Consider the following 59,534-nt stretch of genomic DNA (forward strand, 5'->3'; position numbering starts at 1 on the left):
ACAATAGGTATATTAACATACTTCCTCCAGTATTTGATAGTTTAAACAGATAGTTTAAACAAAAAAAAAGTCATGAAATACATAGAACATTTTGAACAGCACAATTAGTTTAGCCTGATAGAAGCAGATTGAAAATTGTTCCAAAATTGGAGAATAAACATTTTCAGGCAGGCATGTAACACATACAATAAATGACCACATGCCAGACCATAAGTTAGCCCCACAAATCTCTAAATGCAATTAAGTTAGAAATCAGTTGCAAAAAGAAAACTAAAGGGAAAAACATATATTTGGAAAATTTAAAAATGCACTTAACTTTTGGGTCAAAGAGGAAATCATGTAAAAATTAGAAAATACTCAGAAAGAAATGACAGTGAGAATACTCTATCAAAACTGTGGGCTGCAGATAAAGGAGTAATTTAAAGGAAATCCACAGAAGTAGTGCTTACTGCTATAGGTTTGGGAAATAACTGAGGCTCGAAATAATGATCTAAGATTTTAGAAAAACAACAGAATAAACCAAAAGAAAATGAAAGGAAATAATAGGAGAAATTAATGAAATAGAAAAATATTCAGTAGAGAAAATCAATAAAGCCAGAAGTTAGCTATTTGGTAATAATAGTGAAATAGACTAACTTCTGGCAAGAGTAACCAAGAACAAAAAATAGAATGCATAATAATATTTAAAGTAACAAGGGAACCATATCTAAATAGCTAAATGTGCTACATAGATTAAGCAGATAAAAAGTAACTCTATGTCAATAAATATGAAAAGTGAAATGAATCGATTCCTAGAAAAATGCAATTTACCAAAACTGGCTAAAGAAGAAATAAAGGGACTGAGAATCCTCTATGAACCTAAAACTGCTGTAAAAGAAAAATGAAGTCTTTAATTTTTTAAAGAAAATCCTATAACCATCAAAGAATTTGAGTCAGCTTAAATTTTCCACAAAGCAAGCACCAGGTTCAGAAGGCTTCACCAGTGAAACAACAGAAAAATGAGTAGGTAATTCAACTGCGGTAGAGTCATGCAATGCAGTGCAAGACAGCAATGGAAATGAACCAACTACAGCTGCCTACATGCACATGATTGGTTCACAAAACAATGTTGAGTGAAAGAAGCAATCACGAAAGAATTCATACACTATGATTCCACTTTCATAACATTCAAAAATAGACTAAATAATAAATACATAAAAATACATAAATGGATGTGTAACTACAAAGAAAAGCAAGAAAATAATTATCATAAAATCTAGATAGTGTTTATGTGGAATTGGGGATGGAATCTGGGAAGAACATTCAGAGGGGCTTCTGAACGACTAGGAATATCCTAGTTCATAACATGAGTGTTGGATACACAAGTGTTTTTTATTGTCACTCCTTAGTTTCACACCTAGGTATATATTCTGGAGAAACTCTTGCATTTTCCAAAGACATTTATATACTTTTGTATATATGATATCTTTTTCAATGTAAATGATATTTATTCTATGCAGATGACAAAAAAGAATGAGGTAAATATGTATATACTGACATGGGGAACATATTCAGTGCCTATTCAGTGGCAAGAATGTTATAGAATGCAACAGTGTAGTCCCATTTTAATAAAAATATTAATGTGTCATTGAAATTAAAATGAACAATATCCACTCAAGTGTGAACACTGGTTATCTCTAGGACGCTTTCCATTTCAAAATTATGCAGTTCCATAGTATTTCAATATTTTGCAGTAATTTCATTTACTTTTGTGTTAAAAAACATTATTTTTATATGTAAAAACACCTGTTTCAAATAGAGAAATATTTATTTTAGAAAGAGTGACTTTGTCCCTCTTTTACAAGCTGAGAAGAGTTCCCTACAGCCCACCGATTCTGTAAAAGAGAACTTTTGAGGATAGCAAATTCAAAATGGGAAGGGCTTCTGGACTCAGGTCCCTTTGGCAGGGTAGAGCGTGAAGGGTGCTTGGTCAGCTCCTCCAGCTTACCAGGCTTTCCTAATCACAAAGCAAACTTGCTGTTCCCTGCCACTCTCCGCCCCAGCTCAAGAGGGTGACTGAGGTCTTGGCCAGCTGCGTTCCACTCTTGACCCATTGTTCCAGGTTCCCAGCTGACTGAGCATCTGGCAGTAAAGCCAAGGCAAACATTGTCCTGACTTTCTGAGTAAACACCTGTGAACTGAGCGAAGACATTGTGGGGTCAAAGCAAGTGCCCGGGTACAGAGTAGGGCAAAAACCAGAGCAACGCCTGACAGGTGATAAGGAAATCCTAGGAGGTCTTGTTCTGGGCTAGCCATTGAATCTCCCTGTAGCCCCAGAACTTTCTATTGCAAGTGGTAAGCTCTCGGGTTCCGAGAGGCATGGAGAAGAGGGTCTTGTGCAGGTCAAAAGAGTGTTCAGCTTATGGGGTGGTGGGGAGGATTTCCAGGCTTTGTGCATGTTGTGCCCTCAGCTTGTCCTGGCTAGCTTCTATTCATTCTTCAAATTTCAAGTTACAGACCACTTCCTCTTTTTAAAAAAAATTTTTTATTCATTTTTAGAGAGAAGGGAAGGGAGGGAGAAGGAGTGGGAAAGAAACATCGATTGATTGCTTCTTGCTGGCAGGGCCACGCCCTGACCAGGAATCAGACCAAAGACCCTTTGCCTTCTGGACGACACGCAGTCAAGGAAGCCACACTGGTCAGGGCTGGACCACTTCCTCCTGGTAGGCTTCCCCACTCCCACCACCTCACCTTTACCACCCTCCAAGGGCTTAGAGGCCTCTGCTCGCCCAGCCTGTCCTATCCCACTCTAACAAGTTGCCTATTTATCTTTCCCACTGGAGTTTTGACTTCCCAAGGTCAGGGACCATGGTTGTCTTAACTACTGAAACTCTAGGACTGTGTAAGTACCCAAAACCTGTTTTGATAAATGGATGACTAATGAAGGAATGGCAAAGAAGGCAAGCGACAGAGAATCCCTCCACTTGTCTGGAGTGCGGTTCTCAGGAGCCTGGGGCGGAGCTCCAAAGGCAACGGCAAGCAGCCAGGAGATTTGTCCTCCCTTTCCTCCTCCCCGCTCCCCACTCTGTCAGTGAATCCCTCCCTTCCCCACCTCCAAACTCCACATCGTTTGGTGTGAGATTGAGCTCCCTCTACTGGCCATACTTCAGTGTCTCAGGGACCCAAGCCCAGGGGCTCTCATTTGGTTTTTCTTCCTTCCAGAGGCTGTTCTACCCTCTTCTGGACTTCAGGGTTCTTGAAAACTGGAGCATGAAGAGAAAACAGAGGTGTCAACACTCCAGAAGTTTCCTAGGTCTGAGCTCCAATCTGCACCCCCATTCTCAACACCAAGGAGACTTCCCTCACACCCTCACCTCATGCTCAGTTCCAGCTAATTCACAGAGATGTTGATTTCCGGAGCCTTTGGCTGATACATCAGCTCTGACTGTGGAACAGAGATCTCAAGATGAGTTTGGAATAGACCAAAAAAAAAAAGACAGAGACAGCAGAAAGAAAGGGACCCAGAGAGTGAAAGGAGATAACCCCACATTGTGACGAGACAAAGATCTGGGTTGAGAAAGCCCCCTAGAGCAGTGTCCCCAGCTCTTTCCATCCACCACGGGCTCATAGACCAGGGCCCCCGCCCTAAGAAGAAAGATTGCCTTCCGCCTTCAGTGTGCCTGTGTCAACACAGAGCTAAGCAGGGACGACTGTATCGATAAGGTCTTCAAGCTTAACAGAAATTTTGGACATCAGGGACGACTCCCGGATGACAGTGTCCCCGACCCCTGCCCCCTTCTGCTGAGAGGGTCCGTCCTGGAGCTCACATCTTCGCTGTCACTTCCACTGAACGAGCACTCCGGCTCCAGCCCCTTCTCAGGGATGCTCCTTTCCTTCTCTGGCAGCAGCTCATCAAGCCAGAGGAGCTCCTGCGGTGAGAAGACCCACTCCAGCGCCTTTCGGACCCCCACCAGGCCCAGCAACTGCAGGGACAGAAACAAAGCTCAGGGCTGTCAGCAACAGCAGCAGGAACATGAACAACGGTACCAGTTATCCAGCACTTACAATGCGCCAGGCATTGTGTATCATTTCACCGAATGCTAACACATTCCTATGGAATTGATATCATAATTATCGCCATTGTACAGAGAAGGAAAGTGAAGCCTGAAAGTTTAGGAACGTCTTAGAGGTCATACAGCTGGGACGTTGTAACCAGATTGGTCCTACTGCAAAGCCTATGGCTCTTAACTTCCTCAGTAAGTAAGACCAAGGCTACAAGCCACCTATGTTACCACCTCACTCAGTAACAAAAGAGGCAGCCTTGCCTTTCCCCAGGCCTCAGTTTTTTACGGGGCTTTATACCCCAACCTGTGTTTGAACAACCCAAAGAGGCTGGGAAGAAGTCAAATCAGACATCCCGGGACTAGCCTGCCTGCAGGCATCCCTGGCCGTCTTCCTTTGTCCTGAGATTCCCAATCAGCAGAGCCGGGGCAAGCGAGAGAAGGAAGAGTCTTCCTCTTACGGAGGCCTTGGCCACCCTCCCGGACTCAGAGTCTCTCAGGAACCCCTGGGATGCCACCCAGCCCTGAGTCACCATGATGGGGAAAATGATGGCTGCAGGTGTAGACTTGACTATCCAAAGCAGACCCAGGCAGGCAAGCTGGATGGCTGTGAAGAGGTGGACCCTGCTCAGAGGCACGTGCCTCAGGAGCAGGAGGTCTGGCTGGTGTTTTGCTGGCATCAGTAAAAGCTGCACCCTCTTTGTGAACTGAGGGAACAAGAGGAGGAGGAAAGCAGGGTATTTAGGTACCCAGGAGGGTGTCCCTGTTACCCCGTAAAGCTCAGCACCGGGGCAGTCAGAAGACTCCCTTGGCCCCCTCCTCACTCGGAGCATGACGGCAGTCTCCGGGCCCAGAAGGAACAGGAGGAGAGGGCAGCAGAGGAAGTGGCCAGTGCAGGCAGGAAGTAGCAGCAGGGAAGGAAAGGAGGAGTGGGTTTCGTGGTGACTCTAATGGGCTCACCTGGATGCTGCTAATTGCTGCCACGCCCATGTACAGGAAGATGCCATAGAGCACAGGCATTGGGATGAACTGGTAGAAAGAAGTGGAGAGCCAGCAAAGGAGTCCACCTCTGCCAGCGGCCCAGGCGCCCCACTGTCGGTTCCCACCCAGCATCCAGCATCTAAGCCCACCCAGGGCTACCCCTTCCTTTCCCACTTTGCATGAATCTTCACATCAGTCTGGTGCAGTGAATTCTGTAATTGCCTCCATTTTACAGACGGGGAAAGTGGGTTTCAGAGAGACTTCTAACTCGCCCATTACCTGGGTGACCCCAATCTAACCAACCACTTTCCTCTCTGCTTTCTCCGTCCCTGCTAGACTCACCTCTTTTCCTTCCCTCAACACGCCCATGTTTATTTCTACCCCTTGCAAGGCCTTTTGCTTTGCTATTTTCCTCCACCTAAAGTGCCCTGATTTCCTTTTCACTATTCATGCTTCTCATGCTCATCTTATGACTCCCAGAAAGGCCTTCCCTGACCACCTAAAGTAGACCCCTGGCATTTTTAATCACCTCACTCTCTTTTACTCCTCATAGAAGGGATGATCTGAAATTACCCTATTCTATTGTGGGTTTTTTTTTATTTTTTATTTTTATCAATCTGTCTCCTCTCGCCAGACTGCAAGGAGTGGACGATCTCTTTTGATCACTACTATATGCCCAGTCCTGGGACAGTGGTTGGCATCTTTTATGCTCAGTAAATATCTGCTGAATGAGAGTCACCTAGTTAGTAAGCCGCTGATCCGGTTCATCTGGCTCTTTCAACTACTCCACTCTCACCCAGGCTCCCTGACCTTTCCCTCCCTAACCTCTTGTGGTCCTGCTAGTGACTCTTGTGTGCCATTCTCCACGCCCTCCTTGACTGTTTTGCTGTCAGCTTGTCGAACCTTTCTGCTATTACTCGGTATTTAATTTTTGCCTGTGCATGTGTGTTGCTGACAGGGGCTTGGTTCTATATTCCTTTTCAATACTCCCCGCCCCCACTCTCCCCAGTTCCTAACAGAGCCTTGCACACAGCAGGTGTTCTGTAAACACCTGGGGAGGGAGAGGTGCGGGGCTTTTACCTCAAAGTTTTTCTGCCGTGTGATGATCACACTGAATCTAAGGCTTATTGGGAGGCCGGAGCAAGGGCAGCGCTTGGCCCCTGGGTGGGTGGTGGTGGGGGGGCAGGCATGCCTGCACCCTGTCCACTGGTTAGGAAGCCCACTGGGTGAGAGTTTGGGTTCTCGGATCTGAGAAACGCTCTCTGAAATGCTCTGTGAGCTACTTAACTTCCTTAACCTTCAGGCTCCTCATCTGTAAAGGACATATGCATCTCAGAGTTAACGCGAGGACTGAATGAGGCCAGGCACAGAGAAACTGAACGTGCCCCAAGTGTTCGGCTAGTGTCGGTTCTTGCACTATTACCCCCCTGCCCCTGACGCCAGCCGGCCTGACAGAGGTACCTTGAGTACAGGAGCCAGGAAGATGGAGATTCCTGTGAGGATGAACACCACCAGGCCCGTCAGCCTCTGCTCCCTGAGGGGAGGGGGAAGTCAGCCAGGGTCCGGGCGAGCCCCTGGGGTACGCAGGCTGAAGACCCAAGCCTGGCACCGCTACAGACTCTGGCTGAGGGGGAGGGGAGGGGTCCTGCAACAGTCATCTACCAGGGAGGGGCCTTAGCGTGGTGTGAAAAACTGGTGGAGAGAAAGGGGCAGGGCACTTCAATATGAGGATCCCAGGTCTCTCCATCAGTTCAAGCTCATAGTTGCTCATTGTTTTTATTTTTTATTTTGTTGGAAAATTAGCAATTTTTACACTGCCCCGAAGACTTTCATTTCAGTTTACGAAGTTGATTTCACATACTTTGGACAGATGGTGTTTCCAGCAGTTAAAAAAATTATTTTTGTGATGGTTACTTTATAACATCAATGAGGTGCTTCTACACTGAGTGGGGTTAATTAGGGGCACCTCCCCCTGGCTCAGCCCTGGCGCCTCCAGCCCTGCTTCAGTGATGCTCCTCTGAGGGCCCTCCCGGCCCCATGGCTGAGGGAGGAGAGGGAAGATCCGACACGCCCTGCTCAGAGCCCGGAACCCACCCGCTCACGCCACCGCAGTGATCATGGGGCAGCGAGAGAGCCCTCCTGGGCCACCGGCTTAGAGTTTAAGCTGCCCAAATAACCCCGCCTTGTCCCCTGCTACCCCCCCTTGCTGCCCACGTCTCATTCCAGCCTCCTGAATACTGGCCTCACCTGATGCCCAGGAAGCTGGGGGGCTCCCCTGGAGCACAGGCTCTGCTCTCTCTCCGCAGACTGTCCATGTGGGCCAGGGAGATGACAGTGGCTGAGACATACCAGGGCAGCCCGAGCGCTGATGTGAGCAGCATCAGCAGAGCCACGCAGAAGAAGTCCAGGTGGAAGCCAGCTCCCTTCTGCAGGTAGTGGTGGGCCAATGAGGATGAGGCTGGCCCAGGCCAGCCCTCTGGGGAGGGAGAGAGGGCGTCTGGACCCCACCCTGGGGCTTCTGTCCCTCGGTCCAGGGGCCTGGCGTGTTACCCGGCAGGCCTTACCCGCAGTCTATATTCAGCACGGTTGAGAATGACCGCTGTGATCTGCTGGTCCATGAAGATGAGGATAGACAGCAGCAGAGCAGGCAGGGCAGCTGCCACACTCAGCCACCAAGGGTTGGTTCCAAAAGATGATACAAGCCAGTCACGCCCAGGTAGTGTGGGCTGGGGGAGGACGTTCCATGGGCAGATTGTGGAGGGTCTCCCAAGGGCACCCCACCTGTGTGCCCCAGCCTTGGCATCTTTCCGTTCCCCCCTCCCCCGTTACCACAGTCCCTCCCCACCAAGACCCTGGACACTAGGCAGGAGTGGTGGGTGTGCGTGCACAGCTGGTTCAAAGCATCCCGGCGCCTTGAAAGGGCGCAGAAGGAGGGAGACCAGCCTGGGACTCTGAGCCAGGGGTTCTGGACTTTGGTTCTCTGGGGCCGTGCCTCCCTGCAAGGGGAGGAGGTGGTAGGTGAGGCCTGCCCATGCTTCTTGGTGTGCAGAGCTCTCACACCTTGGCACCCCCTCCGCTTCCAGGGTGTGGCCCCTCAGGTTCAGACCTGCCTCGATCTGGGGCAGGGGCAGGGCGGGGCGTGTATGCGTCTGCTCTGATTATAAGCGTCTGTGTGGTGGACGGGGCCCCAGTCGTTGTTTTGGGCTCTGAGTCCCTGAGGCTGCCTCGGTTGGAGTCCCCTGCTGTCCTGTCCTGGGAAAGGCTGGAAGGGAGGTCTCCAAATGCACAGGCAAAGTGTAGGTGCCAAGTCAGCTCACTGTCATCCTCAGGGAGGGAGCTACAACTCTCCTGGATCAGAGCAGGCAACCAGGGGTCAAAGAAGAGAGTGGGGAGGCGTGGCATGGGAGGGGCCAGCCCAAGACACGGGAGAACCATGACAATAGCTAACGTTTAGTGCGTTAGCTCACTTTTAGCTAACACTAAATACTGTGATAAGTACTTTACAGTATTATCTGAAAATATTGAAACACCTATGGGGTAAGATATATTGTTATTTATTATTTCCACTTTATAGATGAATAAATTGAGGCTTAGAAATGTGGATTAAACGTCACACATCTAGGAAGTAGCAGACCTGGAACTCAAACCCAGGGCTGGCTGACCGGAACCCATCCCTTTAACTCTATATGTATAATAGCTACTGAGCATTCTGTGCTCACTGGGTGTCTGGAGCGGCATCTTATTCATCCTCACAACAACCCTGTGAGGCCATTATCATCACTATTCCTATGTTATAAGTGAGCAAACAGAAGCCGAGAGGAGATGAAGCGTGGGGATCTACGCATCTTCCTCCGCCAGGGTCCCGTCTGCTGGCCCTGCTTTCCCCTCTCCCAGCTCTCACCTTGAACTCTCTGGGCACTGTGAGCTTTGGCGTGGCTAAGCCCAGGGAGGCATCAAGGCCACAGCCTAGCAGAATGGCCAGGACTGAGGAGAAGTCGCTGAGGACCTTGCGTACCTGGCCACACAGGGGACACTCAGTCAGGTTCAGGCCTGCCATCACCCTAATTCTGTACCCCTTCCCACTTACACGCAAGACCCAAGGCCAAGAGCTAGTCTTCTCCCACAGAAAGAAAGGTGACACTCACCACAGATGGGAAGAAACGACTTGTCTTTACATGCTTGAGGGCCGTGGCAAAGAGGAAGGAGGTGAGGAAGAGGAGGAGAGAGAAGAAGGCAATGTCCGGGACTGTATGACAGCTGGGGCCACGAGGGTGGCCTCCCCGCCGGACACACTCAGATGGAGGCAGCAAGGACGCATTGACCAGGCCTAGGTCCTGTAGGGAGCGGTGGTCAGGGATGAGGTAATGGGCAGCAGCATAAACATCCGCTGATGCCCACTGAGACACCGAGGGCCCAGGGCAGGAGGTTCCCCAGCCGTAGCAAGTGGCTGGGCCTCAGCGACCTATGGGAGTTTCTCTAGCCTGTGGGATGGAAAGAGCCAGGAACCACTGACGTCTTTGTCCTCCGCCCTTTCTTTTCCAGGCTCTCCCAGGAACAGGCTCTCACCATGCTCAAGAGGTCGTCTGTTTCTTTTGGCTTTGTCCTTGTCCACTGAGACTCATTCCCTGGGAAGCAGAGAAGAATTTGGGTGTACGTCCCTCCCCTGGGAACCTTCTGGAGCCCCACAGGAGCTTAATCTCATGGGTCCAGCTGAACCACAAAGTTCTTAGTTCAGACTCATCTGTCTGCTGACTCCAGGCGCTACCGTGTCTGCTCCTCGGGCCACTGCCTCGTGCCCTGGCCCCTTGAAATTCTCTACCAATCTGTATCCCTGTGCCCAGCACAGGACTAGACGGAGCCGATGCCCAGCAAATATTTGCTCAGTGGGCAAATCTCCCATGGGCAGAACTGGTCTTGTTCATGCCTAGCGCAGAACCCGGCACTCTTGAGAGGACACCTCTTCCCCAGTCCTGGCATTTCTTTCTCTGTGGAGGGATATGTGCAAGTGTAACGCCCTGAGCTTCTCTCCACCTGGTCAGTCACGCAGACCCAGGGAAGGAGCAGTGGTTGATTTGATTGGTGAGTCTGGGAGAAGAAACTGGGCGTGCCTGGCCCTGTCCCTTCCTCCCTGGCTCTTGAGAGCGAGCTGCCTGGACCCGTGCATCTAACTGCTCTTCTGGAGCAAGACAGTCCCTGACTGGGGGTGGGGGTGGGGGGCAGCAGGTAAGTCTACCTAATTTTTGTTTCATCGCTAGCAAGCCCATTCATCCATAAATATAACCATGTTCTGCTATCAGCACTGTCGGCGTTCTCTGTTGACTTATTTTCTACCGATTTAGAATCAGAGTGAAGAGTGTGAGGCCCCACTTGCCGAACTCCCTATTTCCCTCACCCACCTCCAGGGTCTGGGTACTGGCAGAAGCAGCCGTAGGCAGGAGAGCCAGGCCTCTGGATGGGATAGGCACGGGTCAAGCTCAGCATTTTGCCCACAGCATCGTAGATGAAGATGAGGCTGATGAGGGCACAGAAGCCTTCCTCGGTGAATCGAGTAAAATAGCGCACCAGCACGCTGGCCTCCGTGGCCACCAGCACCAGGCAAAAGGTGGCCACCCAGATGCCTACCCACAGGCGAAAGGGCAGGTAGTCCAGGCTGTAATCTCTGGGGGGTGAGAGACAGGCGGGGCTTGGCAGGGCTGTTCTGCTCTCTGCGTAACCCAGGTCAGGTGCCCCTCGAGCCAAACCCATCCACCCTCCCCTGTTGACTCAGCCAGGACCAGGCTATGGAGGCGAGGGAGTCCCACCGGCTGAAGTTGAAGAGCAGGCGTTCAAAGACCAGCACTGGCCCCGTGCTGCTGAGGATGGTGAGGGGCTGGCCGGCCATCAGGCAGAAGGCAGCTCCAGCCACTGCCGTACCCAGGAAACTTTCCAGCACCCCCTAGAAGCCAATAGGGGACCCTGTCAGCCCAGGGCCCTGGAGGCCTCAGCACAGCCAGCACAGGAGCCCAAGCTTTGGCGGAGCCCCCTCAGCCCACCTACAGCCCCAGGGAAGGGCGAAGGGCGTGGGTGGAGGAACACCCGTATTTGTGCCGCCCCCCCCTTAGCATCCCCACCTACCTGAGCACCATTGGTGGCTTCTCCCAGCAGCCCCCCAAAAGTGATGGCGTTTGTGATGGTGGCCAGGTAAATGTAGAGCACCGCCGAGAAGCACTGAGGGTGCAGGGCGTCCAAGAAGTCGCTGGGGTACCACGGGGCCTTCCGCCGCACGTCCTGGACAAGACCCCCAAACAGCCTCCCGCCCATGGGTCGTGAATGATACAGGTTTCCACACCTCACGCCGCTATCTTCACTACTGTCCCTGAGCCCCTCTCACGGTGAGCACACACCCCTATGCTCCTGGGACTCCTCCCCGTCCCGCCCCGAGACCACGACCCTTGCTCCCACCCCAGCTCGCCTCACCTGCCCGTCCGCTGCAACTCCGGGCTGGGCGTGTGCGGTGAGTGGCTGTGTCTGTCCTCAGCCGGGGCCCTTCGCGGGGCAGAGGGGCCCTTGCCCTCCTGCATCTGCAAGGGGAGCCTGAGGAGAAGAGGAAGCCTGGTTCAATGAGGATCTCTAACCGGCCGCCAGGGGCGCGTCGACTTCATGGCGCCCTGCCCCCCCTGGTGGCTGCTCCGTGTCTCTGCCGGCGGACTCCAAATTCAAGAGCAAGTCCCTGTTCCTTTTCTGGGAGCCCCTCCCCTCCTCAACAGCGGAACCAGACCCAAGATTGTGGGGAGAAAAGGATCTATATGGGATGATGACCCCAGATACCTTTTGTGCGGAGAGGGCAGACATTTGGGCGGGGGAATCCGGGACGTCGGGTCCCACCGACCTGGAGGGAGCACTGTCACCTCCTCTAGGAAGGCATCCAGGGCTGCCACAACGTCGTGAAGGTTGCTGGCCCGTCGAACTGACCACTGGAATTGCTAGGGACAGGGACAGAGTGGCAGGAAAGGCATATCTGGGTTCTTACCTGCATTTTTCCAGTCTCAAAAACTAGACACACATGGGTCGCATAAGCAGACTAGTGGCTGAAGCATTCGTTCATTAATGCATGCATTCAGTGAGTGTCTGCTGGGTGCTTACTCTTCGCCAGCACTGTGGTAGGTAAGGAGGCTGCAGTCGTAGCCAAGGAAACCAGTCCTCATGCTCACAGACACACAGCCACACTCTGCCCCATTGCTGTAGGCAATCACACATAGAGTCCACACACACACACGCGCCTGTCCAGCTCACCGGGTCACTGAGGAGGACAGCCACTGCCCGGCCCATCTCGTGGTAGCTCCTTCCCAGTGTGGGGGGACCAAGGAGGAGGCAGAAAAATCTACGGGAGGAGCCAAGCCTCAGAGAGGGTCAAGGGCTGCTATGTCATTGGGTAACCCTGACTTCTGACCTCCCTCCCAGCCCCCATACACACACTCATGTGCACATCTCCTTTGCAGTCCTGACCTCTCACCCCTCTTCAGATCCCTGAGCACCACCCCCCCCATGCACTCCAAGAGTACTGGACCAGGCACCTCTCAATCCTGTCCCCAGTAAAGGCCCTTTGCTGGGCTCCAGGATCCCTCACTCCCATTCAGCAGCCTCACCTGCTGGGGAGGGGCACCTCGATAAGGGACCCCAGCATCACTGGATCCCGCAGTCGCACGAAGGCTCCCAGTGGCTGTGCCAGGAAGCCCAGCTCTCCTGCCAGCACAGCCCCCGCCTCAGCCCCTGGAGGCAGCTTCTGTCTCAGGGCATTCTGGCGCTGGATAGAGGTTCCAAGAGACACAGAGGATGAGAGGTTATTTGTGGAGAGGGTATTGGTGGGATACTGACTGATGAGGAGTCCAATGGAAGGCCCCTGTTAATCCCTGACCCCTCTCCCAGCCCTGCCCAAGGAAGGACCACAAACCTGTTCCTTCAGGGGGGCGTCCTCATCATGAGAAGACTCTCTTGGATGGGCAGACCCTTTAAAACAGGATTTTGCAGTGATTAAGAGTACAGGCTTTGGGAATGGATCCGCCAGGGCTCCCTGACCAGCTTTGCCACTGACAAACTGTGAAAACTGGAGCACACCCTTCCCCACTCAGCCTCAGTTTTCTCATCACTAAAATGGGTGTTACTGTGGTCCTGCTGCACAGGATACTTGTGAAGATTAAATGAGACATGTGTGCAAAGCTCCCAGCACAGTGCCTACCAAGGAGACCCCTTCAGAGCTCTTGCTGTTAATGACTGTAGTCCCTCCATTCCTCTCCCCTCACCGTTACCCCTGCTTCCTCTGGCCCGTGAGTCCTGTGTTGAAATCTAGGCCGAGGCTGGACCACCTCTGGTCCAGGAAGGTGCAGGGGAGACCTGGGGCCCTCCCACCCCAGGGTGTTTGGTCCTGGGCCCAGGGAGGGACCTCTTACCCCAACAAGGCCTGGGGCCCGTGGTCTGGATGAGGTGCTGGGGTCTCTGCAGCAGCAAGGACTGCAGCTGCCCTCTCAGCTCTGGGCTCAGTGACTCCACCCTGGTCACCTGCTCTGGAGAACAGAGGTAGGGTCCAGCTCTTCCCTAAGAGCTCCTTGTCCCTGAAGTCTTCTTCTTTCCCCTCTGCCCAGGTCACTTTCCCTCAGGGAGTCCCAGGGAACAGAGGAGCCAGTGAACTTGATTCTTCACTCAGCTTTCCCACCTCCCCCGTGTGACAGAGATGGATAATCCCTAAGGCGGGTGTGGTGGACTCTGGAAAATTCCAAGACTTTGAGGGGAAATCTTAGAGAAAAAGTGGCATGGCTACTCAGGTCCTCCTTGTAAAGGCTGCCAGCATACCCACGAGCTCCAGGAGGCTCTGAGCTGGGCAGTCCAGCAGGATAAGGCCCTCGGCCAGTAGGCTGCGGAGCTTGTGCAGGCTGGGCAGTGCCAGGGTGGGCACATGGGGGGCACTCCACCGGCGCCCACCTATCTCCAGCTTTTCTTCAAACAGCACCCACCTATGGTAGAGCAGGGCGGACAGTGTTATTTGGGGCATCTCTCCTAGGTCCAGAAGCTGGGCACACCAGATAGCCGTGGAACGTACATTAATGAGAGAGACGTGGGCCCAGTGGTGCAGAGTATGCCCCTCCCAGGTGGTCCCCCCTGGTTTTGGATCTTGGAGAACGCAAAATTAGACTGCAGACAAGACTGAGCATCACAAAGGGCGAGGGCCTGAAATATAGACACAGAGAGGAACTCGGGATTGTGGGTAAGAATACCCCCCTACAGGAAGAGCTGGGGTCCTGGAGGAGGCCCTGGCTGAGGACGGGAAGGACCCCATAAAACGGGCCTGGGTTTCACTTACCTGCCTGTCTCTCTCCACTCCAGCACCTGGGGCCAGCCCAGAAGCTCATTCAGTTGAATGAAGAGAGGAGGGTCTTTGGGTACCCCCAGTCCCTGGCTGTCAGTGTCTGGGGAGCCATCAGGACTGGGGCCGGAGCCAGGGTCACTGTCCAGCCTTCCTGTGGGTACATTTTCATAAGCATTGCGGACATCAAACTCCTCCTGGCCTGGCAGCTTCATCTTGGTGAGGCTTGCGCAGCTGTTTCACGCTAGTGCAGCCCTAGGCTCTGAGGCCAGGGGCCTCGGGGAGGCTGCATTTATAATGTGCCCCCCCCCCGCCCCCAGTGCAGCACAACACAAACAGAGCAAGGCCTGCTGACTCCAGAGCCAACCGGGTCGCCTGCTCCTCTCTTGATCCTCCCATCCCCCACTGGCCTGAGAGTGTTTGCAAGGCTAGCCTGAACTCTCCCAGGCCTTCCAGAAATGCCCTAACTGGAGCCAAAGCATTTTCTGTGGGATCAGGCCTGACCTCGCTGTGTTTTGTGTAAATAAACAGTAGTAAGATGTTGGCCGGGGCCTGAGGATTGACACGGCCAGAGTAGCCGCCCCCTACTCTGTGTCAAATAAAAACACCAAACACTCGGGGCTGTTTTGGGTGTCACCAACACACCGTGAGGTCACTCATTCGGACAAACAGAGACTTAAGAAATGGCTGGATCTCTAGAAGCCAGGCTGGGTAAGGGAGACAGCAGGCAAAGAGACCTCGTCTGTGAAATGGGCGAAGGATGGAAAGTGGAAGCAGTTCATGGAGAACACAGTGGCTGAGTCTTGCATTCCTTTGGCAAACACCGGGAAACTCCCCCAAGTTAGCCGTGTCCCTGGGGTCTGCCCCTTTAACTCAACCCATCAGTGAGGATAGGGGAGCCAGCTAGGGTGTGTATATGTGTGAGGGAGTTTCCTGGAGCTCAATGAGCTAAGGAGAATATGGTCTATTAGCGAGTCCTGTTGGCTCTACCTTCAGACTATAGCCAGCATCCAGCCACATCGCCGCATCTCCAATGCTACTACCCTGATCCAAGCTGCCATCACATCCCACCTGAATTATCTCAGTAGCTCTCTAATCTCTTCCAACAATCTCCTTACTTCCACTCTTCCTTCCTTCCCCAAAGTCCGTTCTCCACGCAGCAGCCATAGCGGTCCTTTTAAAAGGATCTGAGTCACATTACTTTGGAGCTCAAAACTCACCCAATAAATTCCCATTACTCCTAGGAGAAAAATTAAACTCTGTCATGGCCTTCGAGATCTGTAGTCGGTCTCCAGCCCACCCTCCTGACCACAGCTCAAGCCATTCTTCCTTTGCGCTCTGCTTTCCAGCCACATGGGCCTCTGTTTTGCAAAGCTTGCTCCTACCTGAGGATCTTTGCAGTAGCCCTTCTCGCCGCAAGGAACGCTTTCCCCCCACTTCCTCACACGGCTGGATCTCCATCACCCGAGTCTCATCTCAGATGGCATCTATTCAAGGACACCTTCCCTTTCCATCCTGAGTGTCCCTCTTGGGTCACTCTTCATCACACTTCTCTGTTTTATTTTATTCCTAGTAGTTTTCAATAATAGAAACTGCCACCTGTTATTTATTTGTTTATCATTTATTGTCTGCCCCTACACACACAGACACACACAGTCGAATGTACTATCCGCAGAGCAGGTATTTTTATCTGCCATCTTCACCGCTACCCCTGGAGCACCTAGTAGCTAGCGCTCTAATACTTGTTCAGGAAGCACTTAGAAAGGGAGGAGGTGGGAAATGAGATGCGCTTCTCCTGGAAGCCACGCGGGGGCACTACTCCCCAGGAACCGGATCGGTAGGGCCTTTCCCGGGGGCCGAGAGAGCGCGGTGAGCGATAGCTAGAGGGCAAGGCGCGGTCCTTGTTCCTCCGCTTTGCCTTGGCTCACAGCTGACTGACCTGATGGGGGAGCGCGACAGGGATGGGGAGAGAGGGCCAGGAATGTGGGTCAAAACCCCCAACTAGATACCTGGGAGCCTTCTCCTGCCTGTGAAATGGGACTCACGCTAGCCCTCCCCACCAACCCCAGTCTGGACTTGGAGAGATTTGCCCCTAGTCCAAGGAGCTCACAGGGCAAGAACCAGAGGAATGAGTCACTATATTACTACCAGCTGGGGACGCAAGGTGCTGAGTCCAAGGGGCGAGTTGGTTTCAGTCCCAGGAGGAATAGGAACTGGCTTCGAGCCTGAGAGAGGCTGGAATTCTGTGACCACCCCCTTCAAGAATGTGCCCTAAGCGCAGGGGCAAGTGACTCCAGGAAGTCTGAGCGGGATACGAGCATGGGCTTGGTGTGAATGCTCCCCCACAGCCAAGCACCCTCCCTTCCCCCTCCACCGCCCTCCCTCCCCGCCCCCCTCCCCGCTGCTACTGCCAGAGTTCCGATGGTCTGCCCTTGCCCTCCCTATGGCCCCACTACCCTGGCTCCCGACTGCTTGTGGTAGGGGGCCACCACGCCTCCACTCTCCCCAGGCCCCACGTCCACTTCTTGGGCCCTGAGTGCCTGAGCTGGGCAAGTTAGTGGGAGATACAAGGAGGAACCTAAAGGTCTGCCTGGCAGCACGAGTGATCTCCCTGACAGGGAAGGTGTGCTGTTGGGTGAGCAGCCATGGGTGCGGGCACCAGAAAGTACCCTGTCCCTAGAGTTCCAAGTATGGGGGTCTCATCTTGGCTCAGTTACAGACTTGTTGGGTGTCCTTGAGCAAAGCCCTTCCTGCGTTTTCTTATCAGAAAAAGGGGAATAATAAAAGCACATACTTCATAGGCTTTATTGAATGAAATAGTGCAAGTAAGATAGAGCTGGCCCATTGTTAACACAGTAGAGAGGGCTGTAATTATTAAATAACTATGAAAATAGTCACTCCCAGAGTGGGGAAGAAAGAAAATATCACACACTGAAATGCCAACTGTATTCAACAGTTGTGCTAGGCACATTACCTTTTATAATCCTTAGAACAAGCTTTTTAAAAACTTTTATTTTTTAAAGCACTTTTTAAAGAAAGAGGAAGTGGGGGAAGAGAGAGAAACCTCGATTTGTCGTTCTACTTATTTATGAGTTCATTGGTTGATTCTTGTATCTGTCCTGACCAGGGATCAAACCCACAACCTTGGCATATCAGGTTGATGCTCTAACCAACTGAGCTACCCGGCCAGAGCTAACTTATTTTTTAAACTATTTATTTATGTGAGTCTAATTACAGAAGAAGAAATATGGAAGTTGCGGAAAAAAGTACAGAGTGGTCTCCAGCTGGAACTTTTCATCCAGCCTTCCCACTAGTGACATTGCGCCTAAGGACAGACAGCACAATATCAAAACCAAGAAAATGATATTATTATGATACCAGTAACTATACTATAAGCTTTATTCAGATTTCACCAGTTTCTACATGAACTCATTTGTGTATGAGTATGTATAGTTTTTTAAAATTTTTATCACATGCATAGATTCACTTACAACAAGCTGGGCAAATTGCTCAAACTCTTTAAGCCTTGGTTTCTTACCTATAAAATAAGTGAAAGTACTGTCTTCCTCACAGGACTGTTGTGAGAATTAAATGAGATAACATATGTAAAGTCCTTAGAGCAATGCCTAAAATATAGTGAAAGCAGTCAATAAATTTAAATATTTATTTAGAAAAAGGGTGTCTTGACCTTGGCTGGGTAGCTCAGCTGGTAAGAGCATCATCCTGATACACCAAGATTGTAGGTTCGATCTCCGGTCAGGGCACACACAAGAAGCAACCAGTGAATGCATAAATAAGTGGGACAACAAATCTCTCTCTCTCTCTCTCTCCTCCCCTACTCTCTCAAAATTCAATAAATTTAAAAAATTGTTTTAAAGCATGTTTTGAAAAGTGACTTATATAAATAATTCATATTTGTTATAGAAAAACATAGAAAATGTCCATAAGAGTAAAAAAACACAAAATAAAATTTTCATAATGTCCTTACCCCAAAATAACCACTGTTAAGCATTTTACACGACAAATTTGAGGTGTATTTTGTTATTCCCACTTTTATTGTAAGAATGTTGAGGCTTAGAGGGGTTCAGCAACTTGCCGTAGTCACTAAACTTATGAGTGAGGAACTGAGATTTATTTTTTCCCATTTTGAAATAACTTTATTAAGATACAATTCACATATCATACAATTTACCCATTTAGTATATAAAATTCAGTGTTTTAAAATATATGAACGGGGTTGTGCAACCGTAACTGCCATCTGATTTTAGAACATTTCAGTCACGCCCAGAAGAGACCTCGCGCCCGTCAGCAGTCAGTCATTGTCTCCCACGACGCCGCTCTTCTACTTTCTCTATCTGTAGATTTGCCAGTTTGGGATCTTTCATATGAATGAAATCATAAAATATGTGGTCGTTTGTGACTGGCTTCTTTGGCTTAGCATAATGTTTTCTTTATTTTTAAGATTGTATTTATTTATGTTCAGAGAGAGGGGAAGGGAGGGAGAAAGAGAGGGAGAGAAACATCTATGAGAGAGATAAGTATAAATCGTTTGCCTCTGGCATGTGCCCTGAACCTGAAACCCAGGCATGTGCCCCAACTGCATATTGAACCTGCAACCTTTCTCTTTGCAGGACAGCGCCTAGCCAACGGAGTCACACCAGTCAGCGTGTTAGCATAATGTTTTCAAGGGTTATCCATGTAGCCTGTATGAGTATTGCTTTCTTTTTTTCTTTCTTCTTCTTCTTCTTTTTTTTTTTTTTTTGGATTGCCAAATAGCATTCCTTTGTATGGATTTACCACATTTCATTTATCCATTCGAGATTTTTCCCGTTAACCTATTTTTGAGGAGCTGAGATTTAATGCCCACTCTTGCCTCCAGGAGCTCACTGCTGGTGGCAGCAGACAGTAAACTTATGAGTAACACCAACCCAGGCCGACTCGGGTGAGCAGCTACTGCCGGCTCCAAGTGCTTGGTGGGCTCTAAGCACTGCCTTAGCACCTCGCAGGTCATCTCAGTGAGTCTTCGCGATAGCCCTTTGAGGTAGGTATCGGTCCCGTTTCTGGAAACTGAAGCTGAGAGGAGGCTCTCGCCCAAGGTCAGAGCTAGGGTCAGCGAACCCAGGGTTCAGAAAGAGTCAGGTGCATGCCTCAGCCTGAGCTTCAAAGCTTCTGCTCCGAGGGATCCACACAAGGTGCTAGCGGAGTGTGTGTGTAGAGTCTCTCCAGTTGGAGCTTTGGGCCTCTCTGATCCCAGAGCTAGGGTGCCCTACCCTGATCCCACTATGATCCCAGGCCACTGAGACCCAGCCAAGATTTGGAGCGGGCCCAGATTTTCACACTAGCTATGCTGTCCTTCCTTCCAGGGAAGATTTAAATATAACAAAAGCCATAGATACAAGTAAATATTTAAAGAATGATGAAATAGCCCTATCATGAAATCAAGTTGGAGAAGAAAAAGGTAATGGTCCTCAAAATGCCGAGCTAGGGATAGTCACTGCAAACGGGGACTGAAATGTAACTGTGATGTGCCCGGCTCGCAGGAGGGCCACGCCTGCCCTTAGCTAACAAAAGGAAATACCTGTATCAGATAATTATGAGTCAAACTTCCTAAGACTGAATGACAAAAAGAAGACTTTATTACACTTCATTCAGGCACTGGTCAGGGACCTTATGTGTAATAGTTTCTAGCACAGCTTTTTTACAAAGAGTACAGGAAGGTTTTTCATGTGACTATGTCTTGTCTACGTGGTTCTCAACCACTTCACAATCAATATTTTCTTTTTTATAAATGATGTTAAAACTTGTTTAATACTCTGAAATAAAATTCACAGATAATATCCGCACATTTATTCAGTAAAGAAAGCCAATATCCTAATTAATATTGAAGAGAGAATGATTTAAAATTTTTGAATATGCAAGTGCTTGGTCACAACCACTCTAGAAACATCAGTGAAGTAGCCCATTGCTGCCATCTACACAGACTTATTTTGAATGTGACAGCTACAAATATTGACTGACACAGCTGTATGTTTGGTCACATTGTTATGTGAACGAACAGTTCACACTAAACTCATTCCTGGAAAACTTGGTGCAAAAACTCTTTTTTATTTTTGTGTTAGTTAGACATAATTCTCATCTCAGGTAATTATAATCACATTTTCACCCATAAGAATGGCTGGAGGACACTTAAAAGCAGTGTGGAATGTGGGGGCAATTCTTAAGTGTACCAGCCTGACAGCTTTTCCCCAGCAAATGCCTGAGGACTCCCCCCAGTCAGTAACAACCAAAAACTCACCCAGAAATTCCTAGAGTGTCCGCTAGAGGTCAGTATTTCTTCCTTTGTGAACCACTGCCTTCGAACAAACCTCAGTTAATACAAAGAGCAAGTGGATAATGTTAAACTGTGAAACTGCAAGCTCTGTGACCGCATTCCCAAGAGGAACTGAACCTACACATTCTTGGTTCAGAATGTCCTGTGACCTCACTCCAGGGCTGAGCCCTGGAGAAGTTAGTAACAGTACTGATCCAATATAGAGCTTTCCATTTTGCCAAGCACTTTCTCTTTCAATTGTCGCAAGAACCTTTTTGGTGATTGTTATTCTCCTCACTCATAGAAGAAGCAGCTGAGGCACAGAGAGAAAAGTTATCCTGCCCTGTGGATCAGGCACTGTTGATTGATACAGAATTGCTCCAGCAAGCCTTCTGACAGCCGGACTGCAAACAACTCCTGGCGGATGGCGCGCTGGCTGGTGCCTGAAACAGAACAATTGTTTCAAGCCCTTATTTTACATATGAGGAAGTTGAGGCTTGAAGAGGGATGTGGGTTGTGTGACGGTGAGTGAGGAATCACTTGCCCCCTCCCTGCTGACCGAGAGTCGCCTAGGGACGCACAGGGAAAGGGCCAAAGCCCTGGGACTGGAGATGTTAATTCCTCAAAGTCACAGAAATGGGCCCCAAAATAGAGGCAGGAGGCTTGGAATCCAGGCCTGAGCCAAGTACATTATTATAAATGTCACTTCTTCAACATCTTCTGAGGATACCAGTGATTCCTGATCCTCTTGAACACTCTCCCCTCTTCAGCCATTCCTATTCTTCATCCTATTCAAATGGATCCTGACCCCAGGCAGTCAGACAGGAGAGCCTGTCTGCCCCCGAGTGTGCTCCTGCTCGAGGCTTATCTGGTACGACCTCCAGTCAGCGTAGGAGGTGCAACGGGACTCCAAGTGAGCTCAACTCCAGCTGCGTCCCCAGAACTGCCTGAACAGCTGGTTCAGGTGGGAAGAGAGAACAGGGTTGAGAGAAGCCCACCTGGGTCAAGGAGCAGTGACCCCTTGCACTGAGCCTTCAAGTTTAGGTAACCCTGGGCTCATGGCCTCCTGGCCACAGAAGTATCCTGAATGGAGGCTCCCCTCCTTCACCGCCCTTCCCTGCCAGCAGAGCTCTGGGTCTGCTTGGGGCTCACTTCCCCTGGTTAGAGAGGAAGGAGAAAGCAGCTGAGTCCCCTCCCCTGGGAGCACATGCTTATCTCTGAGCTCAGGGTTGCTTTCTTGGGTGGGCGCTTCAAAAACTAGTGTCTTTGCAGATGCCCATCTCATTGATAAGCATGACATCTATCATCAGGGAGGAAGCTTCAGCTCTGAGGATGGCTGGCCTAGAGTAAACAACTTATTTAAATTCCCCCTGGAAGGAAGGAAGGAAGGAAAGAAAGAAGGAAGGAAGGAAGGAAGGAAGAGAAAGAAAGAAAGAACATTTGTTCTTAGGAACAACTGTTACTGAGTAAGCACCTTCTATGGGCCAGGCATCATATTCTCCTTTATACACATGATCTGATTTAATGATCACAAGAGTCCTATAATAATAGCTACTTTTATTATCTTCATTTTGCAGTTGAGCCAACTGTAGGCCAGAGACGTTGAATGAAATATCCAAAGTTAGAAAGCTGAAAAAAAATAGCAGAAACAAAATTTGAACCCATGGCTGTCCGGCTCCCAAGAACGAACCCATTTCACCGGCTGCCCAGCTGCCCTGCTCCCAGCCCATCAGGCAGAGATTCTTATCCTCACCTCCAGGGCAGATGGAGCACTGAGCCTCAGTAAGGCTGATGTTACTGCTGCTAGAAGAGACAGAGGGCAGCTGTTGCCTCATCCACTTATTCAGGGCAATGTTGAGTTGAAGAGCACAAGTCCAGGGAAAATTGAGGCTGAGGTTCTTACTATCAGGGTGACCATGGGCTGGTGCTCACCTCTTTAAGCTTCAGCCCTTTAAAATGGGGAGGTTTGTCTCCTTGTAGGGCAGTTGGGAGGGTCGCGCCAGGATAAGGCACTTGCAGTGTTGATAACGTGGGAAGTTTCTTTACTTAAAGCTCCTCTGCCTGTGCCTTAAAGGTTCAGATTTTGTTCAGATGCTGGACACATTTTCCCGGTTAGTTGTGCGGTCCAGTGCTTCTGAACCTGGCTGATGTAAGAATTACTTGCCAAATGTGTAAATACCTGGGCCCCGCAGCAGGAGATTTTGAATTAGGAGGACTGGGCTGGGCCTTAGCGCTTTTTATCTTTAATAGATTCCCAAATGATTCCAATGCACAGCCTCATTCGGGGGAACCAATCTACTAGTGTAGACATCTTAGCCACAATGGGGAAGGCACTCAGACTGGTTTCTAAGGTCCTTTCCCCCCTTTCTTACACCACTGGCATCCCTTTTGTGCAGCTACCCCCCAACCCCCGCTGGCTTGTGAGTGTGCTCCCCAAATCAAGCTCTATATGGCTTGGCAGTGAGTCAGTGGCACTCAGAGTGTCATGGACCTGCCCCTCCAGAGGCCTGGCGCCCAGCACTGGGCTGGGAAGCAGGATACCAGGGTTTCTAACCCATTCTGACTCACTGGTGCCGGAAAGTCTCTCAGCCTCAATTTTCTCATGGTCAACAGGCAGTCAGGGAAAGTGGAGTGGCCCATTTGTTGGGACTCTGCTTCCTTAGAAGTGTGTCTCTGACACCTGACAGCCAAAGAGCAGGTCACAGAGACGTCAAAGAATCTGCCTAACTGCACTTGCCCGTTGACATCTCAGTGGATGCTCACAATGGTAGGGAATAAAATCCAGTGTCTACCTTGGCCTGTAACTTCTTCTGTTATCTGTCTCTAGCTATTTCTCCAATGTTGTGTCATAGCCCTCCTTCCTTTCTGGCCTCCTTTTTGTTCCTTGAACGTTCCACATCGGAGTTTTTGCACTATTTGCACGGTGTGGGCAGCTTTTGCCATGGACAACCACAAGTATGGTTCCTTCTTCTTATTCACGCCTCAGCTTACATGTTACCTGCTCAGAGAGGCCTTTGCTAATCAGTCACCAAATCTAAATTGTCATCCCAAGCACTGGGACACATCATTTTATAGTACATCATTGCATTTTAACTTTTATCTTGGCCCTGACAGCATAGCATTTATTTTTCCTTTTTTATTGCCTTTGTCCTGCCTGTCTCCCCCTACTGCAGAATATCAGCTCTGTGAAAGCACATCCTTGGTGTCTGGTTGACTGCTGTGTCCCTAGTGCCTGAAAAGCATTCAGTGGATATTCGTGGGGTAAATGAGTTAATGAGTTTGCCCCAGCGTTAATTGCAATTTCTTTTTGGGTTAGGAGATACTCAATGTTCTGAGAGGGGAAGTGACTGTCCCAAATACATTCCAGGCCTTTTGTCTTCTTTTCCAGGCCCTTCCCATAAAACCTGGCTGACACACAAACCTAGCTGGGGTGAGGCTTCCAGGTGTGACGAAAGCTTGGAGTTGCCCCACGAATGGGACTAAGGCTGATGTAGGGGTGAGAAGGCGGAAGGGCACACGAAGGGAATGGCAGGCTGGGACAGGAAAGCAGGGTGTGAACTTGGCCTTGTGTCGGGGAAAGGGGAGTGACTTGGCTGTGTGTCCAAAAGTGTTTCTCTCCACCCTCCCCTGGGGAGAGCCCTGACCCCAAGGTGGCTTTGTGTGTGTGGGGGGGAGGGGGGCGGGGAGCAGGTGATCAGGCAGCTGCTGAGGGAGAACAAAGGTATGGCTTGCAACTGACCATCCACTGAGGTCCTAGGCCCAGCACCGACCACTCAAAGGAATAATTCCACAGTGGCACTTGGCCAAATAGGTGACAGGTAATCTGCCTGAAACCAGCCCAACTACAGCATGGAACCACAGATCTGTGGGGGAAAGGAAGAAAAGAGGCCTCTAAGGGAACAGAGTGGCCAAGATGGAATGCTTTGTGATGATGATGATGATGATGATGATGTTACATTTATTGAGAGTTTATAATATGCCTGGCACTGTAATAACTGCTTTATATGTGTCCTTGTTCATCTTCAAAAACCTCCCTCCAAAGTAGGAATTAAAATGATTACTTATTCCCATTTCAGAGATCTGGAAATTGAGGCTCAGTGAGATTAAATATCTTGTCCAAGGTCACACAGCAAGTAGAGAAGGCGGGACTCCAATTTAGGGCTGTAATGATTCCAATGCACCTTAGAACGTAGGCCTGGGGCAGGCTGCTGGGGGCGGGCTAAGAAGGCAGAGCCTGATTGACCCCTGCAAAAGCAGGGATGGGGAGGGACAGTAGGATAGATTGTGTATAAATAGCAGGCCTGTTTTTATCCCTACACATGGGCTGAATCCAGCAAGCAGCTCTATCTGGCACAATTTGAGGGCTCTGAATGCCAACCCAGCCCTGTGTCATACAAATCCCTCCCCGACACGTTCCTAGGAGCTGAAATACCTCCTGAGAGTCTCTTCTTTGGGTCAGGACGTTGACTCCAGAAGACCCCTGCAACAATGAATAGGTTGGAAGAGAAATGCATCACCCTCCTGGCACCTGTTGAACAAAGCAACCCTGAGCTAACTAGCTGCGACCTGCAGAAGTGGGTATCAGTTCTTATGTTGCAGAAGAAGGTGGTATCCAAAGACAAGGAAAAGCATGAGGGTCGTTTCACAATCTGTGTCTCTCCAATCCCAGAATCCTGGGAATTTATAATCCACAGCCCCAAAATCCTAGTGAATACTCTGTCCTCTGGGGGAAGGAAGAGGGGATGTTGGAAGAATCCTAACCTCCTTCGCTTTTGTTGGATTGATACCAAGTGTCTGCAACAGCAACTCTGGTTACCCCGGGCTCGTGAGACCTGGTATTCATGTCTAATTTTTAAATGACGAATAAATGTATTATTTATCGGTATTATTTTTTTGGTAGGCAAGGAAGCGTTTTCCGAAACTCAGAAGCTGACATGGTAGAGAGCCCCGCTTTGGAGCAGGGGTGGCCTTAGGAACCGGGCCTGCGGGAAGAGAAGGAACAAGGGGTGCCCAAGGGCAGAGCTCAGCTCAGCAGTCACAAGGCTGCAGCTCGACAAGGGTTTGGGGAAAGGTAGGAACTGGTCCCCGCCACCTGCCGGCCACCAGCCGGCCACCAGCCTTACCCAGTCAGGCCGTGGCTGCCCTGGCCTGGTCCCAAAAAATGTGAGCGCCGCCCCTACTCCCGCCCCCTTCCCCGCCGCGCCCGCCGGGTCGGGGGCTCGGTTGCAGGCGCCGGGAGCCGGGCGAGAGTCCCAGCGCGGGAGGGGGAGGGGGCGGTGCGAGGCGGGGCGGAGCGTCGGCGCCTCCGGGAGCCTTATTCCCGGCCGCGCGTCGGGAGCGCTCAGTCGACCGAGGGAGCTGCGCGCATCACACGGCAGGCCAGCCTGATCCGGGAGCAGGGGCTTGGGCGGACAGAAGCACGACCGGACCGACGGAGTGAGCAAACGACACCCAGTGGCCGCTAGCTCTGCGCAGGTCCCAACAAGACTTGCACCCAGCGGCCGGCAGCAGTCCGTGCTCCGCGGAATCTCCTGCGCTCCTCCCTGCCTGTTTCCCGTGCCAGCGCCCGGTGGCCGCCGCCTCCAAAGTGATTGCTGCCTCGCCGCCTTCGCCGGGTTCGGGACCATGAAGCTGCTGCCGTCGGTGGTGCTGAAGCTCTTTCTGGCTGCAGGTAAGAGGGCTGCCGCCGCCCCAGAGGTCGGGGGCGGGGGATGGGGACGCTCTGCTGGGGGTACGGGGAAGGTCGCTGCTGCGCCCCCAGCGTGGGCCACTTGGTGGGGCCCGTGCTCCCTGGCAGGCGGTTGCTGGCATCGGTGCGTCGCGATCGGGGGTCTCGGCGGAGGGTCTGATGCGGCCTTGCCCCCTCACTCGCAGTGCTCTCGGCGTTGGTGACCGGAGAGAGCCTGGAGAGGCTTCGTAGAGGGCTGGAGGGTGGAACGAGCAACCTGGGATCTCCCACTGAATCTACGAACCAGCTGCTGACCCCAGGAGGCGGACGGGGCCGGGAAGCCCTGGACTTGAAAGAGGCCGACGTGGACCTTTTCAGAGGTGGGTGCGGGGGCTGCCCATCCTCAGACCCCGGTGGGCAGGTGAAGAATAAGCAGATCCGGGATTCATGTTGTTTGGGCACACCTGTGGGTTTGGGGTATTCATGGAGGACTTAAAGGAAAAGCTGCTTGGCCTGGCAAGCATACTGAGGGATCCTGGAGTATGGGTCGCACTCTCTTTTTGCCCTTGGTTGCCATACGCCAAGTCGTTGCCCTTCTGGGTACCTTGGAGCGAATGGAGGCAGGCAAGGTGCCTGGGGTCTGTCCATTCCTCTGAGGTAAGCTGGGTGGTAGGAACAAGGAATGATTGAGATGCTTTCCCTAGAGTTTCTATGTAAAAATGGTCACAAGTGACCACATCAGGTGACTGTTACTTAGAAAATAACAGACGGAGAGATGCCAGGCACATAGTAGGTATGCAGTGTTAGTCTTCTCCATCCACCTGTCTCCAGGTTGGGGAAAAAGAGGGGAATGAAAAACTCTTGGTCTCCCCAGGTGAAGCCAGCACTTGCTGGGGAGGCTATGAATGATGGGCACTGGGTCTCTAGGGAGCTGTATTGACATGCTGGGTGTCTACAAATCCTGCCCGAAGCCTGGAGACTTCCTGACCCCCTTGAGTCCCTGAGAGAAACTCCAAGGGAGGAAGGGCCCGGTGGGATCCTCCAGCCAGCAGATGTGGCCGTGTCGGAGTATAGGAACTGACAGGGCAGAGTCCAGAGCCTCTGGCATTGCCTGCCTCCCCGGCCCCAGCCACCTGCAGCAATTCTTGAGGGTGGAGCAGGGACTGAGCCCTGGAGGACCGGAACGACTATATTTGGTTGGGAAGATACCCACCTGCTCTAGCCCCGCCCACAGCCACTCATCTCCCTCTTTCCCCAGCCCTTCCCTTAGGTGCTGTCTCGGCTTTGTAAAATCAAGGTTCTGCTGCAAAGCTGAACCTGGGCTGCCACCCTTCATCCTCTCACAGTGGACCTTTGGGGTCACCCCTGAATGCCCCTGACCCTCTTTTCCTAGGCTGGGCAGAGCTGGGCTATGACTCTCCCTCCACCCACACGGCTGCTCCTCATACCTCTGCAGACCTGACTCACTGCTCCCTCTCCTGGGCAGGAGACTGACTGTCAACCTGTCACTCCCTCCCCTTTCTGATTGGCTTGGGTTACCTGCCTCAGTTTCACCACAGCTCTGGTCACAGAGCTCCTCTGGGCATCTGCCTCACCTTCTGAGCTCGGAAGGGGCCTGGGTCTGCACAGGAGGAAACTGGGGACTGGGGGCTGGTGGCACCTGTGTCTCTTCCCTTCCCTTGGCTTTGCTGGATGAAGATAATTTCTCAGGTTTGGGTATCCTATCACTTAAAATAAATGTTACCATTTATTAAGTACCTGCTGTGTTCTAGACACTCCACATGTCATTGTAGGTTAATTAATCCTTGTAGAAACCCTTCGAAAGGGGAGCTCCTACTGTCCACTTTTTACCAAGAATCCCAAGATTCTGAGATACTAAGCAACTTATCCAAGAGCACGTGGCTGAAATGGTAGCACAGGTCTGCTGACTTCAGAGCCCATTCATTGTCTCATTCCTGGCTCAACATCCCAGGTGCTCCAGGCTTGTCCAGGGGAGGGGGCAGGGAATGTAAGGCAGCTTAGTGTATTGGGAAAGAGCATTGGATATGGAGTCCAGAGACTATATTTCTGACCCCACCCCTGTATGACCTCAGGCAAGCCTCTGCCTTTTGGGACCTCAAGCTTTTCATTTGAAATAGGAAGCCACGCTATTTCAGTTTGGGGATCCTAGGTCTCCAGTCTAGTGTTTGATGTTGACCCATCTACCAGACACGTGACTACAGCCATGGACAGCGGGCATCTTTTTTTTCCGCTGTGGGCAGGGAAGAGAGGGTCTGGTGTCAGACCCTTGAGCTGATGGGTGTCGCCCACGGTCTATCCGGGCGGGATGTCTGGGTGAGGTGGTTTCACCCCTTTGAAGAATGGAAAGGATGGGGGTGGCCATCATTGTCCCAGTTCCTTCTGGGTAGTTCCTTACTTTTTATCTTTCTACCCCTTGTGCACACTGTACTTCCCATCCTAGAGAGCTATAAACAGGACATTTGGGGGCATGTGTAAATGGACCTTTGAGGGAAGTGGTGAGTGAGCTGCAAAGGGCACAGAGCAGGGTAAATATTTTGCTTGAAGTCAAAAAAGCAAGGCCCTGGCCAGGGATGGGCTGCTTGCTGCCCCTGAGCCTGGCTCTGCACAGGGGCCCTGGTGCTCTGGTGCCAGTAAGTACCCCAGGGCAGGCCACCTGGACATGGGCACCACTCTTCCTTAAGGAGCACCTCCCCGCACAAAAAAAAAAAAAAAACCAACCCACCAAGAACCTTCCGCAACAGCAATTTTTATCTCTGACACTGTCTTCCTGCAATTGGGTCACTGAGTGCAGTATCAGGAAGTGATTTAAGGCCAAAATAGAACCAAGTGGGCGTGGGGCCATAGGAGACGGCATGGCCAGTGGGATGGGGGTGAGGTTTGTAGAATTGCCCCGTCAGCTGCAGTTACTCAAGAGGAGCTAGCGTTCTTGGAATGAGCCTCTTAAACTGAGTTTGTGAAATGCCTTCCTTTGGACCCCCACTAGCCTCTACTTCCTCTAACACTTTCTGGTGGTTCTGCCCAGTCTACCCTCAGTCCTTGGGAGGCACAGAGCCAACGGGTCTTCCCAAGCCTCTGACTTCAGGTGGGATCAAAGAGAACATCCTCCTTTGAGATGCTGCGCTATTCTGACTCTTTTGCCTGGGAGTCAAAGACTTAACAGAGCACTTGTCTCCTACAGTAGCTTTCTCCGCCAAGCCACAAGCTCTGGCCACACCCAGCAAGGAGGAGCGTGGGAAAAGAAAGAAGAAAGGCAAGGGCTTGGGGAAGAAGAGAGACCCGTGTCTTCGCAGATACAAGGACTACTGCATTCATGGAGACTGCAGATATGTGAAGGCGATCCGGTCCCCATCCTGTGTGTAAGTGTCCCTGCCGCCAGCCTGACTGTCAGCACACTCTTTGTCAACCACGTGGCTGTTCCTAGTTGTCACTGTTCCTTGAATTCATAATTCCACCCAGTTTCTTCTCAACCTCTGGGCGGAAGTTGGGAGGAAGGGAAATATTTTTAGTTGGAGGAAGGGGCTTCCCCTGCATGGGATGCAATTTCCTGTGGTGTGGGTCTATGACGTTCTTTCATCCTTGGGGACATTTCCTGCTTGCTCAGAAATAAGCATGTGGCTAGGAGGACTGACACCTGAAGACAGGTCCTTCATTCCTGCTTCATGTCTACTCCAGATGGGATAAACCAGTAGGAAACATGGCGGAGTACTTCTGGGTGACATGGAGCTCCTATCGTTTCCTTTCTCAAGTCCTTGCAGGCAGATAGGTGCACTTGGACACATGCTGTGCAGGTGCGTGTGTACTCGAACACGCGTGCACAAGAGTGAGATAATGTGGGTTGAATCTAAGGCACGGCAGGACTGCAGAGAGTGATCATCATGAGAGTGGGGAGAAACCCCTCCTCCTTCCTTCACCTTCCCCCCCAACAAGGGCGAGGAGGTGGGGGACATGGTGGGTGTTGGCCTTTGGCCAAAGGGTGGGAGAACACTCCTTTGTGCCAGATTAACAGGAAATGGAACCCGACCCAGCAGGCGTCAGCCCCAGACAGGCAGCATCACCCTTCCCTGGGCAGGGGTGTGGGTGGAGGGGCCGTGGGTTCCCCAGCTGATCTATTAGGCCAAGCCCAGAGAACGGCTGTCTTGGCACCCCTGAGGGATGACGGCACTGCCACGCTCTCTGGCAGGCATAATGTCGCCAGTGTGCCTGGGGCCAGCACCCGCGTCAGGCTGTAAACATCCACTCTCTTCTGCTGGGCAGGAGGCCCTGCAGGGAGGCAGGCTCTGTGACCCGGGAGCCTCTGGGCACGGCCAGGAGGTGGCTGGGTGCACACCACCTTCGAGCCCGTCAGGAACACTGGCTGCCTGGCATCTCTTCTCCTGTGAGGGTGCAGATCCTTTGGCTTTTCAAAGCTTCCTTGTCCCATTTGATCTCACATAGCAGAGCTGCCCTGTACTTAGCAAGTGGCAGACAAACTCGTCACTCCCCACCATGTTCACGGTCACTCGTGTATTCTCTGCTATAACATCCTCATCAGGAGCTTGAAAGTGGGAGAGGGTCGCTCAAGAAAGACATAGACAGTCTCCATATAATTCTTCCCGAAGGTCTCAGGAAGAGGCAGGAAATGTTTGTCTTAAATTTATAAAATAGCATCATTGGCATAGGGCGGAGGCAGTGACTGTGAGGGTAGTCAAGAGGGATCGAAGCCAGGAATTTGTCTGGGCCAAACCAGTTCAGGGCGTTGGTGGATGGACTTCCACTGCTCAACTGTAAACCCTTGTAAGGCTGCTGTCCCAGAGAGCTGGGCTCCACCAGCCACCCAAGCCCACAGAACCTAGATAACGGTGCCCAGGGCCATGGTGGCCCTCGGGGTGGTGATGGTAACCATGGTGATGCTTCTCTCTTTGGCCTGAAGCTTCATAGTTTACATTTAACATGAGCTGAGCCCAACAGGTGTATGTTGAGCGCCTACTTGATGCCAGCTATTCCAGGGGCTGGGGAGATGCAGTCCTGTCCTGGGATTCTCAAAAGCCCTCTGGGGCTGGGTAGACAGGGCTTGCTCTCTTTACTTGAAAGATAAGGAAACTGGAGCCAGGAAGTAGGAAGTGTGATTTGCCTGAGATCAACAGCTAAATAAGTGGATGGAAACAGGACAGGGACTCAGGTGCCTGACTTGCAGTCCAACATGCTTTTTATGTCCCCGGGCTGCTCCCGGTGCTGGCTTGCATCCTTCTTCCCCGTCTGTCCTTACAGGGATTGAGCAGGGTTTTACAGAGGGCAGCTGTTAGCCTAGGGGCCTCTAAAGCCTTTTACTAGGCGAAGAGAATGGCAATCTGATATGAAGACTTTGTGTCTGCTTCGTAGGCATATTTTCAAGGGGCTGGATTCTGGGTCTGGTGGGGCCGCCTCCTGCCTCCAGCCCCCTGGTATTCAGGGCAGAAGGCAGCAAGGAGACGCAGAGCTCCTGCTCTGGGGGAATGCGACATCTGGATACCTACATCTGGGGCCCCTTGTGGCTCATCCTTGCCTCCAGACCCAGGAACTGCCACAGGGTGTGTCCAGGCTGCTGTGGTGAGCTTGAGGCTAGCTGGCTTCCTAAAACAGCCCTCTGCAGCCACCATCCGCAGGAGAACTCTTTGGTGTCACTAGCCAAAAGCTGCCCTCAACGAGCAGTTTCCTGGGGCTCCTGACTGCCTGCCGACCGATATTGGCTGCAAAGTTTCCTGTGGCTGGAGGAAAGCTGGGGCAGTTGGGCTGAGAGGGGCTCTGAGCCCGCAGAGGGGCGGCTTGGGAGCCCTGCTCGCCTCGCCGCCAGGGGCTGAGAAGGAGCGGCGAGCCCCTGCTCTTTGGCTCCATCTGACTTTGGTGCCCTAGTCCTCGGGTATGGGCGGTACCCTCTGGAGTCCAATTATATAGTAATGCACACATATGTGGGGCTTAGCCTCCTATCAAATGCTTTTATCTATATTATTTGATCTTCACAAACCTCCAGTGAGGTGGGCATTTGTTATTCCCGTGTTTTACATGAGAAAAGGCAAAGCCTGGAAAAGGTAAAAGTAACTTGCTCAAGAGTGCCTGGCTAGAAATAGTGGCAGAAGCAGTCTGGGAGTCAGGGGCTCCACGACCCCGGCCCCAAGCTGGAGTAGAGGTGGCGAAACCCAGCCTGCAAGGTGTCTCTGGACCCCAGAGGTTCTTGCTTATGTTGTAGAAATGGGTCGCAGACGTGGGTAGGAGGGACATGTCCCAGTCTGATGCTGGCTCTGGGGAAGACACATGATCTCGCCCCCACCCGGAGATGTTTGGAATGTGCTCGTCCTCCCTGCTTCCCTGGGGAATCCAGGAGCCTGCTGCAGAGGGAGGGGGAGGTGGGTAATATTAGGATGTTTACATTATTATCCTTTTGACTCAGGGTGGGGGTGGAGGGATTATGTAACTGAATTGCAGGACTCTGAGGCCAACCTTTATTTCTATCATCTGAGTAACTACCTGTGGGGTTTGAATGATAGGCTGGAAGTGAAAAACAGGCTCCGCTTCAGCTCCCCTCCCCCCAGGAGAGCGTAGTCTCTGCAGTCACCCAGTCTACTGGGTTGAGTCCTAGCTCCACCACTCACTAGCTGTGTAACCTGGGGCAAATTATCTGAGAAGCCTTCATCTCTTCATCTTTAAAATGGGGATAGTAATTCCTACTTCACAGAGATGTTTTTAAGAGTAAATGAAATGATCCTTGTAAAGAAATTGGCACTGAGTACTTGGCTTATTTGTTATTCAAGTTAATAATAACAATAACAACAGTAACAACAGCAAGAGTGCCGGTCAGGGAGCAGCGCCAAACAGCCTGAGGAGCCTATCGACCCATCAGACACTGTGTTTTCCTGGGTTAACCCCCACTGTTTATGAATTTAGAATTTGCCAAGACCGGTTTCTAGTCTTAGCCCTGCTGCTTTCTAGTCGTTTAACTTTCAGCAAGTCAGTCTCTCTGACCCTTAATCTTAGTCTTTCAATCTGTAAAACTGGGCTGTACCTGCCTACCAAGGTGCTGTGGGTCTCAGCTGAGCTCGTAGATGAGGATAGTGTCTTATAAACTGTGAACGTCTGTGCACGAAGGCCTTTCCTTGGGTGTTCCTGAGAGTTCCCTCCACGTCCTGGCGGGAAGGAGGTCGTGGTTTTTCCCACCTGAGCCAATGAGACAGATGCATGGAGCATGCTCTGCTGTGTGTACAGGGAAACTGACCTACATTTATCCTGCGGTGGGGTGGTCCCCAAAGCACCCAGGAGGAGCTGAGGCGGGAAGGCAGGGCCAGCCTGGCCCCTCCGCTGCTGCCAGAACTGGACAGGCCTGCGTCCCGGGTGCCTGTCAGCCGGAAGAAGGGATTCCTTGTTCAGAGGCCCCAGGTGCACAACCTGCTTCCCAAAAGGAGGCTGAGCTCAGAATAGAGGGCCCTAAGTGCTCAGTGCTTTTTGCAGTAGCTAGTGGCCGAAAGTCCCCAGACAGACAGTGCCCTGCGCCCTCTGACTGAGGAGTGGGCAGTTACGCGTGTGAGTGGGCAGCTCACTGAGCTCAGACTCAGACAGCGCAGTCCACATCTCTGTCCTGCTGCGTGCCCATGCCATCCCTACCTACATCAAAGGGTTTCCCGGTGCTCCGAGGAAGGAAGGGACAGAAATGTGCATGCTCAATTGTAAGCGCTTCCGAGTCTTCCTAAGAGTTTCCAGGAAATGCTTTGTGTTAGAAGAGGCAGTTGTCATCTGATTTATTTCTAGAGTGAGAAGAGCCACGGGGTTGTTCCTGACATTTTTCCATGCTCTGGTAGGACATCTGGGCAAGATGTCACCTTGGCTGCTTTGCTTTGTCCTGCAGTGCAGGAGGCCCCATAGCGCAGAATTCAGAGGCCGAAGGCCGAAGTTGAGCTCTCAATTTGGGCCCTGCACCCAGGGGGAGCTGGGAGTGAAATGAAGGGGACTTGAGAAAAGTGACTTCTGGCAAAGGCGCAGGACCTATTAATAGGCTGGGCAGTGGCAGAGAGGGACTGCTCTCGGGAAGTATAGATGGGGAAGGCCGGGTTTATTTCTGGGTCAGAGTGTTGAGGGGCCTCTCTAGGGGGAGCGACACTGAATCTCCTCAGCTCAGCCCACCAGTAACTCATGTAACTAAGTCCCTTCAACCGGCTTAAACAGACCATCTTCACACACATGCAATAAATCATCCACACGTGGAACACATCTAGCTGAGACCTTGAAGTCCCTTCCTCCCTTTTTCCTCGCCTGGAGCAGGAATCTCAGGCCAGAGAATCAGAGGGAGAGGAGAAGGGGGTGTGGGGTGGGGGCGGAAGGCCACAGAGCCCTGAGTGGGGCCTTTACAAGTCCCTGCTGGAGAAGGACAGAGGGCAGGGATCGTGGTCAGGGACTGGTAGGCTGAGGGTGTGAGGATGGGGTTTGGCTCATGGAGGCGGGCCGTTGGCAAGAGTGAGAGGCCACAGCACTAACCTCATCTCTGCTTTGTTCTGTCTTGAACCAGCTGCCACGCCGGTTACCACGGAGAGAGGTGCCATGGGCTGAGCCTTCCAGTAGAAAATCGCTTATCTACTTATGACCACACAACCATCCTGGCTGTGGTGGCTGTGGTGCTGTCATCTGTCTGTCTGCTCGTCATCGTGGGGCTTCTCATGTTTAGGTGAGTGTTTGGGGCCCCTGCAGGCGCTTTCTGCGAATCACTTCCATTTCCCCTCTTCCTCCCGGGTCTTCTGCCTGGTGACCACACGAGCCCTCCAAGCTCCCCAAATTCTGGGCTAGCATTCTGATTGCATTCCTGAGGACAGGTTCTCCAAGGACCTGACTTCTCTGGCATGACATGAGTCCAGGGCCAAACCCGCCAGGCTATAGCATGTCTGGCTACTCACAGCAGGCCTGGTAACCCACCTAAGGAGCCACCTCTCCACACAGTTCTTTCTCTTTGCTCTGTTCTTTGATGGCATGAGTGTGTGGTTTGGTAGTTCAAGTCATGGGCAGTGCTGTTGGTGTATCATTCCAGTTCTGAGGCAATTGGAACTCGGGCCATGCTTCCAATCCAGGTCCTAGGCTGGGGGAGGCCTGCCAAGCACTGTGCTCATTTTCAAGAAGCACAGCTCATTTGTTCTGAGACCTGGACCAAGTTACCTGTCGTTCTGAAGGTTGTAATCCTTCAGTGATTGTAATCTCTGTCCACCTACCTCATAAAGACGTTGTGAGGATTGTATAAATGAGGTATAAATTAGCAAATAGTACCCTGCTGTTAGAGACCATTTGGGTCCCTTGGGGCAGCTGGACCTTTGGTTAGAGGTCTTTTGGGCTGCCATACCTCTGGGCTTTTCCCAGTAGTGGATGGAACCACCATGGCATCATCCTTTAGAAGGACCCTCTCTGGAACCTGCGCCCTGTTGTAGCAGGCAGAGCTCGCTCACAAAACTTAACCCTCCTCAGGTACCATAGGAGAGGAGGTTATAATGTGGAAAATGAAGAGAAAGTGAAGTTGGGCATGACTACTTCCCACTGAGAGAGACTTGTGCTCGAGGTAACGGCCCATTCTCTGCCCCCTGGCATGATCACCACCTTTCCTGCGCCCTGTTTCCAAGCATGCAGAATTCTCCTCTTGGCCTAGGGGTTGGCTTGGCCAGGGAGGGCAGGCTCCTGCAGAGTCAGTGTCCCCTTGCAGAATCGATTTCAAAAGGGCTGCCTGAGAGGACAGCTTCTCCTGCCCTCATTCCCTCTCCTTCCACGCCCCCCCGCCCCCCCAATGATGATCTTCCCACTTATGAAGACAGGACCCAGGAGACTCTTAAGACCTCTTATGACTGGGTGCAGTTTTAAGATTCTTCCTCTTGTGCTTTAGGAATCAGCTGAGGACTGCTACCTCTGAGAAGACACAAGCTGATCACAGACTCCGCAGAGGGGAAGGACTTCACAACAAGCCATGAAGACTCCTTTGTCCCCAGTTGCCATCTAGATCAGGCCACCCTTAATTGCTTTACCAGAGCCTTCAAGTGCCAAACAGAATATGTCCAACGGGATCTGGGTCAGAAGGAAGCAAAATGAGGGACCTTCATGCCCTTCTGATTCCCCTCCACCAAACCCCACTTAACCCCTTAAAGTTTGTTTAAACACTTGTCTTCTGGATTAAGATGCCAGTTAAATTCCATATGCTCCAGGATCTTTGACTGAAAGAAAAAAAAAAAAGAAAGGAGAAGAAGAAAGAAAGATTTGTGGACTCGAAGAAAGTAACAAAGATTGAAAAGCGACAGACTCGAGTAGTCACCAAGGGATCTGCCATTTGGACCCTCCAGCGCTGGATTTGATGAGCTAACTGTGAAATACCATAAGCCTGAGAACTCTGAATTTTGGGACTTCTACCAGAATGGAAAAATAACAACTATTTTTTTTTTTTGTTTGTAAAAATGCCTCTTAAATTATATATTTATTTTATTCTATGTATGTTAATTTATTTAGTTTTTAACAATCTAACAATAATATTTCAAGTGCCTAGACTGTTACTTTGGGATTTCCTGGCCCTCCCCGCCGCAGTCCCCCACCATCTGGCTCAGCATCACCGTCGTCCGCCACAAATCTGAGGTGGCTCTGTGGCCCATCTGTAGTAATCTGTCATCTGTCCACATTTCCGAAGATCTTCCATGATCAGAGCGCCCCAGGGGCGGCCTGTGCGGTCAGGATGTGGGAACTAACACTGTCAGATCCACTCTATGAGTTGGACTGCAGCCTTGCCTAGGCGACCTTGTCTACCGTTTGTGTTTTGAAAGCCCAAGGTGCTGATGTCAAAGTGTAACAGATACTGGTGTCTCCCTGTGTCCTCTCCCTGCCAAATCTCTGAAGAGGTTGGGCTTCCATGCTTGCAGCTTTCCTGGCCCCCGGTCCCCATCGCCCCACGCCCACAGAGTGGGAACTCACTCTTCCTTGTGTCAAGACATTTCTCTTACTCCTGCCGTTCTTCTGGTGCTACTCCACGCAGGGGTCAGTGCAGCCGAGGATAATCGAGAGAAGGTTCTAGTGGAAAAAAAAAGACTGAGGAGGAACAGGAAACATTGGAGCTGGCTGTTCTTGGTAATTGATAACCTATCAATTGCTACAGAGAAGTTGGAGTGGAGGTGAGGACGGCTTTTATGTAAACCTACCCACCTCAATGAAGCTATGAACGTATGCTGTCATGGTCCCTTCTGGAAGTTTCTGGTGCCATTTCTGAACTGTTACAACTTGTATTTCCAAAACTGGTTCATATTTATACTTCGCAATTCAAATAAAGATAACCCTTACTCTGTAGCCTTCTGTCTGCTTGTTTTAACTGGGAACTGGTTTAACTAAGCCATGATTTGATGTTAGGTCTACACCAAGCCTGTTTATATACACTATCTCAGTATCACCAACAACCCTGTGATGGTGGTACTGTTGTTCCATTTTTGCAAAAGAGGAAACAGAGGCTCGGAGAGGTTATGTAACTTGCCTAAGGAAACACAGTTGGAGTTGGTAAGTGACAGCAGGGACAGGTAGTCTGACTCCAATTATTTGTCTAAATACTTACATCACACTACCTCTGAGACTTTTCACACAGGAAGTTTGCCTGGCTGTAACCGGGAGATATCTACCCATTCAGTCAACAGATCATGGACTCAGGAACTAATCCCTGGCTGCATATGAAAGCAGGCATTGCACTTGGTGGAAACAAGACAGCTTTGACTCTCCTCTTCTGCTCCACAGCCAATCCACTGGCCAATCTCATCAGTCCTAGAATGCATGTCGAATGCAGCCGCTTCCCATCGCTACCACTGCCGTCACCTTAGTCCAGTTTACCATCAGCTCTTGCCTGGACTCTTGCGATGGCCTCCTGCCTCCCTTCTTTCACCTTGCCCCCATGTAGCCCATTTCCTTCATAATAGCTAGAGTGATCATTTAAAACATAACCCAGACCTTAGCTGCCTTACAGACCTTCCCTGACCACTCAGTTATACGATAGCATATTCTTCCACCACCTGACCTTCTTATTCTCCTTATATTGTTTTATTTTTCTCTGGAGCTCTTATTACCACTAACATGTTATTGGTTTATTGTCTTTCTTTTTCTACTAGGATGTTAGCTCCATAAGGGTAGGTGTATATTTCTCCAATCCCAGATTCTAAAACAATGCAATTGAGTTGTAGACCCTAAATATTTGTTACATGGATGAATGAATATAAGAAATGATTAAAATCCACTCCAAGATCTTCAAGTGAACAGGTATGTGATCCAATGTCACCCTGGAAGTGTTTAAAAGAAGGGCCTTTGTTGGGGAAGGTAGAGGGGAATGACAAGATGAGAGTGGAATTTGGGGCAGGTCATGTGCCATGGTGTCATGGGTGGATTGGAGACAGAGAGACCGCTCAGGAGCCCATTGGACAAGTGCAACTGGACTGCCCCCTCCTCATCCTCTTAGAGAGCTCTGACTCTCTGAAGTTTCTTTTGGAGCCCACACAGAGGTCTTGTATGTACTTCAAATATTTCTTTAAGACTTTGGGCAGCAGTAACTACCAAAGCTGAATATGTATTCATGCTATAATCCAGCAATTCCACTCCTAGGGATATACACAAGAGAAATGAGTGCATATGTTCACCAGAAGATATGTACAAGAGTTATTTCAGGATTATTCACAATACCTGAAAACTGGAAACTACCCAAATACCCATTAGTGTTTGACAATGAAATGAATAAATAAATTGTGACATAGCTATATAATGAAATACTAAAGAACAATATGGATGAATCTCACAGCATAATGTTGAGTGAAAAAAGCCAGAGACAAAAGGGTATACTCTGTGCCATTCCATTTATTTAAAATTTAACAACAGGTAGGCCCTGACTGGGTAGCCCAGTTGGTAAGAGCATTGTCCTGATACGCCAAGGTTGCACATTCAATCCCTGGTCAGGGCATATGCAAGAGTCAACCAATAAATTTGTAAATAAGTGGCACAACAATTCAATGTTTCTCTCCCTAAAAATCAGTAAATAAATAAAAGAAACCTGAAAGGTAAAACTAATCTAAGGGGAAAGAAATCAGGAAAGAGATTCCTACTGGGATTGGTAATGACTAGAGGGGGCAAATAGGGAGACTTATGGTGTTCTGATAACATTATGTTCCGTAATCTGGGTGCTGGCCCACGATCTGGGTGCTGGTCGACCGGTGTAACCTCTTTGAGACAACTCCTTGAGTATGCCATGCATTTTCATATCTGTTTTAAACATGAGTAAATATTTTTTTAAAAACTTGGATGGGGGACTCTTTTGCTATGTGCATTATATAAAGTTCTGTAAAGTGCTAATGTATTACCTTGGTAATCAGAGAAAATAGTACAGATGTGAAAAATAACAGTAGAGCAGTAAGTTACTTTAAACTCTTCATGGGGCTCCCTTTCCTGCTTCCAAGCTTCAAGCCTTCAGCCCTCACATGGGGCTGGGCTTTTCTGAACACAATTTGTTTCTCTAGCTAATGTTTCCTGTGGGCTCTGAGCTTCCTGCCTTTCAGCTACTCTCTCCTCCTGCCCCTGCTGTTGATGGGAGTTCTGCTTGGCGTGTCAGAGCCCCCCTGGGCATCTACTTGGCTGATACGCTGCCTCGGGGAGCCTCAACCTGCAGGCACTTCTCAAAATTGACCAGCTCCCTAAGCATGGCCCAGTGGGCCACACATTTTGCAGGCATCATCTCAGTTACGTCTCAGCACAACCTAGGAGGTAGGTGCTCTGAGACTACCCATGTCGTAGATGCTGAAGGTGAGTGGGAAAGGCAGGAAGTGAACTCAGGAAACCTACCTCCAAGCCTTCACTCTAATCACCAGGCTACATTCCCAAATGAGTTAATTCTCAGCGGCAGATTTATTCCCTCTCCTTCCCATATCCAGAAATGGTATAGTAAAGAAATTTTATGGAAGGGATCTTAGCAAGTCCTTAGAGCCCAAGAATTTCTTCTCCTGCCCCCAGTTAATAGATTCACAGGAGGCCTGAGGCAGTGAATCAAGGAGCAGGGGAAGGAAAAGGAATGCAGGCTCTGAGCTCACGGCTGCGTCGTTTATTAGTAAGTGCCCTCGTGCGTGATGCCTGACTTCTCTGAACCTGTCTCCCTATCTATAAAATACAGATAATAAAATTATCCACCTCAGCCCTGACTGGTGTGGCTCGGTTGGGCGTCATCCCTCAAACTGGAAGGCCATGGGTTCGGTTTCTGGTCAGGGCACATGCCTAGGGTGCGGGTTCTCTCCTGGTCGGGGTGAGTAAGAAAGGCAGCCAGTTGACGTTTCTCTTCCTCTCGTTCTCCCTCCCTTCCCGTCTCTCTAAAATCAATGAACGTGTCCTCTGGTGAGGATTAAAATAATAATAAATACAATTTCAAAAAAACTAGCTCGAAGAGATGCAAAAATAATATGTGTGAGTAAAGTGCCCAGCTCAGGGCCAGGCACACGACACACGCTCAGTGAATGCTGGTTATCTTCGGCAGCCTCCCGAAGGAGCTAATTAGTGGCACATCCAGGATTAAAACTCAGCCCTCTGATTCCTCATCCACAGTTCTCTCCTTAGAAACAAACAATGCTTTTCAATCACTGCTTTACATTTTAATGTCAACTTTGGTTTCAAAGGAGTCCCAAAGGGTCTAAATAAATACTTGTGGACTTAAGAAGCCATGGAAGAGCAACTATGTCCAAATATATCACTTCAACTCAGGCTGGCCTGAAATTCTTCTCTTTGACAACAATGCCTGAAATCCAGGCTTCCTGTTTGAGAACGCTAATACTCCTGGGAATAGCCCAGCGTTAAGAGGCTGGCATTCTTTGTTGGCGTAATTCATTTTAGCCTCATTCATTCGAATATCTGTGGAGGCCTCCCTGTCACCTTCCAAATGAGCTTCATGCTCTGAAGGAGAGGGCATGTTGGTGAAGCGAGGGTAGGGTAAGAAAAGAAATACATTTGGAAGCAGAGGATGCGTTTATTCATTCAAATAAAAATTGACTGGGCATTTATAATGTGCCATGTGCTATTCTTGTTGTTGGAGGACAGAGACAAGGCTGACACATGGACCAACAATACATGTGTAAATAAAGAAATAGGATAATTTCAGAAATAAGTAACACATGCACAAAGAATGCTGTGATAAAGAGTCAGGGGGACAGAAGTAATTGACATAGGCAGCTCAAGGAAGGTCTCTTTGAGGAGGTAACATCTGAACTGGAATGAGAGGGGATCAGGCACATGAAGGCCTGAGACAAAAATAAACTTAATATGCATGAGGGAAAGAAGGAGACCCCTGAGCTCCAGCCTAGTCATTGGAGGTTGAAGAGAGAGACAACACCAGATCACATGAGGCCTTGAAGATCACAGTTTGGAAGCCAGTGGAGTGTTTTGAGCAAAGGAATGAGACGACTTGATTTATGTCTTAAAAATAGAAATATGACTGCTCTACAGAGAAGGGGATCTAGAGGGTAAAAGCAGAAGAAGAAAGGCCAGTTAGGAGACTTCTGCAGTCATCCAGGCAAAACATGGCGGTGGACAGGATCAGGGTGGTAGCAGGGGAGGTGGTGAGAGATGGTCAGACTCAGGGTACGCCTTAGAGGAACCACCTGTGTGACATGCTGTTGGATTGAGTGTAGGTATTATGGGAAAGAGAAAAATCAAGGGTAGTTTTTTGGATTTTAGTCTGAGAAACTGGGTAAATGATGGTTCTGTTCATTGAGTTAGGCAAGAATAGGAGGTTCAGAAGGGCCATGGAAATCAAGAATTCTTTTGTGGACATATGAAGCCTGTATAGGGTGAAGAAGAGCAGTAAAGAGAGGGGAATGGAAGGAAGGGGAATGCAAGGAGGATAAAAAAATATAGAGGCCAAAAGCCTCTAAATAGGGAGGACCTGAAGACAGAAAAAGAAATAAGGACACCTGACATTTACCGTAAATGGTTTTTCACAGATGTAAAGAGTACTTCTCTTACAGAATCTTATTTAATCCTCAAGTGCCCCACGGAGGTAGGTAGTATTATTACTCCAGTTTGATGGATGAGGGCTCTGAAACTCAGAGGAGTGAAGTACCTTGCATAAGGCTATTCCTAAGTAGTGCAATTTGGCTCAATACTGACCTTTTCCCACAGGGCCCAGGCGCGCCACTGACAATGAGCTCCCATCTTGGCCACGGTTCTCCAAAGAGGAGAAGGCTGTGTGTTTTCCTTCTTGCTGTGGTGCTCAAGCCAGGCCAGGCCTCGCCTCCAGGGACTAGGCCATCAGGCAGTGTCTGTCCGTCCATGGGGACCAACCCCTGAAAGAGAAAAAGAGTCTAAGCTCATTCAAGAGCAGAAGGAGGAAGTTAGAGCTGCTCTGTTTCGTGATTGATTTCCACCGTGTCAGGCCACCACCAAATCAATATAATTTGGAGGTTACTGTGGTTTAGATTTTTCTCTTTGAACTTCTAAAATTGCACATTTTTTCTTAATTGCCCCCTTGATTGATGGAGAAGAGAACAGGAGCCTCTTAGCTCACTGCCACCCACACAGCTGTGAAGGAAGCCAGCTGCCCTCTTGCTCTTCAGAGTACATCCCTCCCTCCCTCCCTTATTCCCTCCCAGCATCTTGGCCATTACTAAGCAACAGGGCATCTAAGGAAAAGGGCTCCTTTCAGGGCTGGAGCCCTGTAGTTTGTGGATCATAGCCTGTGTGGGAGGCTTCTCCAAAGACATATGAGGTGGGTGTAGCAACCAGACAGACGGGAGGAATTAAGTCACCCTTTTCCTCAACCCTTATTTCCTTGCCTAACCTAGAAGTCACAGGGTTGGTTTCCCTAGAATGAGGGACTAATTTTATTTCTGCTGTCCCCCAGCTTTTGACAGCTGGCAGGCTTTCAATGGGAATGTGAAACAAGGAAGAAGCTACCAGCTTGTTCTTCCTTCATGCCACTGGTGTTTACATAAGGCCGGTTATGTAAACCATGCTGCACCCAAGGCTCTCTAGGAAGGCCTACCTTCTTTCTATGCTTCGGTGGTACTGAGAGGGTTGGGCGGCCTTGCGCTTTGTAAGGAGGGCTTGGCCAGGTCCGTTTGGGAGTAAATGTTCTCTGCTGCCCAGTGAATGCAACTCCAGACGCTGAAACTCCAGGCCTGAGAAGTCTGACCCAAGTTCAACCCTGCAAGTACAGACATCCTCTTCCAGGTGTGTGTTGGGACACCTTCTGGAGAAAGTCTGTCACCCACCCACAGTCTCGGTTGGGTTAGTCACTCCTCCTCTGTGCTTCCACGACACTAAGCCTTGGACAATGCAAGGAAAATCAGTCCTCTTCCCATAGCAGCTTTGGTGTTCCTCTCCATTGGCTTTCAACATACTGCATATTGGCATTGTTTGCTCATCTGTTTCTCCCCCTGTGGACTCTTGAAGTTCATGGAGAGTGTTCTTTTGCAGCTCTGTACACCTGCACTGCCACATAGTTCCTAGCACATCAAAGGCTCTCACTCAGTGTTGGAAGCATTCATGAGTGAATGGACAATTGAATAAATGAACGAATGCATGATTAAGTGAGTGAGTGAAAACAGAGTGGAGGTTAAGAGTTTTAGCTTTGGATAAGACAACCTTGGTTCAAATCTTGCCCATGCCATTTTCTGTTGTGGTAATAATCACGGGTAAGTTGCTTAACCTCTCAGAGTCTCAGTTTTCTTATTAGGATTTTTGTGAGGATAATAGTGCAAGTAAAGCCTTTATAACAATGCCTGACATGGAGTAAGGACTCAATACATGATTGCTATTAACAAGCTCTGACCTCTAGTTTATCCTCATGGGTCTTGTTGGCACCTCCTTTTCTAGATTCTTGGCACAGCCAGATCCTTGCCAGACTCAGGGCTTGGCTCACAGGATTGTCTCGGTGGGTACAAGTTGGGGTCAGGCTGTGTAAGTGGGTACAGCACGGGGCTTGCTGAGAAAGGAAAATTGTGACAGGGGCCTACAGCTGCGCAAACAGGTCAGCTGTCACCCCATTGTCTCAGGCCTTCTCTGATGGCGGGTGTCCTCAGGAAAACAAGAACAGTGCTGCATTTAAGGTGTCCGGATGACAGCCCCATCAAATATGTGACCTTTTCCTAGGAAGCCGGTTTCCATGGTGAGCGGGGCCTCACACTCTTTCTCAAGCCACGCTCTGCGGCTCACTGCCCACTCTAGAATGTGATGACAGTGGCTCCAGCAGCTGGGTGAGGACCTCTGTCCAGGGTCTGCCCCTCCAAGATCTCCAGGGTGGGAGAGAGACTGAGATAGCCCCCTGGGATATCTGATGCCCACACCAGCCCTCCATCCTGGAAGGATTTGCACTGAGGCCCCAATACAATGCCCCTACCCCCACGCCACACACACACACACACACACACACACACACACACACACATGCACGCACACACACACGAACGCATGCACGCACGCACTGAGTGGCTCATGGCCAATTGGCTGCCGGGCTGGGCAGAAAGAAGGGGACCCTTTCTATGATTCCTCCATCTTAGGCAGAGGCCCTGACCTCCTCTACCTCATCTTGGCAGCCTGGACTGGGAAAGAGAGCCTGCCTCTCTGGCCTTGGCAGGGTGTGTATTTGGGCCCTGCCTCTGCAGCTGCCAGAACAGGAGCTGAATGCCCAGTGTGTCTGCCAAAGCTTGCTGACTTCTTTCTTCTTTCTCAGAGCTATGCAAACGGAGGCCGCTGAGGAATGCCAGGGCTAACCCCGCCACCCCCCCAACACCCGCCTCCCTCTTCCCCTGGCCTGTGTTCCCCCAGCCCTCCAGGCTGGAGTCACATCAGAAAAATGCAGGGGAAGAAAGAAATCCCCCAATGTGTCATGACATTACATTTCCGCCTGGTGCTAAGAAACAAGAAAAACAGGAGGGGGAGGTGGAGGTAGTGCGGTCATAGCCGGAGCCCTGTGACTGTCTCATCTTGCTGCCTCCCTGGGGCAGATCACCTGTTGCCTTGGGCCGTTTCCTCATTATTAAGTGGGGGGCGAATCACCCTGACTCAAATGGCAGACAAACTCTAAGAATTAACTGTTTGTTATCATAAAAAGAGCACCGATATTCCTAAGAGGCTGCTCTGAGATGCCATATTGCACATTTAAATTGCAACTAGTTCACTGCTCCCATGTGTTCATTTAACAGATGCACAGTGATGCCTACTTTGTTCTAGAAGCTAAGAACACAGGGGTGAACAGGGCCCAGGCTCTGCCCTCTAGGAGCTTGCATTGTAACAAGAAAGTTAGACAATTAAACAAGTCACAACAATCAAGAGTCAAGAGAGTTATCTTGGGCAGTCGGAGGTGCCAGGGGCTGAGCCTGTTCCAGGGTCAGGAAGGCCAATTCTGTGAGGAAGTTAAAATCAAGCTAAGGCCAAAAGGATGAGCGGATGCGGTCTAAGGGAAGGGGGTGGGATTTAGGGTATCTGGGCAGAAAGAATAGTCAGAGCAGCGAGTGGGGATGGTATGAATGAGGAAGTGAAATGAGTTGGGTGTGATAGGCGTGGAGACAGCTGGGCTGCAGAAGCTGTGAAGAGCCTGCAGAGAGTGGCTGGACCAGATCATGCCAGGCCTTTAAGACTGTGCCAAGGAGTCTGGACTGCTTGGCTATGAGGATCCAGTGAAGGTTTTAAAGGGAGTGTGGGTAGGGGGTGGCATGATGGGATCTCCTTTGGGTAGATGACTCAGACTGTGATGTGGAGAATGGGCTAGAGGGGTAGCTACAGTGGAGTAGGGAGACCAGTTCTTTGGAAGCTGTTATGGTGTCTAAGTAGTCTGATGGTAGTAGCAGTGGAGAAGAAGAGAAGTATAGGAATTTGAGAGAAATGTAGGAAGTATGTGGAGGATAAGAGAAAGGGAAAAGGAGTCAAGGGTGACGCTGAATTTTAGGCTTGTATGCCTGGGGGGAGAGCAGCACCACCTGCTGAGACGGGCCACGCTGGAGAAGGAGAAGTGGGTTGAGGATGAAGGTAGCAAGTCCAGCTTTGGTCACAGCAGGTCTGAAGTGGTGACCACCATGTCAGCAGGGATGTCTAGTGCACAGTTGTAGAGCCAAATCTGAAGCCCAGGGAAGGGCTCTGGGTTGGTGTGGTGTCGTGGTCCTGGAGAGAATGAGAAACTGTGTAGTTGTGATCGTGCTAGCTCCTCTAACAGGTAGACTCCCAGCCTCAGTGACCTATCGCAGTAGTTGAATTCCTGCTCGGGTTAGGTCCAAAATGGGCGCTCCTAATAAATGGCAGGCTCTTCCCCAAGAAGTAGTTCGGGGCCCATGTCCTTCCATCTTGTGCCCCTGCCATCTTTAATACATGGCTGCCAAGGTCACTGTGATGGGGAAAGTGCATGAAGGGTTGTTCATGGGAGAGTCTATCATTGGCATTCACGTTCCACTGACAGAAGTTTATCGAATGGTCACACCAACTGCAAGATAAATAGGAAAATGTAGTGTAGGTGGGTGTCCATGACAAAGAGGAAATGAGTTTAGCAACTATCTAGCCTGCCACTGGCACAGGAAGGCACGAGAGCAGATAAGATCACTTGGCAAACATGAGACTTGCACTCATTCATGTGTCCCCATTTCTACATGCCAACACAGGCACAGGACAGACAGGAGTGAAGATAAGCCACTTTTTTCCCCTCCCCAGATTCATAATCTTGGAGACCAACAGGAGAAAGAAGGCTCCAACCCATTTCTGGTCCCTCTTATAAGTTGGACAGGACTTCTGGGTACAACAATCCTGTACTAGTTAGTTGTATTGGCTCTGACGCTGCTCTTCATTGAGGCTGGTTGCCATATTCCCTCATTTCACTTTCCTTCACCCTAACAAGCATCTATTGAATATCTGCTATGTGTTGGGTTTGCGGTCTGATTCTATAAATGTAGCAATGTACAAGGCAGAGGTCCTGTATTAATTTGCTTATTTGCTTGTTGTCTGTCTCTCTAGGTTCTAAGTGCGTAGGTTGGGTCTGTCACTTATCTTGCCTACAGCTATATCCCCAGCCTTCAGAACAATGCCTGGTACATAGTAGGAATTCTGGAAATAATTGTCAAATAAATAGTTGGTTGAATGATGGCCCTTTGGAAACTCACATCTGTCATGAGTTCTGTGGAAAGGGAAGAACAGGATTTTATGGGGGTGGCCTATAGCACAGTGATAAAATCTGGTTCAGGAGGCCAAGAGAGGTGTTCCTGGGGAAGACATTTTTAATTTAGAATTATAGATAAGTGGGTGACAGACAGATGAAAGAACATATACATCAAAAGGGTGCAGGAGGTACAGAGGAAGTTCAGAGTGGCTGGGGCTGGGAGGGAGGGAGGAGAGCTGCAACGTGAGACCAAAGGGGCAGGCAGGGACAAGACCGCATGGGACCTTGAGGGACATTCTAGGACTCTGTGCTTTGTTCCGAGGATGCATGACTCAGCAGCTTCTTTGACATGCAAGAATTATACTGCAAGTCATTGTATTGTATAAAGAGGGCAACTTTCCCCTGTTTTAGTAATTTTCATATCATTGTCTCAATAATGTTTGAACTGGGGTTGGAACTAAAGTTCCTGTCTGCCTGATCCTACTTTCCATGGGGAGACCTCTTTTCCTTTTTAGCAAAACAGGCACAGAGACTCTTCTTTTTGGTGAAAGGGGTGGGGGAAATGAACAACTGCCTTGATGTGCTTGATGCTTTTAAGTAAGACTTCATTCAATTATCACAACAACCCTGGAGGTTTGGCATAATTATCCCCATTTTATAGATAAGGAAACTTGAGTCCTACAAGAAGTGAGAATCTTGAGTGAAGTGCATTTCTTTCAATTAGAGATTTTGAAGAAACATTGGGCTTTAATGGAAAAATAACAACTCTGAAGTGCTCCGACAGGCTGCAAACCGGCAGAGTTTGAGAACAGAGCTGCAAAGGAGCCAACAGTCTGATGAGTCAGGTTAGATAAGCAGCCAGTCAGAAAGTATTCATGACTTCCGGGCTGCTTAGCACAGCATTCAGGAAGAGTAAAACGTGGTCCTTGCCCGCAAGGAGCACACAGTCTCCTGGGAAAGACAGACAGAGAAGTGAACTAGAATTTCTGCACCGTGTGAGAAGTTGCCCTCACAAAAGTATAAACTGGGAGTTAGGAGAGCACAGGAGCATCAGTACAGTTTCCTGTGTGCTCAGCACTGAGAGGGGGCAGGCAAGAAGTATAAGAGCTGGCATTTAGATATGGACTCAATCTCTCTGCTCTTTTAACATCTGCTCATTCATCCCATCAACACTTAAAAAGTGCTGATTATGTGACAAGTACCAGCAATAATGCATGAACAAATAGATACAGTTCCCACCCTCAGTCTAGTAGATGAGATAGCCACTTAATAAATAATGACATGAACCTACAAAACTACATAGAATATCTATAGAATATAAGTGATAATAACATTTGTCTATGAGAAGAAGCATTGAGAATCGGGGGTGAGGAGCAGGGGGCTAATTTTCTTTCTCTGATATATGGTATACTGTTGTCATTTAATATGTGGTTATTGTATGAATTCCCTTTTTTTTTTAAAAAGTGAAGTTTAACAATAATCACACAAATAAATATAGTATTGAAAACTGTGACAAATGCCATGAAGAAAAAGTTTAAGGTGCTCTGGGAGAGGATATGGGGTGGGGGGAACTACTTTAAACAGAGGAGTCAGTTAAAGGGCTCTTCAGAAAAGACCACTGAGCCCTGCCCCTGACCAGTGCGGCTCAGTGGGTGGGGCATCATCCCACAAAGCGAAAGGTCACCGTTTGGATTTCCAATCAGGGCACATGCCTGGATTTCTGGTTTAGTCCCAGCCGGGGTGTGTATGAGAGGCCACCAATCGACGTTTCTCTCCCTCTCTTTCTCCCTCCCTTTCCCTCTCTCTAAAAATAAATAAATAAAATCTTTTGAAGGAAAGAAAAGAAAAGAGAAGAGAAGAAAAGGTCACCAAAGCTGACACCTACAGGTTTAGTTGCAGATGACTGGGCAGAGTGCAGGTAGGAATGTTCTAAAAGAGAGCCAGCATGCATGAAGTCTGGAAGAAAGAAAAGGCTTGGCATGGTCTACGAATAGAAGAGAAACTGGTGTGATGGAGCCACTAAAATAAAGGAAAAGATTTCTGTGTAACCCGAATTCTCAGTAAGTCTGTGAAATGAATCCAGCACCTACACCAGACTACGAGGGTCGTGAGGACTGCTGGAGCATTACTTAGCAACTGGGAGACACTTAAATATTTGCTTCATGAATAAATGAACAAAGTCAATGTATGAGTAGTTTTTTTGCTCAGAAAATATAATATAAAAAAGCCAAGATGTGATGGATTTGCACTGCTGTTCTATTTCTCTAAAAATTGGGGGTTCACAGAATCTGAAGGTCACTGGAAGGCAGAGTCAGGGAAACATAGATGTGCTAAGAGCTGACTCGCTGAGTGTAAGCTGTGGTCAAAATGTAATATAACAGAACCTTGACCTTCTTCTCATTCTATTCTTTTCTCTATGACTTCTGGGGTTTCAGCTCCCTCTCCTTTCCAGGAATTCTACTTTTCTCTTTGTCATAAACACCCAGAGCATTTACATTAGAATGGCTTTAAAGTGCCAAGTCCTGAGATAGCTTTTTCTTCTCCCTTACAGAAAAGGCTTTTCATTAATATGTGCTTCTAGAACTGTTTCTTCTAAGGATGATGAGCTTCTAAAAGATGCAGATTCTTCAGGCCCAGCACAGATCCACTGAACCACTTCTCCAGAAGGAGGGCCCAGCTATCAGTGCTTTTAAAGCTTTCCTGCTAATTCCGATGACAACTCACATTTGAAAGCTCACTTTAGAATGGTGGTTCTTAACCTTTTGAGGGTTATTGGCTCCTTTGAGATGCTGAGGAGATTATCCTCATCCTGATCCAAAAAAAAAAAAAAAAAAAAAAAAAGCCTCACAAGTTCGACATTTAGCGTACACTGCCCAGGATACCATAGACATCCCAGTGTATTTATGGAATACTCAAAATTCTCAGTGTATAGTCTTAAGTCTGCTCTAGCGACCAGAACCCTGCAGCTTTTTCTATTTCCTCTTCTCCTGGTGCTCTGGGATTGAGACCCTTTTCAAGATCTCTATGTTTAAGTGCCATTGAAGTGATGTAGGCATTCTGGGGGTCTGGGACCCAAGGTCCACAACACGCTGTGGGTTCTTGGCTTTGTGCAGGAAAGAATTCAAATGTAAGCCAGGATAAACTGAAAGTGAGTTTATTAGTGAACTCAAGAGACAGAGAGTGGGCTACACCACAGGCAGAGCAGCACCCCCTTTAGCAGAATTTGCTTTGTTTATTAAGGGGGAGGAATAGTCAGGGTCCCGGGAAAGGGAGGGAGATTTCTCAGAGGAGCTCTCTCTGCCATTTTTTGTCCTTATATGGGCTATCTGTTTCCAATCAAAGCCTCACAGGATGTGTCCCTTACCATGCTAATGTATTACAATGAGCATATAATGAGGCTAGGGTGAAATTAGTTGCCATGTTAGACTGAACTGGTCTCTGTGGTTTTAAGCCATAACTCTGGTGGGGGGTGGTCTTATTCCACATTGACATTTCCCTGTAGCTGTTATTGATTGCAGCTGTTTTGCCACATACCTTATCTCAGAAGGTAAGTGGCTACAAGTAAGGAACCCCATGTTCCTGAGGCACATGGAGCCTCTTGACTCCAAATTCTTATGTGTGAGACTCAGCAGTAGTCTTGCTGGAATCCACCAAGAGAGGCCACAGGGTGAAATGGAAGGAACTCTGGAAAAGAATCCAAGGCTCCTGGGCTCTAGTCTTAGCTTGGACACCAATTTGCTATGTCCTTGGCTAATTGCTTCTCCTTGTGAGCCTCCTTTTTCTCAACTATAAAGTGAGGGGGTAGACTAGGAGGACTCCAAGATCCCTTCCAGCTCTTTGAGTCTAGGATTCTTTTCTCATATTTTTATATAAGACCCTGTACTTCAGAAGGTAGAACACAGTGGAGAAAGTGGACAAATGGATAGACTAATAGGATTCCCTTGCACAGTTTTCCCCTTGATTCTATATGGCCTTTGCCCTCAGATTCTGATGTTCCAGCATAAGTATTCCTTCTAGTGACTTCTTATGCAATCTTCTAATCACTGTGGTTAAAAGGACAAACTTGTGAGTTCACAGAGGCTCCTCGCCCACAGCCAGCCATACTTTGCCATCTTCCCCAAAACAGGCTAAGGCATTTGATGTTAGCTAAGGGGACAAAAGGAAGTGATAACTTCCATAATACTATCAATAGTGGCTGCTACTACTTGTCTTTAATGAAACAGAGAGACAGTACTTAGTGTCTCTGAGCTAGAAAAACCAAACAACATTAAGTCTTAGATTCGGTCCCCTTGGATGGGACCCTCCACCTCCAATGACCCAAGGACTCCATGCAAAACAAGACTGTTACCTTGAGGTCTCTGACCAGCGCTATCTGGGGAAGAATAGGGGTTCACCATCATGAAGTTCATGTAACCACTGAAATGAAATTGGCTCATTCATTAGGAGAGACAATTGAAAAAGTTGAAATTTTGGCAGCTAAGGTATAGTGGACTCTTTTTCTGGCTCTCTTTGTGATATTCATTACCTCTTCCTTTGATAGTTACACTGTACTCTTTTGTAAAGAAGACACTTTTCCAAACTTGAGCTCAGTCCCTGTGTTCTTTGAGGGGGGCTGATACCCCCAGCCTTCCAGGAATGGCTAGATAACCTGCGCCTGGCCGATCACCGCATACCATGTCTCTGGCCATTGTCACTGTTTCAATGATGGGCACGTGACCCCAGCTAGGCCAGGGAAATCCAATTCTTGCGCTCTTTCTGGAACCACAAAGGAAAGAGGCATCGTCTCTTTCCTCTGTGGAGGCTAAACTGGTCAAACATAAGCCTGGAATTGCCTGTGGCTTAATGTGAGAGTAACAGTGTAGACTCTGCGGGGCTTTCTATTTTAACTAAATTTGTTGCCTACTGGGCTACAATCACTCAGTCTTCTAATTTATAACAAGAAAACTGTGAAAATTTTTAGCTTCTCAAAATTTAAAATAAATTTTAAAAACTTAGTAATTTAAAAACTTAATTTAAGAAATTAATAAACTTTTGGAGCTGCTACATGTTGGTGCCCTGGAAAAAGATTTACTTGTCTTGTCCTAGGTACAGCTCTGAGAGTGAAAAAACATTGCTTTGTGCTGGTATTTTTTGGTGCCTATTTTTAAAGTGCATGGTGAGTTTCGTCCAGATTTCAACTCAACCCCATTGTATTCCTCTTCCTGTTCTAAAGGACCATGAACTTTTTCCGCTTGGGGTGAGCTGGTGGATTCTCCACTAGGCTTTTGATTTCCCCAGTTTTATTCTTTCCTTTTCTTGGGCAGAGTCTCCTGTTCTTGGCCTTCACCTCTGGTAGGCCCTGCCCCCGCCCCACTCTTACTTTCTCTGGTGAGCAACGGAATAAATAACCCAGCCTTTGTTATGCTCTGTTACCCAGCTTCATCGCTTACAAAGGTTTAAATCATCAGATCGGTTTATATTCACTTTCTTTGGACTTCTCATAAACAGATTGAATCAGATGTGGCAAGGTGCCTGGGAAAAGCCACCACCAATTCCTGCCTGCGACTCACTTCCTTTCCTTGCAGAGTTTCCAATGACTCTTTCATTTGGTAGTACCGCTTAAGCCCCCCTTTCCTTCCTAGGCAGGTCCCAACCCTAAATCTTACTTTGTCAGCTAGAAGAGTTACCTCAGAGTTTCTTGGCAAATGTGTCACTTGGAGTTTCAGTGCCTATCCCTGCCCCCAAGACCCTCAAAGAACTGTCATACGAATGCCTTACCCCAACCCATTCTTCTCTTAGGCAGACAGTTGTCCAGAGTTTATTCTCAGAGGAAACAGGTGCAGGTGTCCCTATAATCAGGAGGCTACCCACTTGGGAGAAAGTCTTAAAAGCCTTTAATTCTGTTTAATTCAATTTAATACTCTCAGAAGCTACACACAGGCCAGAGAGTTTCCTGTGTTATGGACCTCTTCCTTGCCTTGGGGCGGGATGACTGAGAGCTTGAAGTGAAGGGTCTGGGGACATCCAAGGAAGGAAGGCAGGACAAGAGGTGAGTGAGACAGAAATGAAATAAACCAGAAGGCAGTAGGCTTGTAATAGCTATAATTTGAAAACGCTCACAGCAGATACAATGTTCCAGGCACCAGTACAAATACTCAGTGTACGATAATTCATTTAGTCCTCACAGTGACCCTGTGGGGTCACTGTATCATCTCCATATTTTATGTGGGGAAACTGAGCTACAGAGAGATAAAGTCACTTGCTTATTGTCCTATACCTGCTTCATGAAGGGGCTAAGATCTGAATTCAGGCAGTCTGCTTCCAGGCACCGCCCTGCCTCTCCATAAGGCTCTAGAGGTTGGGTGGCCAGCTGCCCCAGCCTGCCTAGCACTGAGGGGTTTCCCAGAGCACAGGACTTTCAGTGCAAAACCTGTTAGAGTCTTGGGGGAACCATGAAGGTTGGTCAATCAATCTTATACAGAAATGTTATCAAGGAAGATGTTTCCCTAGTAATTTAAGTGACGCAAAAGCAGCTGAGAAAAGGCAGAGTTAAGAGAGGACTTGCTCAGGACAGGACAGGAATGTTGAAGAGCAGACCGGCTCTTCCACTGCTTTACGCCTGGGCTTCGGTGTCTGGGTGGCTGCTCTCATTCTGATCCCTCCTCTGCCCTTCGGGAATCATGCCACGTAGAGCAGCCATGGTCATCATCGGGAGCGTAAATGTGACCAGTCACTCCCCTGCTCATCACACTCAGTGAACACAGGACAAAGCCCAAGCTCTAGAGCTTCACTTGGAAAGCCCTCTAACATTGGCCCTCATCTCTCTGTCCCTTTCTCTTAGTGGTTAAGGTGCTTTTGTGCTTCAGCCATTCCAAACCACTCGGATTTCCCCTGAAGACACCAGGCTATCACTTTGGTGTTTTTGTTTCTCTTCTAGGAATATCCTTTCTCCCTACCTTGCCATAAACTTCTGTTTGTCCTATAGGACCCCTGGTTAGGGGGAGTCCTCCTCTCTGTTCTTTCAGCTTCTGTGGTCACTTCCTCTGCAGCAGAATTGTCATATTCTTTGATAACTCTCTGTTAATTTATGTCCTCCACTGTACTATGAACTGCTTGTTTATTTATCTGTAGGTTTGCCACATTTGACACATAATAATAGCTAATATTGATTAGATGCAACTGTATCAGGCACTTTGCATGCATTATTACATTTAATCCTCATAATAACCTATATGATGAGTACTATTATTATGTCTACTTTACAGTTGAAGAGACAGAAGCTCTGAGAGGTTAAGTAATTTTCCTTGGAGCATGACATCCTTGGAAGAAACAGGATTTGATTAGGATGTCAGGTTCCAAAGCTTATACTCTTACCTACTGTGCTATACTTCCTCTTAAATTTTGTAAGAAGTATTCAGAGTCTATCTTCAAATTTGTGAAAATCAAATGACTTGATGAGTAGAAATGGCTTTTTAAGCTGAAAAGCTCTGATGTCAGAAACAGCTCATTTCATCCAGTAACTGTTTTTTTTTTAATTCCCTTTCATAATAATTGAATTCCTCTTATTTAATTAGACATATAATTGCCCAGAATAGCTAAATTTCTCAGCTTCTCTTGCAGCCAGGATTCTTTTTGGGCCAATCTGATATGAACAGAACCACACCTACAACTTCTAGGACATGCCTTTAAAGACAAGGAGTGAGCCTCCCCTTATTTTTTCCCTTCCTTCAAGCTAGACTGGGGACATGGTGGTGATGAGTCATCTTGAATATTATGGATAAGATAGAAGCAGGGTGGGAACTCTGGCATTGTGGAACTCATATACTCACCCTACCCTGCTTATGCCTGGATGATTGTGAAAAAGAGAAATAGCTTCTGTCTTGTTTCACTCAGTGCTATTTTGGATCTCTGTTATAGCAGCTGAATCTATGCTCTCTACTAACATAAGTCTATTCACAGGGGGATGGATTATTCTTATTATTCCTAGAAAGTGGCTTTGAGACTGCATGCAGGCTATATCATAAAATTTAACTTTCTCTTCTCAGTAAAAGACAATACCATTCATACTAACTAATTTGATCAGGTCAAAAACCTAGGAGTCTTTGTTTTCCTTTTAAAACAATTTTATTGAGCTCTGGTGGTATGGCTCAGTGGATTGAGTGCCAGCCTGTGAACCAAAAGGTTGCTGGTTCAGTTCCCAGTCAGGGCACATGCCTGGGTTGCAGGCCAGGTTCCACAACCCATAGATGTTTCTCTTCCTCTCTTTCTCCCTACTTTTCCACCTCTCTAAAAAATAAATAAAATAAAAAAAAAACAAATTTATTGAGATATAATCGACATACAACAAACTGAATACATTAAAGTGTACAATTTGTTATGTTCCCACCCAAGAAATCATTGCCATAATCAAGATCATAAACATACCCATCACCATAAATGCTCTCTAATGCTCCTTTGTAATTCCTTCCTTCTGCCTTCTTCCCAGTCCCCTTCACTCCCAACCTACCTGCCACTTTAGATTTGTTTGCATTTTCTAGAATTTTATATACATAGAATCATATAGCATGTTATTCATTTATTCTGACTTCTTTCACTCAGCACAGTTCTTTGGAGATTAGGAATGACCTTTGATTTCTCTTCTTTCATTGCCAGCCCGCTGCTTCCAATCAATTCCTTCAAGTTCAGTAGCCTCTACCTGAGCGCATCTACCTCTCCCTTTCTGCATTGCTATCATCTTCACTTAGACTGCCATCATCTCTCTCGTACTACTGCAATAGTCTTAACTGGTCTCTTTGTTTCCACTCTTGCTACATCTAATCCGTTTTCCTCCTAGAACCTACACTGATCTTTTAAGAATGGGATCCTGTCAATTTTTTGAGGTAATTTCAATCCCCTTCTTGAAACTATTCAATGGCTTCAGATCACGCTCAAAAATAGCATCCTAACCCCTGATTGTAGCTTACAAGGCCTTTCATGGTTTGGCCCCCTGCTGAACTCTCTGATGTCCCTCCTACCATTCTCCCCACCCAGTCTCTACTTTTTGTTCGTCAAATATGCCAGGGCTGTTCCCACCCAGGACCCTTTGCTCTTGCTGTTCCTTCTGCTGCGCACGCTCTTTCCCCAGCTTTTTGCATAGCTGCCTCATGTTCATTTTTTTCTTGTCATCTCCTTCCAGGGAGCTTCCCGCACCTAAGTGGCCTCTGTCAGTCAATCTCTAACTGCATTGCTATTTTCTTCTTTAATAACATTTACTAATATCTAAAATTATTTATTTCCATGTTTATTATTTGACTCTCCCCACTGGAGTATGTGCTCCATGAGGTCAGGGAGTTTGTCTCTTGCTACTGTTACATCCCAAGGGCCTATATATCAGTGCTTAACAGATGTTCAGAAAGTATTTGCTAAAGGAATAAATTATTGAGCAGTGGCAAAGCAGAGCTGAGGGATAATAGGATATCACCTAATTTCCACAACTCATTAAACCTCAGAAGTAATATATTCCTGCACTAGTGAAGCCTTCGGTGTGAAGTCTGGTTTTTTCCACGAAAATAATAGAAACAAGCACATCCTGGTTATCCTCTAGGCAAGTGTCCAAATACTGCAGTGTCTTCAGGGCTTTCGTAGATAGTGTCTTCCTGCCATTTTAGAAGCTCTTGAGAGAGAAAGAAAATACCTTTATTTTAAAGACCCAAACGAAAAGGAGATATGGGAAAATAATATGGTGACTTTCAATCCATAAATGTAGATCACATTCTGCCAACTGTATGCTCAGAGAAAATTTTATTTTTCCCCAGATTTGCTTCACTCATGTGGTATCAAGAATTAACATAAGAACTGGCTTGGACCCATGAATCCCATAGGGCTTTGGTAGAAGTGAATGTGAAGCTACCCTTATGAATGTTTCCACAGGACATGAATCATTCTTTTTTTTGGAGGGGGAGACACTGAAGATAGGTTCTTAGTAAAAAACTTGAGTCATATGAGAAAATCATCTGTAATAAGAAAGACCAGCAGGTGCTCCCAATGGGAGAATTCACACCCAAAAACCCTCAGGTGATATGACATTGTAAAGAAATTTAAACATTATTATGTTCATTATGTTCTAATTATGTTCGCTATTAGGCAAGATCATATCGTTACATATATGAAAAAGGAAAGAGCAGGTGGATGGCTTTCATATTTTGAATATTGTGAATATGCTGCTATGAACATAGATATATAAATATCTGTTCAAGTCCTTGCTTTCAATTCTTTTTGGTATATGCCAAAAAGTGGGATTGCTGGATCTTATAAAAGAGACCCTACGGAGATCCCTTGCCTTTTCCACCAACTGAGGACGCAGTGAGAGGTTAGCAGTCTGCAGCCCAGAAAAAGGCCCTCAGCTAAGCATGCTGGCACCCTGATCTCGGACTTCCAGTCTTCAGAACGGTGAAAAATAAATGTGATTCATAAGCCACCCAGCCTGTGGTATTTTGTTATAGCAGGCTGAAGGACTAAGACGTATTGGATTAGGGTCCACTCCAAAGACCTAATTGGAAAATGATTACCTCTATAAAGACTTGATTTCCAGATAGATCTCTTTTGGAGGTACTGAGTATAGGACTTCAATGCATCATTTTTTTTTTTTTGGAGGGGGAGACACAATTCAACCCATAACACAAAGACTGAGAGAGTTTACTCCTCAAAGACTCTTCCTGAAGGAATCTAATGAAGATTTACTTTATCAAGAAGGAATAATGACAAAATAAAGTGAGAGAGGACCCTTCCCTAAAGTCACATTGTTATTAAGTTGTGCAGGTAATACTTGAACCCAGATTGTCTGACACCTTAGTCCATGTTCCTGATTTTTCTATTATACAAATCTCTATGTAGAGTATTTCAAAATCTCATAAGGTAATGTACAGGAAAGTATTGGAGACTTTCTTTGAATTTTAATATTCAGTCATTATTTACTGATCATCTATAATGAAGTTCTAAGGAGATCCCAGAGTAGAATTAGGCCATTTTCTTTTTCCTTTCTGAAATTAGAGTGATGACAAATTTTCTTCTGAAGAATTCATTTTCATTGAGTGTTTAATTTGTATTTGTTTTGCTGTGATAGGTGTCCTGGGTAGAAGTACTGGAAGGACCATTATTCTATAGTTCTTGATTTCAAGGACCTTACAGTCTAATAAGAAAATTAAAAAAAAAATAGAAAGTGTCCTGTGCCTTGAGTGATGAACAGATGAAGTCTTGAGGAGAGTTCAGAGGAGAGATTATTTTTGATCTGTACAATGAGTGAGGTAAAAAATTAAAAAAAAAAAAGACATAAAGGAGAGGTGACTTGTTTGCTGAACCTTGAAAGACAAACACTAATGTTAACTTAACAACTTAACTACAACTATTGATTGAGTACCTACTTCGTGCATGGTGCTATGCTTGGAACTTTTCATCCTGATCTTATTGATTCCTCACAATAACCCTGTTAGGTCAATATTGTTATTCTCAAATTAAAAGAGGAGACAAACTCTGTTGCCACATGCAGCTAGTAGATGGAACCAGACAGATTTAGGCTCAATGTAGACCAAACCTTCAATTCAGATATGGTTGGTTCCAAATTTCTGCCCTTTCCTCTCCAAGTTTTTAAAGTAGGCAAACATCTATTTTTTCTAGTTTCAAAAGTCCAATTTCTATCCATCCTTCTGGTTCAAATGTTAGGTCTTTTACAGCAAATTCTCAAAATGTGATCTACAGATGACTTGCATCAGGTCATAAGGGTTGTTTGCAAAAGTACAAATTTCTGAGCCCCAGTCTCAAAGATTCTTATAAGTTTGGGATGAGGACCAGAGAGACTTATTATTAGTAGTATTTATTAAAGAAACTTATTTGGCCTCTCTTGAAAACCACTGTGCCAAAACGATCTTCCAGGAGCATTCAGTAGAAATAAATTCTTTCGAAGAGCACTTCAGTTGCATTCTGGTCTTTATATTGGCATGCCTGAGGCTCAGGCTGACTTTTTTCTCCTCATCTCTGACAGCACAGGGACTACCTGAATGATAGAAGAGGTTTTGGCCTTATCTACATACATCTCAATTTAGCAGTACAAGCTAAGCTATTTATCAAAA

General features: G+C 48.5%; 2 protein-coding genes across 2 annotated transcripts; one reads left to right on the plus strand and one right to left on the minus strand.

Moving 5' to 3' along the window:
- Positions 1-3,370: 3,370 nt before the first annotated feature.
- SLC4A9 (solute carrier family 4 member 9) lies at positions 3,371-14,573 on the minus strand. Its single transcript, XM_054567958.1, has 21 exons — positions 14,356-14,573; positions 13,848-14,008; positions 13,448-13,561; positions 12,952-13,007; positions 12,647-12,804; positions 12,294-12,381; positions 11,829-11,983; positions 11,478-11,594; positions 11,136-11,310; positions 10,823-10,956; positions 10,418-10,680; positions 9,588-9,646; positions 9,167-9,355; positions 8,923-9,036; positions 7,586-7,747; positions 7,269-7,447; positions 6,483-6,555; positions 5,001-5,069; positions 4,574-4,747; positions 3,807-3,962; positions 3,371-3,424 (listed from the first exon to the last, which is right to left on the minus strand). Exons 1-21 carry the CDS (start codon positions 14,571-14,573, stop codon positions 3,371-3,373), a joined length of 2,868 nt encoding a protein of 955 aa, XP_054423933.1.
- Positions 14,574-26,112: 11,539 nt separating this feature from the next.
- HBEGF (heparin binding EGF like growth factor) lies at positions 26,113-36,678 on the plus strand. The gene is made up of 5 exons (XM_054567959.1): positions 26,113-26,339; positions 26,543-26,716; positions 29,536-29,713; positions 34,867-35,022; positions 36,217-36,678. The coding sequence occupies exons 1-5, from the start codon at positions 26,294-26,296 to the stop codon at positions 36,299-36,301; spliced, it is 639 nt and encodes a 212-aa protein (XP_054423934.1). The 5' UTR covers positions 26,113-26,293; the 3' UTR covers positions 36,302-36,678.
- Positions 36,679-59,534: the final 22,856 nt, after the last annotated feature.

The sequence above is a fragment of the Pteronotus mesoamericanus genome, unplaced genomic scaffold (genome assembly GCF_021234165.1).
Source record: "Pteronotus mesoamericanus isolate MK-2021 breed Mesoamerican mustached bat unplaced genomic scaffold, CSHL_Meso_final contig_2, whole genome shotgun sequence".
In the NCBI taxonomy this organism is placed as follows: domain Eukaryota; kingdom Metazoa; phylum Chordata; class Mammalia; order Chiroptera; family Mormoopidae; genus Pteronotus; species Pteronotus mesoamericanus.

Excerpts from the sequence above, each read along its gene's own strand:
- SLC4A9 (XM_054567958.1), bottom strand. The coding sequence starts at position 14,573 with ATGAAGCTGCCAGGCCAGGAGGAGTTTGATGTCCGCAATGCTTATGAA. Across the intron at positions 11,984-12,293 it reads CTGTCCTCCTCAGTGACCCG|CAATTCCAGTGGTCAGTTCG; the intron begins GTGAGCTGGACA and ends CCCTGTCCCTAG. Across the intron at positions 10,681-10,822 it reads CTGCTCTTCAACTTCAGCCG|AGATTACAGCCTGGACTACC; the intron begins GTGGGACTCCCT and ends CTCACCCCCCAG.
- HBEGF (XM_054567959.1), top strand. The coding sequence starts at position 26,294 with ATGAAGCTGCTGCCGTCGGTGGTGCTGAAGCTCTTTCTGGCTGCAG. Across the intron at positions 26,340-26,542 it reads GAAGCTCTTTCTGGCTGCAG|TGCTCTCGGCGTTGGTGACC; the intron begins GTAAGAGGGCTG and ends CCTCACTCGCAG. Across the intron at positions 35,023-36,216 it reads GTGGGGCTTCTCATGTTTAG|GAATCAGCTGAGGACTGCTA; the intron begins GTGAGTGTTTGG and ends CTTGTGCTTTAG.